Source organism: the organism of the source record quoted next, unplaced genomic scaffold (genome assembly GCF_019419815.1).
Source record: "Pyrus x bretschneideri cultivar Hongxiangsu unplaced genomic scaffold, Pyrus_bretschneideri_v1 Contig54, whole genome shotgun sequence".
Classification (NCBI taxonomy): Eukaryota; Viridiplantae; Streptophyta; class Magnoliopsida; order Rosales; family Rosaceae; genus Pyrus; species Pyrus x bretschneideri.
In genome coordinates, this window is record NW_025999792.1 from 676,058 (window position 1) to 747,369 (window position 71,312).

The 71,312-nt window shown below is 36.9% G+C and overlaps 5 protein-coding genes and 1 long non-coding RNA gene across 11 annotated transcripts; 3 read left to right on the forward strand and 3 right to left on the reverse strand.

Annotated features, from left to right (window-relative positions):
• Positions 1–8,930: 8,930 nt before the first annotated feature.
• On the reverse strand, positions 8,931–14,799 carry LOC103950506. Of its 2 annotated transcripts, XM_009361728.3 has the most exons (8): positions 14,638–14,799; positions 14,375–14,445; positions 13,223–13,383; positions 12,356–12,637; positions 12,088–12,261; positions 11,492–11,598; positions 10,356–10,699; positions 8,931–9,816 (listed from the first exon to the last, which is right to left on the reverse strand). In XM_009361728.3, the coding sequence occupies exons 3-8, from the start codon at positions 13,376–13,378 to the stop codon at positions 9,218–9,220; spliced, it is 1,662 nt and encodes a 553-aa protein (XP_009360003.2). In that variant the 5' UTR covers positions 13,379–13,383; positions 14,375–14,445; positions 14,638–14,799; the 3' UTR covers positions 8,931–9,217. The 2 variants fall into 2 exon arrangements, with proteins under 2 accessions (XP_009360003.2, XP_048426625.1); XM_048570668.1 differs by lacking the exon at positions 13,223–13,383.
• Positions 14,800–20,051: 5,252 nt separating this feature from the next.
• On the reverse strand, positions 20,052–21,716 carry LOC125470908 (glutamate dehydrogenase 1-like). The gene is made up of 4 exons (XM_048570716.1): positions 21,591–21,716; positions 20,992–21,501; positions 20,786–20,860; positions 20,052–20,630 (listed from the first exon to the last, which is right to left on the reverse strand). The coding sequence occupies exons 2-4, from the start codon at positions 21,007–21,009 to the stop codon at positions 20,499–20,501; spliced, it is 225 nt and encodes a 74-aa protein (XP_048426673.1). The 5' UTR covers positions 21,010–21,501; positions 21,591–21,716; the 3' UTR covers positions 20,052–20,498.
• Positions 21,717–27,799: 6,083 nt separating this feature from the next.
• LOC103942790 lies at positions 27,800–32,593 on the forward strand. Its single transcript, XM_048570648.1, has 12 exons — positions 27,800–27,952; positions 28,369–28,468; positions 28,554–28,633; positions 28,768–28,835; positions 28,941–29,065; positions 29,603–29,684; positions 29,797–29,929; positions 30,056–30,213; positions 30,438–30,851; positions 30,938–31,035; positions 31,161–31,847; positions 32,497–32,593. The coding sequence occupies exons 1-11, from the start codon at positions 27,800–27,802 to the stop codon at positions 31,211–31,213; spliced, it is 1,464 nt and encodes a 487-aa protein (XP_048426605.1). The 3' UTR covers positions 31,214–31,847; positions 32,497–32,593.
• Positions 32,503–34,936, forward strand: LOC125470880. The gene is made up of 7 exons (XM_048570615.1): positions 32,503–32,593; positions 32,833–32,957; positions 33,465–33,595; positions 33,722–33,758; positions 34,112–34,274; positions 34,361–34,484; positions 34,586–34,936. The coding sequence occupies exons 2-6, from the start codon at positions 32,849–32,851 to the stop codon at positions 34,482–34,484; spliced, it is 564 nt and encodes a 187-aa protein (XP_048426572.1). The 5' UTR covers positions 32,503–32,593; positions 32,833–32,848; the 3' UTR covers positions 34,586–34,936.
• An 11,503-nt stretch (positions 34,937–46,439) lies between these two features.
• LOC125470885 lies at positions 46,440–49,365 on the forward strand. Of its 2 annotated transcripts, none has more exons than XR_007253262.1 (2): positions 46,440–48,189; positions 48,917–49,365. It is a non-coding gene; the product is annotated as an uncharacterized LOC125470885 (long non-coding RNA). The 2 variants fall into 2 exon arrangements; XR_007253261.1 differs by having other exon boundaries at positions 48,931–49,365.
• Positions 49,366–51,808: 2,443 nt separating this feature from the next.
• LOC103950505 (transmembrane protein 208 homolog) lies at positions 51,809–54,881 on the reverse strand. 4 transcript variants are annotated; one of them, XM_009361724.3, is made up of 7 exons: positions 54,701–54,881; positions 54,041–54,175; positions 53,743–53,936; positions 53,132–53,216; positions 52,362–52,427; positions 52,182–52,275; positions 51,809–52,070 (listed from the first exon to the last, which is right to left on the reverse strand). In XM_009361724.3, exons 2-6 carry the CDS (start codon positions 54,122–54,124, stop codon positions 52,183–52,185), a joined length of 522 nt encoding a protein of 173 aa, XP_009359999.1. In that variant the 5' UTR covers positions 54,125–54,175; positions 54,701–54,881; the 3' UTR covers positions 51,809–52,070; position 52,182. The 4 variants fall into 4 exon arrangements, with proteins under 4 accessions (XP_009359999.1, XP_048426667.1, XP_009360000.1 ...); XM_048570710.1 differs by having other exon boundaries at positions 51,809–52,055; positions 54,041–54,158; positions 54,701–54,880; XM_009361725.3 differs by having other exon boundaries at positions 54,041–54,158; positions 54,701–54,879.
• Positions 54,882–71,312: the final 16,431 nt, after the last annotated feature.

Sequence of the window (71,312 nt, forward strand, 5' to 3'; positions counted from 1 at the left end):
AACTTGAACATGAAGAGAGTGATCACAAAGAAGAACACCATCAGAAGAACTAAAGATACAAGATGATTACATAGCGAAAAGGAAGGGAACAAGAGACATATCCTTACTTGAAGGATATAAAGATTGCATGGCCTACATGGTATATGCATTGCTAGTAATTGAGGCTGAAAATTTTGAAGAAGCAATAAATAGTGAAGAAGAGAATAAATGGCATGATGCGATGGACGATGAGAATCTCTCCCTTCACAAGAATAAGACTTGGGAATTGGTGGAGCTTCCTAGAGGAAGGAAAGCAATTGGCTACAAATGGGTTTATGCAAAGAAGGATGGAGTGGATGACAAGAGCTTGGTAAGATTTAAAGCTAGGCTACTAGCTAAAGGATATGTTCATAAGGAGGGAATAGATTACAATGAAATTTTTTTCTCCTATGGTTAAGCACTCCTCCATTCGAATAATGCTTGCCCTAGTTGCACAATTCAACCTTGAATTGGTACAACTAGACTTGAAGACTGGATTCCTTCATGGTAATTTGGATGAAAAGATTTATATGAGACAACCCGAGGGGTATCAAGTGAAGGGCAAATAAAGATTCGTTTGTAAGCTCAGAAAATCTCTTGGTTTGAAGCAGTCGCCCAGGCAGTGGTATTTAAGATTTGACACATTTTTGAAGGGTCAAGACTATACAAGAAGTCATTATGATCACTGTGTTTATCACAAGAAGTTGAAAGATGGTTTGTTCGTGTACTTGTTAATCTATGTGGACAACATGCTCATAGCCTCAAGAAATATTTCGGGATTGAAAAGTTGAAGGAGCAAATGAGAAGGGAGTTTGAAATGAAGGATCTCGGTGAAGCCAAGAAAATATTGGGAATGGAGATCACAAGGGATAAACAAAAAGGTTTGGTGTGTTTGACTCAGAAGCAATATCTTGAGAAGTTACAAAAGTTTCGAGTAACAAAAGACAATAAGCCTGTAGGAACTCCATTAAGTGCTCACTTCAATTTGAGCAGTCAACAATGTCCCAAAACTAATGAAGAAAAGATAAAGATGGATGGTATTCCATATGCTAATTTGGTTGGAGGATTAATGTATGCTATGGTGTGTACTCGTCTTGAAATTGCACACGTAGTTTGAATTGTTAGTAGATTCATGCATAATCTTGGAAGAGAGCATTAGAATGCTGCTAAGTGGATACTAAGGTATTTACATGGAACGAGGGACAAAGGTATTTGTTTTGAAAGATGTGATGAAGGAATTGATAAGTTCTTAGTTGGATATGTGGACTCAGACTTTGCTGGAGACTTAGACAAGAGAAGATCGACGATTAGGTATGTGTTTACTATGGCAAAGGGTCCTATATGTTGGAGATCAATATTACAACCAACGGTGACACTATCAACCTTAGAAGCAAAATACATGGCAATCGTTTAAGCTATCAAAGAAGCAATGTGGACTCTGGGGTTGTTAGGAGATTTAGGTGTAGAACAACACAAGTTGGATGTATATTGTGACAGCCAAAGTACCATTTATTTGGCCATATATCAGGTACATCATGCTAGGACTAAGCACATTGATGTACGATATCATTTTCTGAGAGAAGTTGTAGCTAAAGGTGAGATTCGTTTAAAAAAGGTTGCTACAAAAGATAATTCAGCTGATATGTTGACAAAAGTGGTTAATGCAGCTAAGTTTGAGCACTGTTTGGATTTGGTGCAGTCGAAGCAAGTTTGATCTTGCGATATGGTGGAGCAACGGAAGTTGTTTGATGCCTCATTATGGATTTCATGCCAAGCTAAAGATTGTTGGATTTGGCATTAAACCAAAATGCCTTAACTAAAATGGATTATGATATCTTGGACGCAAGATATTTGGATTTGTGTTTCCTACTTGGTTTGGGATTTGGTTTTAGTATAGATTTGGTTTCCTATATTCTATGGACTTTGTGTAAACATATGACATCTATTAGTATAAATAGATGGATGTGGGATATAGTTTTGTGTGTGAGAGTTTTTTAGAGGCATAAGTTTGTATACTTGAGAACACTTTGTGTTTGTGAGTTCTCTTGTGTTTGTTGGTAATCAATAAAGCTTCCATTGTTTGAGAGATACTCCTATATTGGAGGAAGTCTAAAATCGTTGTGTTTTGTTTATTGCTTGATTGATTTTTGGTTTATTTTATAAAAAATTGTTCATCTATTATTTCTTTTCCTTTTAATATTGATGTTTCTATTTAAGACTGAATTTACGTTTAAGAAAATTGATATAAAACAAAAAAGCTAACTACAATTTACACTCTTCACTTGTAAGTGAGAGGTCTTAGGTTCAATTCTCGCCAAAGGCAAATTTGAACCACATTATTACTCACCCATTATGAGGCTTAGCTCACTCTTTCACCCCATTAGTGTAGATAATATCGTTTGTTAAAAAAAAAGTTACAGACTACAGTTTACACTCTTCAAGTTTGAGGTGATTAAAAAATGGGTCATAAAGTTCTAATTTTCTGTCAATGACCACTATTCTATTGTAGATGTTGGTATCCAACCTATCTTTCATCCTAATCAATCTAGACATAAAGGTTGAGAAATAATGAAGGCGTCAAAGAAGCAAGCTGCGACATAGAAGAATAAAAACAAAGAGCAAAGAGAGAGCCTTAACGCAAAAGATGCTTTTCTGATTAACTAATGAAAAAGGCTTGAAAACTTTGAGTTTTAACAGTAAGGACAAAATAAAGGGTAAAGTGAATGGTACCAGGATTGACTTTTTAGTGTAAAAATGTGGTTTTTCGTTAAAGTGAACAGTACCGGAAGCTTTTTGTTAAAGTTCCCATTAATTAATTCACATTTGAAATATTTTTCTAGGACTTAGGATGACTCTGTAAGACCATTAAGCAACAATTTACAAATAATTTGAGTCATACATGTGGCAAAAGATCACATGGTATAGAAAAGAAAATTACCAAATAGGACTTAGTTAATATGAATAAGGATCAACTTCAGATTCTTTTTGTGAGGATTTTGGGAATTCTTTAATTGTGTTCGTTCATTATACATCGTGCAGCCAGTTTTCATCAGGTACTATTTATGTTCAATTTTGAATTAAAAAATTTAAAATAATTTATGACCACACGATATACAATGAACGAACATGATTAAAGGATTCCTGGGATCCTTACAAAGAGGATCCAGCAAGAATCCTCATTTAGTTAATACAACAAAGTATTAACATCAACCCGTCCCTCTTAATACTTTACTGCTTCACACAAAGAAGCTCTCTTATGTAGATGAATCTATTTGTAAACACGAATTCCCTGCAACAAATAAAACAAAACACGTGTACAAAGATTTGATCCGAAGGTTAGGGTGTAGAATGTATGCGTAGAGGTGCTGATCTAAGGGTCATCATGACTTATCTCGAATCCACCAATACCACAAGGATTTGGCTTGTGGCGATGGAGAAACTAGTACTGTAGTGGTGCTTGAAGGTTCTTCAAGAGAAATCTTTCTTTATCTTGGAGTCTTGTATTTATACTCTTCAGGTCTTGTTTGAGGTTTGATTTGGTCTTGATTTTGAACTTCATTAATTGACGAAGGAACCAAGACTTGATTTGGGCTTGGTTTGTGGTTTGACTTCATCACATTATCCATGACCTAATCAAATAATCTCATTTGATAAGATCAAATAAATCAATCACATTTCATCCTTAATTTGGCCAATCTCCTCTGATTTGGCATTTCATTTATTTTAAATTTAAATAAATTATTTTGTTTATTTTAATTAAAAATTAATTAAAAATAATTCCTTGATTACTTTTCGCCAAATGTCTATGCATGTCACTCATGATGACTTGTTCAGTTTTGATGAGTCAAATGTCATGTGTATGATTTGTAAGACACACGGGGCATGTCACATAAACCCTGACATGTCAAAATTTTAATATGATGGTTTCACCGAAATTTCGATGTTGCTTGAGTCGGACTTAGTCACTTTTTTGTTTGGAGGATCGTTTGTTCTTCACTCTTTTTATATTACCTACAGGGAGTGTGGTACTGGCTTTTCTACATAATTCGTACATTCAAAAGTAATAAGTCATCAACACTACTACTCCCTAATCACTATGAGTCTATGATAGAAAATAAACAATTTTGGCTTAACATTTCTTGCATACATAATACCAAAGTCAATGGTACCTTGTATGTATATAAGGATCCTCTTTGTAGCTCCATAGTAAATGTGAGTAGGCTTGTGCATAAATCTGGACAACAAGCTTGCAACATACATGATATCGAGTCTAGTCGTTGTCAAATACAACAAACTCCCTGAACTCTATACACAAATCCTTCAGCATCACCACTACCATCTTCTTTTTGAAAATTTCATTCGCAACTATAGTGAAATACTTCATCACATAAAAATAGATTTGGCTTACCTCTGTCAAGTGTTCTAGTATATCTTTTCTTAAAACTTGATTATATCGCAATGGTGTTATGTTTCTTTGCTTTGGCCATTAGAGGGTAATTGCCCTCACTTGATCCCTTCGCGGCGGTGTTATTATTCATAATGATCATCATAATTTATATAAATCTATATATAAAGCTAGAGGCTCAATTTGGTATCACCGGCTTCGACAAAAAGAATTGTACCAAACTGCCCCTCAACCAAAAATATTCAAAACTTGAGCAAAATAATATATCAAATCATGCAAGGGTAAGTTGGTAATTTGGTCATCATAAAATATAATATAAATATAAATGGGGAGAGAGAAAATAATAAAAAAAATGAAAAGGAAGAGAAAAAAATAAACAAATGACAAAGTTGATGATGGCCATGTGATGGGGAAGAAAAATATAATAAAAAATAAGAAAAATTATGAATGTTGTGTTCAAAACATATTAAGAGCGCATGTAGCGTTGGTGATAAAAAAAGAAAATAACGAAATAAAAAAAAATATTGAAGCAATTCACGCATATAAATACATTTAAATGTCTAAGTCGCACGCTGTGATTCAAAAAATGTTTTTTGCACGCAGTTGTTTATTAAATATTATTTCTCAATTTTTAAACACTTGAGAGGTGTGTAGTGTCAGTTATAAAAAAAAAAATAATAATCTCTCGCACGCACATAATAATGTGATTCAATTAGTTGTCAAATGATAATTTTTTTTAACCAACGATGTTATATACACTAAGGGGAGGGAGTGAGCTTAACCTCGCAATGGGCTAGCTGTGACAGCCCGTCCCGGATTATTCATATCGCAGGTGTGAAATGACGATTTTGCTCCTAGTGGTTATGTTTCGTTGTGTGGTTGTTTTGGGGTTTTGGTTGGCTGCATCTGGACCACACACACACACCCACACTCTCATCCTCATCACCTTCCCTATCCCGTGTCTCTCTTTCTCTTTCCCTTCTTCTTCTTCGTACGGACAAGACCAAAAACCTTCGAAAATGTTGCAGATCGAGGTTGAAAACTATACCTTTGTGTTCGTGAGGTTTATACGAGTTCAACCATACCCATTTTAGGTAGGAAATCCTTCGATTTCATGTCGAACCATGGAACCCTGATTTTGGTCACTGTTCATGCACACGTGAAATGTTGTTTTTCAGGGAATTTGAAGCTTGTAAGAAGCTTAGTGAGGTCATTAGGAAGCTCGGGGTGGTTCGTTGGAAGGTTTTGGACGTCGGGATCATGAGTTGCAGGTTTGGCCGGATTTTGTGAAGTTTCTCCGGCGAGATTCCGTGAATTTCAGGGCTTGAAAGTGGTAAGGTTTTGTTCTACTTGTTGTAAGCTTCATTTTGGTACCAATTTCATGAAATGTGGTTGAAAAACAAGTGAGAAACGAAGGTTTGAAGTTTTTCCGGTTTTCCGGCGACGGCAACAGCATTGGAGGTGTGCCGGAAAAGAAGACGGAATATTCCGTCAGTTTGGATGGAATATTCCTAACGGCGTTAGGTTAACTTTAACGAAATATTCCTAACGACGTTAACTGACGCCGTCAACGTGCCTAGCACGTGGCCGCGCGTGGGAAGTTAGAAAATTATTTTAAAAATATGGGATGTTAGTGAGGTTGAGTAGATCACGTTGGTGTATTCATACATCCCATTTGAGCATTGTATGAGAAGTTATTGCCTAATTTTGGTTATGTGCTTTAAATTAACGTTTTTATAGTTGTTTCACATATAGGTGAGACCTATCCCGAGGACGAACGCAGTCACTCGAGGCAAGGGGGTTACGACCCTTCTACATACCAGTGAGTAGGCTTTTGGTTTTCCGTATATACCTATATATTATGGTTTTTCCTAGAAAATGAAATGGAATGTTTATATGTTTTAAATGCCATGCATTGCGTTTGCCTATTTATTTATGCATTAGTAGTTGTATATATGTATGTTTGGTGCTGCGGACATGCAGATAAGTGACAGGTAAGTTATGGTTGATGATGATTTGTAGTTATGTGAGATACGTAGTGAGCTCATAACCTGCACCCCCGATGTTAGTGCTCCCGCCCAGAGTAAGACACAGTCATTCACGTGATGTTCACCTCCCGCACCACACGCTCATCTTGGATCCAAGTTAGGTGCACAGTCATGTCGTACAGACCACTATAAGTGGTTCCAACTCGTAGGTGACCCGCGATTATTCGCCCAGTCTTCACGTGATCGTAGCACTTGAGCGTATTTATTTACACCCAATCTTGTCGTACAAACCACTTTAGATGGTTCCGACTCATATGCAGGTACAATTAGTGAGTTGGGGATTTGAGCTCTAGATTTAGCCGTACAGGTCACGTTAGGTGACTCCGGCTGACATGTTATTTGCATTGTTTGACATTACCTGGGTTACTTACATTTTATGTGGAAGCATTCAACATAGCATATTTCTGAGCATGTTTTCTATATGTGTATATTCTATTTTCTGGGAAACTATACAGGTTTTACGGCGAGGGGTTAGAACTTTTGATAATGAAATGATTTTGAAAAGTTTTGTTTTTGCCCACTCACACTTTCTGTTTTGCGCCCCTCCAGGTTCTAATTTGGATTGCTCTTTTGGTGGCTCACAAGGAATTCACGGTATATCTAACAGATTATCACCAGCGTAGGACCCCCTCTAGGTGTGTTTAGTTAGTATTTATTCCCCTGGACTGCACTAGGTTTTCTGTGCTTTGAATATTGTTTTTCACACTTACGCTTGCACATGTATGTTAACTACCCTGTGTGTAGTTTGGCTTTTATTTGTTCGTACTTTTATTATTATTCTTAGCTTCCGCACTGTGCACATGGTTACGTCACTCTCACGTGATGGCCAGCATGCCCTGATTTCGGTCGGGGTGTGTCACTATCAATCAGTTGTTTATTAAATATTATTTTTTCTAATCTTAATGTAAATTCAATAAGATGTAGATGAAAATTGAAAGACCGTTTTTATTAATATGTATTCAGCTAATTTGATTAGTTAAAAGACTGCTTTTATTAAATGTATTTATTATTCATTTCCATCTACATTAATAATTACATTTACAACATGTAAATCGCACGTCGCACGCCGTGATTCAAAAAATATTTTCTGCACACACATGAGCGCGTGCATGAAGGCTAGTATCTCTAAATGGAGATGAAAGCCCCGCCAATGACATGATGATGATTGCCGGTAACACCAACCCCGCCATCATAAACAGGCTTCCAAAACTTTGCATGTTGTCGGTCGAGGTGGTCAGATATTCTGGTTGTGATTTGAGGAATTATCTTCTGGTAAATATTGGGCCAATATATATGTTTGAATCGGTTTGAATTTCCTTATTGATCATTTAGCAAATTAAGGATAACAGTTTCTTGATTCTGCCTTAATTATTATTGGTACAGTTATGGTTGTAGGGATTTCAGTTATATGACCATGACATTTAATATATACTTGTTCATCTAGTGTTTTTTCCTTTAACATTCATGTTTTTTGTTTTAATGTTAAATTTATGTTTAAAAGATATTGATATAAACCAAGAGGAAAGCTAGCTACCTTCTCAACTTATTAATGGAATACACATGTCAAACGATGAGTGGGAAATGTAGATAAGGAAAGGCAAATGGAAAAAATAGCTAGCATTCCTCCAGAACCAAAGGGCTAACTACATTTACACTCTTCATGGTTGATATAACTTTCAAAATGGGTCACCATGTTCTAATTTTCTCGCATTGCACCCACAGGCTATGAATTGTATCCATTTACATCTTTTGTCTCTTTGAATTTCTAATCATCTATTTGTTGAGTTTTTTTTGTCTATGTGGTGCAAACGTGACTTACACGTTAGACCGTATAAAGGACTCAAGCTCACGACGTCACCAAAGTAATGAATTATCTTACAATTGATTAGATCAAAAGCATAAATTGATACAATTTTAACACCTTAGTTTGAATATGAAAAATTGAAACTTTATGGCTCATTTTGAAAAGCTTATTTATTCTATGGCCCTAGGAGCTTGACTTTGATCTCACTTTTGCTCTGTGAAACTCAAAAGTTGCAACTTTACTCCAATAAACTCGATTTTTAACCAACAAAAAAATTTATTATATAGTTTATTTACTCCATGTTTTACAGTTTTAGACGGAATAAACAGAAGTAGGACAAAGTGTAACGAATATTGAGTTTCAAGAAGTAAAAGAATGACTTTTGAGTTTCAGTGAACAAAGTAGAACCACAATCGAGTGGGGAGCATAACTAAAATTAAGCCTTTTAAAAATCACACCAAAGCTAAATCCTAAAAAGCATAAAATGTGTAAACCCTAAACAGGTCAACGAATAAGAATTATTTGAAATCCAGTGACATTTTTATCTGAACTCATCGACCACCATTTTGTTGTAGATAATGTATGTGGGTTGCTTCATTATTTATTTCAATCGACGTTGCATTATACAACCACAAAACCAGTTAAAAGATTATGATTCCCTGAATCAAAAGTTGATTAACCCATGGAATAATATGAGAACGAGAACAAGAACGAGCACAACCCTACCGTAACAAGTGAACTTTTACAATGAGAGACCTTCAGGATTCTTCATCAACATAAATCTCCGAATCCCAAAACTTTTCAAGATTATGCATGCTACGGTGACAGGACAACAAACAACATTAAACCTCCGGCATATCTTTACTCTGTACATTTGTGAAAGGGAACAAGCGAGAAAAAAATTTCTCTACCCAATCTGCACTGTGGACTAAAACAAGGCATCTAGCTCGCTTGACTCTTGCAATCTTCTTCGGAAATGTTAAACAAGACTTTCGGAAGTGAGGGAAGTGAGGCAATCCGAGGCAGATGAAACAGCAATTCCGCAAAGGAGTCTTTTCTTGACATTCCTGGTGCCTTCTTCCTGTTGGAAACACCGTCTTCAGGGTCCTTGATAACAGCTCCAGATTTATTATCAGGAGTGTGATTGGGTTGAACATCCCTTCCACTACCTGATCCTTCAACGTAACTATCACCATCAACCTGTGTATGAGCTGCAGCAGGGTCCTTCTGCAGAAGGCAACAAAGAGAATTGACCCTTGACATGAGCGATTTCTCATCTGAAGCTGTTGTAAATTGAGTGTCGCTCAGCAGGTATTGTGCAATGTCCTCTAGCATGTACTGGTATTCTGACTGCTGATCAGCAGATGGCGGATTTCCAGAAGTCATTTGTTCTGAAATACAGTTTCCAATGTGACTCATAAGATCACTCATCGACATTGATGAGTGAAGCCCAGGGACTTTTATTTGCTCCCAATTTCTGTCCTCTCTGGAATTAACAGCTTCTGAACTGCCATTTCCTTCCATTGCACGAGCATCCATAACTAATAGGATAGGTCAATTAGTGATTTAGTAATTAATAGACAACAATAAGTGCCAAATTTACCTAAAGCTTGAAAGAAAAACTATACCCCTCAAAACAGAAGACAAAAATTAAAAAAAAAACAAGACAAAACTTTAAACCTGAATTGCAGTAATATGCATAATAAAAATCATACCAGAACTCAGACTACGAACCAAATCAGCATCAGTGAAATCCCAAAACAATGTTTGAATTATAAATGACTTCACAAGTATAAAAGAAAACTTCTGCCAAGTCCTGAAATATTTTGGAAATCTAAAATCTCTGCATTCCACAATTTGTGAATTAAAATGATTAAAAATAAGGACCACATATACACCTAGTATTCCAGACATCCAAGAAGTAACCAATTGCACCGTAAAATCAAACAAAAGAAATTCTAGTTCTATTTAACATGATGACAACCAAGAAACTAGAAGCCAAAAGGAAAAAAAAAAAAAAAAAAGGATGATCGTTATCTAATATTGTACCAGAAATAAATGCCAAGTTCATTTATTATACCTGAGCTGGGGGAAGGCGCTTCTCTGGACTGATATTCGAATGCCATAGAAGCTGTATCCTGCTGGTCAATATTCAAAGAAGATGACTGGCTTGCAGATGGTGATGCTATATCTTGAAAACCAGCAACAGACGAACCTTTACCATTTGGTCCATTCCCCAGTTGACCAAAACCATGACCTTTGCATTCACCTGGATCTTCAAAAGCAGAAGAGCATGGTTCAAAATATGGTGATTTCAAAACAATCTCTGGCTGCCGGCTTAAGACACAAAGTCGTGTGTCACACTGGATAAGCTTTTCAAAATGTTTGTTTAATAATCCTTGCGGGCATTGCAGAAAATGTTCCCTACAAAACCACAACGCCAAAGTTTGTCCATAAATGTCACAGCATCAATTTTAGTACCTGAACATGGCTGATGCATGTTCAAATAGACTGAACATCTTGAAAAAAATGTCCCAAATATCAATTTAACAGTTAAAAGGAGTATCCACACTGCCTGTTACACAACATGCCCCAGTTTGGCAATTGGACAAGTATTGGCACAAAGGGAGTTTATTTGTCAACAGTAGGTGGAAACCCAACTTAAAAACAGGACAAACATACAAAGCAAAACAAGAGTGTCATCAGAACTCAACAATTAACCACCAAAGGAGATCATCGATAATACATTCTTTTTATCTGAGACCACAGGCTAAGAAAACATATACCTGAAACCACTAGCACCGGCCAATAAAAGATTTGAGGCCACTGACTTAAAGAATATATGAGACTATCCAAAAGATAAACAAAAAATTGCAAGGAGCATGGGAAAACATAGTACGAGTGTACACGCTCCAAAGAAACTAAAAGGTGTGTAAAACTTTATAGGCTTAATAGTGACATTACAGTCTAGTGGTATTCCTCTTCGCTTAGAAGTGAGAGGTCTTAGGTTCGAATCTCGTGGATGATGAATTCGATACCAAATTAGGCTGCCTATTGTGGGGCTTAGCCGAACTCTCCCTCCCCTTAGTGTAAAAATATCAATGTGCTCAAAAAATAAAAAAACGAAAAAAACAGTGACATCAACCAAAATAAATTTAAAGCCTTTTTCCCAAGGAAATTTTAGAGTAAGGATCACAACCACCAATTGAATTTTACCTATAACTGCTAGCTTGTCCACCAGTAAAATCTGCTGTTGCCTGCCACAATGTGTGCTTTCTAGGTTGAGGGTTAGTCTCCCGGAAGAACAGGGGTTGTCTAGCCAACTGTAAACAGAAGCAGCCACTAGGTTAAAAATTTCAGACACAAAATAATAAATTTGAGTACAGAGACCATAGGTAAAGACCAGTGTTTTAAAACACGAGCCTTGAAGAGCGCCTAGGCGGCCTTCGAGGTGGGGCGGTGAGGAAAACACCTCTGCCCAGTGGGAGTAGGCTTAAACTCGCCTAGACGCCTGAGGCATCAATTGGGGCTTTTTTCTTTCTTTTTTTTTTTGTTTAAAGGTTAGGGTTTCTCACCTACAGTGAAGAAATTTTATTTTTTATTTTTTATTTTTCTTTTATAATGTTTGATTTCGACTCTATTGTTGATTGTATGATATATATTAATAATTTTAGGTCCCCTGAGGCCTCAAGGCTTTCACCTAGACAGGGCTATCCATGAAATGCCTTGGCTTCGCCTTCACTTTTTAAAATGTCGGTAAGTACACACACAAACGTACAGAGAACATAGGAAAGGAAATACATAAACATTACCACAACAGTAAAAGTACCAGGTCCATCATCAGGACAATTTGCTTTCAGAGCCATAATATCTGACCACTGGATTTCTATTTTACTCTTGAGACCACCTTTGAGAACTTCCCAAACAAGCTTATGCTTAGCAAAGTAACACTTCGCCACTAAATCTCCCTCATATCTTGATTTATACTGCAACCAAATAAAGTAGTGTCAGAAACTTTTAGCCAAACAAATCCACTCAATAAATCAAAAAATAAACTTAAAAACTAGAGAAGATGAGTACCTCCCAACCCCCAATCCTTAGAAGTGAAGCTGGAAAATTCGAAGCCTTCAGCTTATCCACCGTCCCTAATGGAGCATTTGCTTTACATTCCTTTTTAACTCCAGAGTTAAGATTTTTGCTCTCTGTCGCTCCAGCTGCAGAAGCACTCCCTTGAGCAAGCTTCATTTGAATTAACTCTAATAAGGATGGGCTCTTTCTGAGCCTCAAACCCAAGGGGCTAGGCTCATCAAGTGGATTGTATTGTGACGGTTGAACAGCAAACTCATTATCCCCAACACTCCTCTGTAACTCAGCCAGAAAAACCAGTAAGAGAATACTTCAAAACAAAACCAAATTTATACAAAGTAAAGGAAACAATCAAATCTTTCAGCTAAACATAATCAAAGTTCAAGCAAGCCAAATTTCAAAATATTATATTACAGCCCAATACCTAAGGAAGCTCAAATTTGTATATTTACATCCCAATTAATAGTCACGAGTTTAATAAATCAATAATTGATAAGAAAATGGTAAACTTTATGGACTATAAAGATCACACGTATAATCCTCCCATGCAGTTTCCAAGAGACCAAAGAGATTGCTACAATCTTCTGAAACAATTTCAATCATTAATGTCACAAAATTTATAGACTAAGCTATTGACAATAGCATACAACAAGCAGAAACATTCATTTCTGGGAACCACAATTTCTGATTGAATAATACATACAAAATCAAAAGAGAAATAGAGAAAACTTCAATCAGTCCAGATTACAAAAAGAAAAAGCAGAAGGAAATTAAAAAAATTTAAAAAAAAAAAAAAAAAAAAAAAAAAAGATTAGCAATGAAAATACGTAAATGAAACAGAAACAAGATACAAAACTGAACCTCTTGAAAAGCAGGAGAGGGTTTAGGACGTTTGTTGAGCGGACCATGCTCCTCTTCTAAAGAGTCCTCAATCTCCAACTTCACCGGTACCTTTTCTGTACATGGCATCGTATGGAGTTCTGGTGGGAGATCTCCCGATTTCATCAACTGCACCATCAATTCTTTTCCCCAAAACAAAAAATAAAAAATCTGAAGAATCCAAATTCCCAAGAAACAAATTAAGGTCTTTGATCTAAAGACCTGGAAATGGGAAGATTGATTGATTCTCAAAATCCTGTGCTATGCAAGAAAGGGGTATTTTTTTAGGCTGAAAATAATCATTGGGCCAAATTGCACGTTTACAGTTTTCTCATTTTTCTGATATTGCTACACTACATGTCTTTACGATTTTCATTTCGGATAATTGTTCTTGGACAAAGCTACCAAACACATTGTCAGATCTTAAAAATACAAATTTCAATTTGTCGATTTCACTTTCCAAAACATATTTCAGAAATCTGTTGTGTAAATCATTACAAAATGGTAATAAGTTTTCCACTCTTTAACATGTAGATCATGTTATGGTGATACGCAGGGAAATGGCAACTTTATTTGTGCCTCCAAATGGAATTAGGCAAAGGGGCAAGCATTATTACTGAATGTGGCAAACATTGTTTGAGGTTTAAACCAAGTACAATCTGGTCAAACTGATAAGGAGAGGAGCATATGGTGCAGTGACCTCGTCCACATCAATAGGAAAACAAATGAGTAAGTTGCAATCAAGAAGATCAATATTGTGTTTGACAACTGCATAGATGCATTGATGACTCCGCGGGAGCTGATGCTTCTTAACATATCAGGCATGAGAATGCGATTGCTTTGAAAGATGTTATGATGGTTATCCACAGGACAAGGTTCAAGGATGTGTACTATGTTTATGAGCTCATGGATACGGATTTTCTTCAAATTATAAATTTCAAAGGGTATACAATATACCTTGAATTTCTATTGAATGTTTTCATGACCTTTTCCAGTGCAAATATATTATTTAATATGAGTAAAGTAATTTTTTTTTATTCTTGAATTTTGTTAGTTCAACGTCAAAAATTCAATGCACATTCACAGCAAGAAACCAATATATTCACAGAAAGCAAAGGGTTGAGATTTTTTTACCGGCCGGTCCAGCAACAGAAACCAACGCAACAGCCCCAATTCAAAGGCCAACCCTTCTCCAACAGAAAACCCTACGTTTCACAAATTTATAGAATTAGAACCACACTATGGAAATTGAAGCCAAAATTTTAAGCTGAAACCCGAAAATGAAATTGAAATTGAACCAACCCCATTCAATTGAAGCCCATCTAAAAACCCCACACTGATATTGAAATTAAACAAAACCCCTCCCTGATTTCGAAATCTGAAAATCGACCTCATACCTTAAATTTGAGTGTCGAACTTGAAGAGAAGAGGGAGAATGATATCGTCTGAAACTACAAAGAATTGAAGCGTCTGGTTCGATGTTCGGGTTTGGGTTTGGGATAATTGGGAATTTGGGAGTACTCTTTCAAGAAAGGTGGTCGCCGGTGGTTTAATGTTTATGGTGTTTTTTCGGGAAAATCCTGTATAGTGTGGTGCACCATAATTACATGGGCTCCACACCCACCGATGAAAAGTCTCTGTATTTTGAAAAAATAAATACATGTAATTTTCATATCAAATTATCAAATTATTAATAATGTGTCCATACCTCACAAAAGAAATTTATTTCTATACTAAAACCCAAAACCCAAACCAACGTGTACTATTCACGGACAGTGAAGTGACGAAATGCCCTTGGTTTGGTCTCTTCTTCGTGGACCACAACCTCTCTTTCTTCTGAACTCTTCTTTCCATTTCCGTCTGTCTCGCAAACCTTTTTGTTTCTCTCAAACCTCTCCTTGCCTCGCTCTCCGGTCTCAAGTTCTCTCTGTGTCTGGGCTTTTTTGCAGAAAACGGTTAAGTTAGTAAAATTTATTTAGATCGTTTTGTCGGGGTTGCAGACGACAGTGTTCTCTTGCTGAAAAATAGTCAATTTGGTCTCGATTTGCAAAAAATTTGGAGCCCATAAAGGATCGCGTTTCCTGTTGTCGATTTAGTGCATTCCCTGCGCCACAGTGGTTAGTAATTGAACAATTTGATCATTATCCATGAACGAACCTGTTTTTGGTTGGGCAAATTGTGGTTGGTTTTGAGTTGGTGCATATGGCTTTGGAAACATCCCAAGGGATGGTGGACGAAATCCTCCTTGTTGTTGAGGTTGTTGGGGCTCCCTCCACTTGAAATTTGGGTGATCTCTCCATCCCGGATTGTAAGTGTTGGCGTATGGATCATGCCTAGGTTGATTTTGGCGTTGATAACCTATGGCATTGGCAGATTCCCATCCTCCATTCTCAATCAATTGAGGGCATTGCTCAGAGGGGTGCCCTTGCATGGTGCACACGCCATAAACACTATGTTTTTGCACTTTGTTTCCTTCAACAACCTAAGACACAAGGAGAGTAAGATTAGCCAATTGTGATTGAATTTCGGACATGGAACTTACCTCATTCATTTGGTGCTACTGTGGGGGGTCCCTTTGTCCAACCCCTTCATATTGTTGTGCATTCAAGGCTCGATTTGTAATTAAAATCTTTGCAGCAATTGAGGTTTTGTCCACCAAAGCTCCACCTGTCAAGGCATCTAGCATTTGTCTTTCAATTGGAAGTAGTCCTTCGTAAAAGCATTGAATTAGAAGCTCTTCCTTCATTTGGTATTGTGGGTAGGATGCAACAAGGGCTTTGAAACACTCATAATATGCTGGAAAGGATTCTCCTTGGTTTTGTTGAATTCCGCTAATCTTCTTCCTCAAAAGAATTACTCTTGAAGTTGGGAAGAATTTCTCCAAGAACGCTCGTTTCATACTTTCCCAAGAAGTAACGGTTCCGGGCACCAATTTGTAGAGCCAATCATTAGCCTTTTCCAAACGAGAGAACGGAAAGGCTTTCATCTTTAAAATATTTCCATCCACATTAATGGGTGTCATACTCGATGACACACCCCGACCGAGATCAGGGCATGCTGGGCGTCACGTGGAAGTGACGTAGCCATGTGCACAGTGCGGAAGCTAATAGAAGCAATGTAAAAGTACGAATAATTTAAAAACTAGCATACAATAAGTGATAATATAAGTGCCAACGCAAGTGAGACGCTGAATTCAGAGCATAAAGACTACAGCAGTCCAAAGAAAATGATACAACAATGGTACACCCGAAGGTGACCCTACACTGGTGAGTGTCTGTCAGAAATGCCGAGACGCCCTCTGGGAAAACCACCAAACCCGCTAAGCTACTAGAACCTGGAGGGGCGCAAAACAAAAGCGTGAGTGGGCAAAAACAAAGCTCTTTGGAAACCATTTCATAAAATACATTCTAACCCCTCGCCGTAAAACCTGTATACTTCCCAGAAAATAAACATATATACGTATGTATAAATATGCCAATCATGCTCAAGGGTATGCCAATCATAAAGCCTCATAATGATATGCAAGTGCTCAGGTATAAATCACATCAATAACATATCACTGGCAGCCGGAGTCACCCGAAGTGACCTGTACGGCTGAATCTAGAGCTCAAATCTCAATCTCAATAACTAAACCTGCCCACGAGTCGGAACCACCTATAGTGGTCTGTACGACAGGGCTGGGTGTAATACATATAAACGCTCTAGTGCTACGATCACGTGAAGGCTGTGCGAATAATCGCAGGTCACCTACGAGTCGGAACCACCTAAAGTGGTCTGTACGACAAGACTGTGCACCTAACTTGGATCCAAGCTGAGCGTGTGGTGCGGGAGGTGAACGACACGTGAAGGACTGTGCCCTACTCTGGGCGGGAGCACTAACACCGGGGGTGCAGGTTATGAGCTTTCTAAGCACCTCTAATCACTATTTAATGCAAAGGTTAAATAACGCTTACCTGGCACTTACCTGCGCCTCCACAGCACCAAATATAAATATGTATAAGTATGCCACTACTAATGCATGTGATAATGCATAACAATAAGGATATGGTGCATGGCATAAAACAAATAACCCTTTTTAAACAATTTCTGGGAATATAAATGTATATAGGTATATACGGAAAACCAAAAGCCCACTCACTGGTATGTGGAAGGGTCGTAGCCCCCCTGCCTCGAGTGTGCACGCTCGTCCTCGGGATAGGAATCACCTATATGCGAATTAACTATAAAAACGTTAATTTTAAAGCACATAACCTTCCTTTCGTAATAACTTCTCATACATTGCTCAAAATGGACAAATGAATATACCAACGTGCTCTACACAACCTTAGGATCACAACCATATTTTTAGAAAAAATTTCCTCCGCCGCACGCGCCCCCACGCGCCGGCCAAGGCACGGCCACACGCGCCGGCCACACGCAGGCACGTGCGGCGCACACGGACGGCGTCAACTAACGCCGTGAGGAATATTCCGTTAGTTCTAACGGATTCCGTCAACGGCGTTAGGAATATTCCGTCAAATCTGACGGAATATTCCGTCACCTTCCCCGATCAGTCTCCGGTGCCGTCGCCGGCGCCGGAAAACTGGAAAACCTGCAACTTGAGTTTTCTCGTTCGTTTCTCAACCAATTTTCATGATTCATGAACCAAAATGAAGCTTAGGACTAGTAGAATCACGATATACTACTTTTAAAGGCTAAAAACCACGCGATCATACCTGTCTTCAACTCAAAAACCGACCAACTTCGAACCAAGCTTTCCCGACGTCCAAATTTGTCCAACGAAGCACTCCGAGGCTCCTTGGGACCTCACAAAGACATCTACGAGCTTAAAAATTCCAAAAACATGCTAGAATGAGTTTGCATGAATAGTGCTCAAATCGGAAAACCTCGAATCGACGTGAAAATGGTGGTTTCCCTACCTGAAAATGGTACATCTGTGTTCCCCTCGACCTCACGATCACGACTGCACCCTTGGTTTCCTCGATCTGCAACGGTTTGAGGGAGTTGTGTGTTTGTCCGTACTTTTACAGAAGGAAGAAGAAGAAGAAAGAAGGGAGAGAGACACGGGATCGAGACAGAGAAAGGGATAGGGACACAGGGAAAGTGGCAGTGCATGTGTGTGTGGCCCAACACATGCCACACCACACAAAACCACCAAACAACTAAACGAAACGAACTAGGGGTAAAATTGTAATTTCACACGTACGTTAATATGAATTTTGGGACGGGATGTCACACTCGACCATACTACTTCAAACTTGACTTTAATTCAAGTTTGGGAATATTCCCATCCACATTAATGGACAACCCATGGTATTTGGGAATATGATGCAGCAAGCTTGACCTTAATTCAAACTCATCGGTCTTGTCCGGAGCTGCCCTAGGGTATTGAATGCAAATAGGCACGGCGTTGTCCAACCCCAAGGCAAAAAGTTCTTTGATTGTTCGATTGTCCGCTGCCATGGCTTGTTCTTCCTCTTCCACTTCTTCTTCTTCAAATTCGGCCTCAGAACTATGTGGACTAGGTTCTGGATTCTTCCTCTTCCTTCTCAAAGTTCGTTCAAAATCGTCGTCAAACTCAAAGATATGTGCATGAACTGGTTGAGAACTTCGAGTCATAAACTAGTACCTAAAACCAAGAAAACAACACAAAAACAAATCAAAAAACAAAACAAAACAGAAACAAACACAAAAGAAAAACACACGGCACTACTAGGGGAAGATTAGCAATTTTGCTAATCCCCGGCAACAGCGCCAAAATTTGATGTGAAAATTAACTCGACACACAAATTAAACCCTATTGATGACAATTGTAGTATATATGCAAGTAGGGATCGTTCTAGACCGGGGATTAACTAGGGATGCTAATCAACACAAATAAGACTTAAAAACACTAATTTAGACTCTATAGACTTAAAACTAACTCAAAACACTCAAAATAGCAACAAACAATAAAAAAGACTCAATTCTAGACCTAACAAGTGATTTTGACGAAAATAAAACTTAACTTGACTCAAAAGAAGCTAAACTGACTCTAAACAACTCAATACTATCAAATAGACACAAAACTGACTATATGGGGATACTTAGACGAAATTTAACTAACTTAGACTCAAAATAAACAATGGAGACAGATTTAAACTAGTTCTAACCAAAGGAATAAACTCAATGCCAAGGGAGGTTTATTTGGACGAATTTAAACCTAAACTTAACAGATTGCAAAACAACTTAAAAGACTTCAAATTAAGGTGAATTAAATGGGTGAAAGGCTAGTTAAAGGGTCCTTCTCCACACATGACATATGCATATAAACCAATTTCCAATTATTATTCCTTTAGACTATGAATGACAATGCCCCAAATTAACCATGAAAAGCATAAATTAACTTTCAGATTTTCCTTATTTCATTGAATTGGATGGAATACGCATCGCAACCAGATTATCTATCTCAAGTTCTCTATATGAAACGCATAATAAAGATACATATCAAAAGTCATTAAGTTCTATAAAAATCATAAGCATTGACAAGGCATTCATCACTATGTAACACATGAGACTCATACCAAGGATTTACTTAACACGATTGTGACTAGCAACCTCCACTACTTGTGAATATAAGTAAATAATGATTAGATAAAATTCCCTTATACTCTAGCATCAAATTCATGCATGCAAATTAAGTGTCGACCCTCAACCAACATACATAAACAAGTTTTAATTAGGGCTGGGCACAGGCCGGGCCGGGCCCAAATTTGGAAGAACCGGACCTACCCGTTTTAAAATGTAACGGGCCGAGCCGGGCCGGGTGTAGGGATTTTAAGTTTGGGAACCGGACCTAACCCGGCCCGTATCAAACGGGCCGGTTCGGGACGGGTCCACGGGTCCAATAACTTTTTTTTTTTTTTTTTTTTTTTTTTTTAAATCTGGTTATGGGCATACTAAGATTGAAGCAGAATGAGGTGTGGTTCCAGTGCTGACGAAAAGGAAGAAGCTTGTAGAACCAAATAGCAGAATGAGGTTATGTGCTAAAGTAGAATTGCTTATACGGTTCACAAAAACTGAAATAGAACGAGCAAATATTCGACAGACCCTGATGAGTACTGCATTGTTGCGCCGGATACTGATGAGTACTGCATTCATTGGCAATTGCCTTGGCGAGAAGGGTTTTCCCACAGCCAGGTGGTCCATAAAAGAGAACGCCTTTAGAAGGTGACATCCCAAATTTCTCAAACATCTCAACCATATAAACTTTTTGTGTTCAGTAAAAGTCCACTTGTATAACAAACTGTTGTCCGGAGATGCTCTTTCCATACTCATTGAGTAATGCCTCTGTTGCAAAAAGTACTCCTCTTCCCGTTGCTGCATCTTTTCCTAGTGATCCACCAAGATCCTGATTAACAAAAAAAAAAAATTACAGAATGTTACGCAATAAAAACAAACAAAATTTGTAGCACAGGTATGAACTATTGCAAGACAAGACTGCCATGAATCGAATAAAGGAGGACAATTTAACTGAAGTAACTTTTTTTATTATGATTTACTTACAATAGGCTTTCTAGTCACTACTGCAGGTGAGTAGCCATGAAACTTTGAGTACTCATCTAGTATCCATGCCATGGTCTGTTTAAACCAAAAAAAAAAAAAGGAAAAAGATTGAGAGAAAAAAATGCTAAAATTCAGTCCAAAGTTTAGAAGACAGCTAGTGATCAAATCTCATGTAAAGAATTAATGAAAAATGTGCCATGCTCAACCTGTGGACCTGTCCCCATATCTGGTGCGGGAACATCGGTGTGGATTCCGATAAGATCGTGTATCTTTTGTGTGAATACTCTGGTAAGAAGTTCTCTTATGACGTTCGCCAACCGCCAATGGCATCCCACGAAACATTAGGTACGTCCACAACCTGTAAACCAAGAAAACAAGTTATCATTCTCAAGTCCAAAGATATTCTAACTCTCTGAATAGCAACTTCTAAAAAAACAAGTAAAGCTTGCTACCCCAAAACTTCAAAAAAAAAAAAAAAAAAAGTTAAAACTTACAATTTCGCGCAAGGCAGAAGGATTTGTAGAGGACAGTGCGGTCTGGAAGTGTTCATTCGTCACAGCCATCGAATTCAACACCTCAGCATCAATCGTATCGTCTTCCAAGTCAATAACGTCCATTTTTTCACGGATGCACTGGAGCGCAGCCTCTGTGGAGAGAGCGGCAAGATCTGCACCAACAAAACCATGGGTATCTTTTGCAACTCGTTCGAGATCAACCTGTAATAGTAGCAAAACACCAAGTAATTAACATAATTTATCGCAATGCAGGATAAACGATATGAAAATTTGAGGATAGAAGATCTTACATCATCTGAGAGAATGAGTAGCAGGGTGCGTGTGCTTGTCTGTGTGTGTGGCTTGCTTGTGGCTGGCCGGAGTCGTGTCGGAGAAGGTGGACGGAGGAGCGGCGCCGGGAATTTGAGAAAGGGTTGGAGTGTTGGAGAGATTGAGATTTGAGACTGAACACTGAAGTCTGAAACTGATTTGGAAACCTAGGTTACAAATTAACGGTTCAGATTGAATGATAGGTTATCATTCAATCTCAACCGTTGATTATAATATGAAACGGGCCGGTCCGGGGCCCCGTTTTTCTAAGGTGTAGGAACCGGCCCGCCCCGTAAATAACCATGCCCCGGCCCGCCCCGCCCCGTTTGTTCCCAAAAAAAAAGGGACCCGGCCCGTACCCGTCCCGAACCTACACTACCCGCCCCTACCCGCGGTTCCTTTACCCGTTTGCCCACCCCTAGTTTTAATAACTCAGATAAGCAAATCACATTCAACACTCAAGAAACAATAACTGGATGTAATCAATTCATATAAAACATATAATCATGGCTTCGAATTTACCTCCAACTATAAATAAATTAGTTCCACATGTTCATCATAATTGAAAACCAAGTTAAAATAAACATTGAACTAAAACTAAGGATAGAAAGCACCCAGAAACACTCCACACTCCAATGGCATTCACAACACTTCCTTGGATGGCAGATTGCACAAGTCCTCTTCTCCTTCCTTCCTTGCTTGCGCACTAGGGTGATGTGGTGTGAATTATGGCTGAATGTATGCATGAAGAATGAATGAGTGAATGGATGATTAAAACCTGCGGCAAAGGCTTGTGTTTATAGGCTAGGTCTTGCACAATTTTTAAAGGAAAAGGATTGCACAATCCAATGGGAAAAGGACTAGGGTTTGGCAGAAACCAAGAGGGAAAAGGTTAAGAACCTGCGACATTCAATTAGGATTAGGTATAGGGCTTCTAGAAAGGATGTTTTAGAACATATTTTTGACTCCAAATCACCACACATGCAGCAAGGATGTAGGAGAGGGATTACAACTCCCAATCTACCAAGGAATGACATATATGCAGCACACAAGGGATAAGGTTTCTAGAATCCGAGTTATGTATTTAAATGTATAACTAATCCCTTCTAAATAGCTAGAATTAAGGCACAAACTGATTTGGATAAGAAAAGATAGGATAATGCTAGATTTAGGAAAGGATAAGGTTGGTTAGGATAGGATAAAATAAGGTTAGATAATGTTCCTTATTTCTTGCTCTTTCCTTATCTTCTTTGTATTTGAACTTGTTTCTCCAGATTTGTAGCATGTTTCTAGCTTCTTTTCACTTCAAATTCGTCCATCCACCTTGTTTCATATGCAAGCTATCCAATGTCCAAAACTACTCCAAATGGCTCCAAAATGCAGTTTCTTGCCTTCTTTGCCATTAGGACCTACAAACACACGAAAATAGCTTAAAACACTATAATGTTTCAGTTTTTTGAGATCCCTTGTTTTTTCGCTTCTTTTTCTTTTGCACTTTCTATTTGTTATGATCAACTATTCGTATGTCATGAGTATATGTTGGGACTCTTGCTGCAAAAAGATATGAAAAAATGTTTTAGGATCATTAATAATTTATTTATTAGATGCTTTGGTAAATTTTTTACTGAATTAAAGTTGGTTACTCCTCTGCGCAACAGTGAGGCTCTAAAAACTTTGTTGCTTCACATGAATATGTATCTATATTTCATTGTAATAAACAATGCTTTCTTGCAAACATTGCTCGATTAATACCTTTTAACTAATTATTTTTCTTCTTTTTTTTTGGGTCCTTACTGCTTTGGCATTCACCCATTTTGTAACAAATTATGCATTTTATGCCTGTGTTGTCATAATCTGTTTCCCAATTTACTGAAGTAGACTTTACCTTGCATTTGCTTATTTATCTAGATTACTCACAGAAGATAACATTGTGATATAAGTTATGTTTAACAAATTATTAATTATTTCAATATTTATTTTAAGATTGCTATAATAATGATCCATGAATTTGTAGAATTTATATTCAGTTTGAACAAAGTAGATGGAAGGTGTTGAGCCAACTCGCATCCAAGAATTGCGCTCATATACAAAAGCAGACATAATACACTCCGCCTATGCAGAATATGGAAATCAACAATACCCGAAACTATTCAGAAATACACATCTTTGCATTGTGTGTTGCTTGATGGGACGGTGAGAAACTATTGTTTTATTATTTTAATTAAAGATTATAAGAATGGTAGTTAACTGCCTGATTAGAATTCATCTTTCCCATGCTTTTTTACACGTTGGATAATCAAACTTCGATATATTCAATTGAATAAAATATATACATTGATATTCTATTACTAATTTTATGTCATTATTTCATTTGTTAAAGTCAAGGAGCCGTCTTTTTCTCAGCAAAATACTATAATGTATTCAATTTGATCCCAAACATAGAAATCAAATATTTTAAATCAAACTTTACGTTGTGTTTAATTTTTTTTTTCTATTATCTTACTTTCTTAATATATTCGGACTTTTATATTTTTATATTAAATTTTTTTGCATGTGTGATATCTTTTTTAAATGTTGCTTCAAATGCTTTAACTGTATTAATTCATTGTATTGCCCCTGCTAACTATCGAATTTATACATATCAATACATAATATTTATTCTCATCCATTTGTTAATTACCTTATTAATTTTTTTTTTCTTTTTTTCTTTTTGGTTCTCTTTTATGACATAATCAACTGTAAAGAAACAAGCAGTTGAACCCTGTACATCAGACATTGATTACGAAATATCTTTATATACTAAAACTCAGTGAGGTGGTACTGTGGATGACCAGTGGGCTGACGATTTTGCCCCTCGATTTTTCCTCTGTTTTGCCTGCTGTTGCCTTCTTTGTACAGTCGACTAACTCTTCTGCTTACAAAAATGACCCTGCTTTTCGATATCAAACCGATATGAAATAGTCCACATATTCTATATTCTATATTTTATTTATTTATATACTAAAAGCCGGTGGATTGGCACTGTTCATTAACAGTGCCGTTCCGGTTTCGTCCCTCATTTTCTTCATGGTTTTTCGGCTTTAGTGGGATTGTGCAGTAAATTGTCCATTTTGCCCTTCATGATACGTGCTGCACGTGCGTAGATATTGGCTTATCTAGGGAAGATGCTGGAAGCATCTCTCATTTCTCTCTTTGCTGTTCTTTTTTTCTCTCTGCTTTTCCGTCTCTCTGTGTCTCTCATTTCTCTCTTTGCTGTTCTTTTTTTCTCTCTACTTTTCTGTCTCTCTGTGTTTGTCTGTGTTTCTGTGTGTGTCTCGCTGTTTTCCTCGCGATCCGATCGTTTAGAAGGGTGGTTGGATTGTTTTTTTCCCGCTGTTTTCCGCGGAGGAATCGCAATGGTTTAGCTGCTTTTGTTGGTAAGAAAAATTTTCAATTGGTTGTTGTAAAATTCGATTCTTGCTAAGTGTTCTCTTTATTTTTATTTTTTTGCTGATTTGCATGTGGATCTTTTGTCTGATTTGGTTTTTGGCTGCCGCAAACCTATATCTTCCAATTTTAGGGTTTTGTTGTGGGAGTTTGCAAACGCTTGCTGGATCAGGTATATAACTTATCTTTAAGCGTTTTTTTTTTAATAATTTTTGTGTTTTAACTACAATTGAAAGATTGCCGACGAATGGATATGGCTACGGTTATATAATTTATCTTTAACCTTTTTTTCATATTTTTTGTGTTTTAATTAAAATTTAAAAATTGTTGAGGAAGGATATGGCTGCGGTTTAAGGTTTAGACTAATTAATTTTATTGTTGTTTAGGTTTTTTTTGGGGAAATTTTTGGGTTTGGTTGTTCTGATTATCTGTGGTTTGATTTTTGTCCGGAATTTAGAAGAAGAAAAATGGCCGTGATTAACTTTTGGGTTTTCTTTGTCTGTTCTGCATTTTAAAGTTTGAATTATGGATTTTTTTTGTATGTCAATCCTTAAATGATCACTGTATGGATTTTTTTTGTGTTTCGGCATATGCCCTTATTGGAATTTTGTGATTTGAGAATTGTAGAAGTTAGTAGCAATTCAAAACCCCTTAAATGAGATGAGAATTAGAGTGATTTGAAATCGGCGAGCAAGTTCTATATTCTATTCTATATATACTAAAAGTCGGTGGATTGGCACTGTTCATTAACACAGTGATTCATCGGGTTTGCCCATTCTATCCACCTGTCCATCATTTGTGGGTCTTTGTAAGTTTTTATATTTTTTTGGTGCCACAAACCATGTGCCGGGTTTAACTCCTGACAATTTTACTGTGTATTAACAGTAATATGTTAGATAATAAATGAGATAATAAATGAGAAGACCCATTCTTGAAAAGACAGAGGACAGGATACCATAAAAGATAGATGTCACAGTTACGTAAAATGATAAAGATATCGGTTAGAGAGAAAAAAAATTAATTAAAAAATATGAAAAGGTGTGTTTGGCTTTTGTTTTCTAATATTTTTTTTAGCATACCAAGAAAATTGATGGACAACCATTCCCTTCCATTTAAGAAAAAAACAGAAATCAGGGATGCCATTGCAGTTGTGTGGTGGTAGTAACGAAGGCTCATTTCTCGAAAAAGGGCTAATAAATGCAAAGTCGTAGAAATATATATATATATATATATATATATATATGTAAGAAAAGATAGTCTAAAAGTGTGAGGCTAATAAATGCAAAGTTGCAGAAATATATATATATATATATAAGAAAAGATAGTCTAATCTGAAAATGTGAGGTCATGATGTGAAGTGAAAGGAAAAAAAAAAAAAAATATATATATATATATATATACACTGCGCACGCAGACACGTGTTCATCATCTCTTTCATTTGGCTTTTCAGCTCTTCTTTTCTAATTTTTTTTTTCTTTCCCGCACGTTTGCTCTCTCATTTATCCTTGCTGCCAGAGCATATCTCATTCCTCCGGTCTTTTTTTTTTTTTTTTTTTTTTTGTTTTTTTTTTTTTGGGGGTTTTGTTCTGCTTTTTCAGTAGATGCTGTCCACGTGTTGATCATCAGCAGTATTTCTGTTCAGAGGATTTTTACTCTTTTTGTTTCGTTTTCACTCCTTTCTTTGTTTACTTTTTCCTTTCGTTTTTCTGCTTCTCTCTCGCCTCTTTTTGTTTCGTTTTCAGTTTTCTGTCTTCATCTTCTTATCCTTGCTCCAACGCTTCGCACACCGCCTTCTTGGCGTTTCAAGTCTTGCTGTTTTCTGGTTAGTTGTGTCTTTTTTGTTGCCTTATTTTTTTGTTAATTTTGTATTTAGAGTTACGTCTTTTGTTTAAATTTGGGTTTAGTTGATTTTGAAGGTTTCCAATTGGTTGCCCTTTTTTGTTTTTAATTTTGTTTTTAGAGTTAGGTCTTTTGTTTGAATTTGGGTTTACCGATTTTGAAGGTTTAGAGCTAACTATTTCCTTTCGATTTTTTATGGGGGTGAGACTTATAGAATAGTAGGGTTTTTCTTTTTGTGTTGGGATTCTAAGTATGACTCTGTCGTTTTCTGTGTTGACATTCTAAGTATTGACTGTGTCGTTTGATTCTCATTTTATTTTTAGCAAACACAAAATGGCAAGCTCTTGAAGCCAATGAAACCTTTATTCACCCTTCGTGCAGATACCTTTGACTTAGAAGCATGCAGCTTCCCTCTCAAAATCTTTATACATATTATGCACAATCACGTTATATGTACTGATACATACGAGTAAATCAGGTTGCACCAACAATTAGGTACATAGTATTACATGACAAGATTATTAAAATTAATTCCCACCAACCATATGTATGCAAAAGGAATTCTTTGAATTTATAAGGTTATCATTTGCAAACTGATGCACTCAACCAGTGTCAAACTGTCTTTCCTATGTGCTGGGAAGATTGTCTGGACATAAATGACTAGATTAAAACCAATTCTTGACTGATTGGTCTTAGGAATATGTTCAGGTCTAGGTTTTAGATCTTTTTTTTTTTAATTGAATTCTAACTTTATAGGTTCTCTATTCTAATTGTTATTACTTTTGGTTATTAATTAAGCTGTTAAATTTTTCCTCCCAAACATGGATGGACAAATAACAAATGATTTCAGTTTTCTTTTCAGTGTTTTTTTATGCTTTTGGATAAATTTGTGGCATATTATGTAAATTTCATTGTTGCAGGATAAATGGAAAACACACAGCCAACTCCTATTCATCAGTTAAAACCATACACGAAAGCAAACAAAATCAAAATCCGGATATGCAGGATATGGAAATCGACAATCCCAGGCACTGTTCAAAAATATACAGCTTTGAACTGTATATTAGTTGATGAAATGGTAAGATTATTGATTCATTATTTTAATCAAAGATGGTAATACTAATAATTAACTAGCCAGAAAATATTTTTCTACCCCTATTTTTTAGATGTTGGGGAATAAAATTTAAGTATGCCGTGTTACAAAAAATGAACAGATCAGTGTTTTCTTACCTTTTTTTATGCATTTTTTATTTTCTTACCTTTTTTTCATGGTGTTACATTTTTTTTCTTAAATTTTTTGGCATTCATACATTTCTTTTCAAGTGTTGATTAAAATAATTTAACTATTTTCAATAATTCTTTTTCCTCATGCTAACAATTTGATAAGTGTGCTGTTCTTTGTGTTATTGATAGTATAATCTATATTTTTATTTATTTTTTAATTACTTTTGTAACTTTTTTTCCTTCTCTGTCTTGGCATGATAAATTGTGAAGCAAGATGCCGTTGAGGCGACCACATTAAATGTTGACTATGATGTTATGGTTGCGAAGATTGAAGCTGGTGGATGCTATGAAATCATTGATTTCCGTACCAGTAAAATCAGGGGACAATACAAAGTAGTCCCGCATGAAACTCAAGTTTTGTTTAATACGGTAACAAAATTTAAAAAATTGGCCAGTGTGTTTCCACCCATTCCTCGCCATCGGTTCTTTCTACAAGATTACAACACACGCTTGGACAGGGTTGACATCCTTACAGGTACTGTTAACATGTCTATGCATATAAATCCATTCAAACGAGTTGGTATTTATTTTCTAAAGTAGTATTTAACAATGTGCTTATATTTATGTTTTAAATTATAAGATGTTATCGGTTGTATAAGAGCCGTATAGTCCTTGGAAGAAAAACAGATTAATCAGAGGGTTGCATACAAATGTGATGTGCACATTCAGAATATAAGGTCATTTTTCACCTTTTATTGTTATTAGCTTAAATTGTCTTCAGTCTTTGTTCCTTTGCTGTTGTAAAAATTTAAATTTTTACTTGCGAGTTTTTTGATCCACAGAAAAGAAGAACTCACGGTTACGTTATGGGCAGACATTGGTGAAGCTTTTTCTTCTTTGTCAACAGAGGCATTTTCGCTGCCAGTCGTGGTTGTTTTCACAAGTTTAAAAGTCAGACGCTACCTAGGTATTTCATTTAATTTAAAATTAATCTTTTGCATCCTTATTTTGCTCTCTGTCCATACTAAGTCATTTAAATTCTTTTGGTGTTTAACCATTCTTGGATTTTATTATATTTATTTGTTACAATTAGTCATTCTACGTTGCCACCCTTTCTAACCAGTCAATTTGCAGCTATCTGATTATATTGGTGCTCAATGATTGTTGTTTGTCATACTTCTACTTATTTTCTGGTTTCTCCAGTTTTATATATTTAGTTGATTAAGCTATTGATAGTCTCGACTGACAATTACAAAATAACTAAAACTATATTCTCAATCGAACACTCACTTAGGAATCCACTGCATGTCCCAATTAATTTTGTTACCAGTTTATTAAAATTTTCACAAAAAACATCATCTGTATGCCATGCGTACCCTTTTTTTTTTTTTTTTTTAAATTACTTTTTGTGATACAATGATGCAGCTATTAAAACAAATTTTAAACTGTATCCGTCATGATTTGTGTTTCATCACCTTTTTTCTGCCATGATTTCAATGCGCAGGTAAGATTGTCTTAAACAGTACCGGTTCATCACTTTTTTTCATTGATCCAGACATCCCGGAAGTGAATTCCTACAAGTCAGTGTAAGTATATTTCTAATTTTTGGAACAAAATAACGATATATCTATTATTCTTGAATGAAAACAGATGCTATTTCTATATTGTTCAAACAATGTGATCTTTTCAATCATGCAGGTTTTCCAACTGCAAAGAATTTCCAAAAATATTGCCTCCGTCTTCAGACCAGGCAAATGAAGCTAAACTTCTACAGACTGCAAAAAAAGTTACAATTGATGAATTGGCTTTCTTGGATCCAGATTTGTACAAGGTTTAAAACTTGATTATCCCTTTTAATGTTCCCTTAAAATTTTACAACTGTGATTTCACACATTCAATAAAAAGAATGCATATGATTGTTGTCAGTTTCACACGTATATGACAAAATATATTACAGGATGAGACATTTCTATGTAAAGCAGCTGTGAAGCATTTTGACACACGTTACGATTGGTGGTATAGTGCCTGCCCCATTTGTGTAAAACAAATGCATAAGGACCCAACAAGTGCACAACTAATTTGTCAAAAACACCCAAATCAAATTCCAACACCTTGGTAATATTTAACATGTTGTGCTGCAATTTTGTTACTATGTATACCATGAGTTGAATTTTTTTTACTTTGCTCTTTTCAATTTAGAATCAATTAATTTCTCGCTCCATCAATGGTATGTAATTTTTCAATCTCACTATTGATATTTTTTTAAACACCTAAATTTCTCATGGTTGTTTTTGTTTTGGATATTCCATTGTAATCTTACATTAGGTTTTTAAATGTAGGTATAAGGTCAATCTGATACTCGAAGATGAAACCAATGAGATTGATGCTTTGATAATTGGAAAATGTGGTGAAAAACTTTTTGGCATGAGCTGCAAAGATTTGGTTCTGAATCAGACATTGGTGGACCATCAGCAATTACCAAATGAATTTCTTAGACTAATCAGGCAAAAGAAAATTTTCCATCTGCGGTTTGGAAATAGAAGAAATAATTTCAATCCAAGCAATGTCCTCATTCAGAATGTAACCGACGATACAACCATGCAACCAACAACTCCACTGCCTTTGCCAAGAGAAATCACGGGGTCTTCCACGACTGTTTCGTCTTCTACTTCAAGTGCTGAAACTACTGAACAATCGAATAAAAGGAAGAGGGAATCAATCAAGAGGACTCTTTTCACCAACAATGAGCAAAGGTTTGTTTCGTAACTTCCTTTCAAAACATAATTTTGAAATTATTTTTCATTCATTTTATTTAACACTGGTAGCCCATTTAAAACAGAGAAATGGAAGAAGTTTCAGAGGCGGATCCAAGGGAGTTTGATGAATTTCCAATAAAGTTGCTCAAAAAGAAATCGTCACCAACTAGCGGAAAACTTGGTACCACTCCTGAAAAAACCAACTAGGTTGCTATATTTTAAACATGGCTTCTCTTTTTGCTCTACATTTATTTTGATATATATTTAATAGCCATCTAACTGTATTATTTTCTTTCTTTTCCCTAGCTTGCTTGCTTAAGGATGAACGATGCAGTGCCAAAACTCATCTCCGATACTGAAACGCAGTAACCGTTTTTTGTTAATATGTATCAAACAATATTGATAATATTTGGCTGCCATCTAAATGTCTCTCTGGTCTGGACTTCATAATATTTTTTGCATGTACAATATTTGGCTGCCATGTAAATATCTCTCTGGTCTGGACTTGATAATATTTTTTGTATGTACATGCTGGTTCCACTTGAGAGGTAGATGCAAGTGGTAGAATCCAATCAATCACTTTTATGTATTTTTTTTTTTGTCTATCTGTAAAGAAATAGGTTTTAATCTTTTGTATCTGGATTGTACAAATTTAATATTGTATATATAAACCACTTCCAAAATCTTTGTTCACGGTGATGTAAATATTCTGTGATCTACTTTTTACATGTCTTCAACACAGTGTTGCACAGAATTTCCGCAACTACACTCATTCTGAACTCAATTTGGAGCAACATTCATTAAGCCTTTCTTTTACAGTTAGTTTCATTTGTTTATATTTGAATCAACACCTTTTTAACAAATAATGATTCTTCCAACTGCTCATAAATTGATTCTTTTATTTTTCTTGCAACTTCGACCGTTCATCTATTGAAAATACCATGCGTCAATCAGCGATGTGGACTTTTCTCAACATATGACCATCAAATCTTGGTATGTCTTTCATCATATTTGCTCCTTTACAATTCATAGAACTGTTATGTTTCCTTATATCCAATCCTTGCCGATAAACTAATTCTTTGTTCAAAACTTGAACCATAAATGTAATAGGCTAAAATTGTTGTGACCATTTAACAATTCATAGAACTGTTATGTTTTTTTTTCTGTATTTCACCACTAAGATTCAAATTCATATATTTCGGTGAGAAACAAATTTTTATCTATTTCTTGAGTTAGGCAGAGTTGTAAAAATAACTTTCTACATGCTATATGCTATTTAAAAACCCGCAGCATCGCGCGGGCACCATTGCTAGTTATAGCTTCTAAAATTGAAGCTAGTGGCTGCTACGAAATCACCGACTTTAGCACCATTAGAATAAGAGGACAGTACAGAGTGGTACCACATGTAGCTCAAGTTATATTCATTGATAAAACAAATTTCAAGAAACTATCAAGCGTGTTTCTGCCCATCTCTCGACATTGCTTCTTTATGCAAGATTACAACACACTTTATCCGCACTTGAACAAGGTTGATATTCTTATAGGTAATATTAATATATGTATACATACATTAAAAAAATTAACATTCATTGTGTAAAATGAATTTTGGTAATATACTCATGTTTACCTTTTAAATTGTAAGATGTCACCGGTCATGTAATTACCGTCCAATGTTTGGAGCCAAATCAGATCAATCAGAGGGTAGCATACAAGTGTGACATACGTATTGAAAATATCAGGTTATTCCTTTCTTTTTATCTCTGTCAATGTAAATTGGTTTCGATGTTTATTCTACTAACATTGCAAACAATTTAAATATCTGTTCTCAATTCCTTTTGGAAAGTGTTATTGGCACTTCAAAAATCTCATTCTACACTCCTTACAAGTATATTTTTCTTTCCTAAAATAGAAAGTTTGGAGTGGAGAATGAGATTTTTAGAATGTTAATAATAATTCTTTTTTTTTTTTTTATACGTAGAAAAGAAGAACTCATCATGACATTATGGGCGGATGTTGCAGAATCATCTTGTTCTCTATCTCCGGAAGCATTACCTCTGCCAATTGTTATTGCTTTTACAAGTTTAAAAGTCAAGCTTTATTTAGGTATCTCACTTGATTTATACCAATCTTTCATATCTTTATTTTGTTTTCTTTAAATATTACTGCTTCTAAACTGCCTTCATGTTTTGTCTCATAGAATTTTATCATATATACTTCCTCCAATTTATGATTATGTGTCTGTTTTCTGGTTGATTAATTTATTTGAAAAAAGATCTTAATATATAGCTCATTAGTCACTATTATTAGTTATCTTCCTGCTTTATTTTTCTTTTTTTCTTTTAAAACTGATTGTATTGAAATTAGAAACCTAGTGTAGTGGCCGAATCTTGCACATCATTTTAAAACTTAGATTATATAAGTGAAAGCATTTACTAATGTTTTGTTTATACTATCTTATTATTGTTTCAATCCACAGTAAATGCATACAAATCAGTGTAAGTATATTTACAATCATTAAAAAAAAAAGAAAATTATATTTATAATTATTGGAACAAAAGAAATGCTAAGTTTGTAAAATTGCTCAAACAATATAATCTTTTAATCCTATAGGTTTTCAAGTTGTAAAGACCCTGTCAAGATACTGCCCCTCCTCTAGACAAGTGAATGAAGCTGAAATTCTGCACACGGCCAAAAAGTTGATAATTGATGAGTTGGCTTTTTTAGATCTTGATTTGTACATGGTATAAAATTTAATTACACATTCTTATCTTTTCTTAGAAACATATAATTGCATTTTTACCTCTTTCATCAAAGGTATATACATGATTGGTGTTCCTTATACAAAAACGCTATGAAACATTTTACAGGATGATACATTTCTTTGTAAAGCATCAGTTACTTCAAGTATGTGATCTATATCAGTTGTTTTTCCTTCTCCATATTTATAGTCAATTGTGGCTCACAAAATTCTCACAGAGCTTAATTTTCTAATATAGGTATAAAGTAAATTTGGTTATTGGAGATGACACAAATGAAATCAATGCTTTAATAATTGGTAAATCTGGAGAAAAGCTTTGTGGTGTCGCAAACAAAGATTTGGGGCTCAATCAAAGATTAGTGGACCAACAGCAGTTGCCAAATGAGTTTTTAAGATTGATTGGTCAAAAAATAAAAAATAAAAAAATTTCACTTGTGGTTTAGAAATAGAAGGAAAAGTTTCAGTTTAAATTATTTTTTGATTTATAGTATGTCTGAAGATACAGCCAAGGAACCCGCAACTTCACAACCATTGGCAAGAGAAATTACAGTATCTTCTACCGCTATGTCATCTTGCACTTCAACACCTGAAACAAGAGGAACATCAAATAAACGAAAAAGGGAATCCATTAGGAAAACGCTTTTTACCGCCGGAGAACAAAGGTTTGTTTCACATCTCCTTTTCCAATTACCAATTTTGACCTATCATGGACTTATATGTTCTAATATTCAATATCCACTTAAAATAGTGAACTAGAGGAAATTTCAGAGGTCAGTCCAAAACAGTTTGATGAAGTTCCTCTCAAGTGTTTGAAAAAAAAAAAAAAATCTCCAAGTGGTATAAAAACGGACACTACTCTAAAAAAAGACTAGGTAAATATACTTTAGGCTTATCTTTTGTTTTAACTATAAATTCATTGAAAAGCAAATTTAACGGCTATCTAACTGCTTTTTCTTCTCTTTTATCTGCCTAGGTTGTTTTGTAACGATGAACAGTGTTTGGCCAAGACTTCAACTGCTCCACTCAAAAGTATTTACCGTCATTTCTGAATGCATATCAAACACTCTTTAAAATATTTATGGTATGTAAATATCTCTTTTTGCCTAGAATTTGCCAATATTTTTTGCATGTACATACAACAGCATTTGCTAATTTTTTGTATCTCAATATTGGTCCTCATTAAAAAGCAGATGAAGCTGCTAAACTAGAATAACTTAATATTTTTTGCATGTACATGGACCAGCATTTCCTACTTTCTTTGTACCAAAATGCTGGTTCCAATAAAACAATAGATGGAAGTCCTGCATTTTATCCTTTTTTGTACTTAAGTGCTGCTTCCAATACAACAGTAGGTACAAGTGCTAATCTAGAGTGAATGGATGTAATATTCATCTCTCAGTTGTACAATGAATGGTTATAATATTTATCTCCACGTTCTCCAAACTTTAAACCCACGGCAACGTGTGGGTACTGTTGTCTAGTTATGTTACTACGAGTCTAAATTTTTAAAGAATTAACAACTTTAACGGGGGGATTATTTTGGTGATAAGAGTTTTTCTATTTAATTCTCACTGCCTATTTAAGTTCACCAATTTTCTATCTAGGAGCCTTACTTATAGAGATACAAACATATATCATATTTCATACAACTCTACGACTTTTTAAACATTACAAGGAGGGATTAAAAGTCTCAAATAGCACAAACCATGCCCAAAACAAAAAGGAACGGACTTGAGTACATTACGGCTCATGCCCCTCAATTATAACAGTTAGTAAAAGGCCCACGTTAATCGCTACAGGAAAAAAACCAAGGAACTAACCATCTGCCCTATTCAAAACAAAGAACTGACGTTATTTAATCCATCTTCCCCAAAAAATTATTACGAAAACTCTTTCATGCAAAAAATCTTTCCACAAACCCCGAAGGTGACATTTGCTACAACACGGCAGTACTCTGTTCCAAAAACAAGGCACCTACTACTCAAAAACTTGTTTTTGCATAATCATTTTCAGATTTATAGTTAGTTTTTTTTTGCAACAAACACTTTCAGATTGTGAAAAAAAAAAAAAAAAAAAAAAAGAAGAAGAAGTTTCGCATGCATTATCAATCTCGCGAAAATCAACTTCAGTATTTTGGATGATGAGTTGTGCTTTTTAGTTTATGTGTAAACTGATTCTTTAACTACATATGGGTATGTTTTTGCATCGACTTTTTGTGTGTAAAAGGATTATGCATCTACGGTTTTGTAGGTAAAATAATTATCCATCTACCTTTTGTATGTAAAGTGATTTTGAATATATCTTTTAGCGTTTCCAAGATCATTTTAGTTTCTTTTCAGTTTATGTCAAATTGATTTTGTACCTACTTATTGTGTGTAAGTGATTTTGTACCCATCTTTTAGTGATTATGCACCTACCTATTGTGTGTAAAGTTATTCTGCACCTACCTGTTGTGTGTAAATTGATTAGGCTTCTACCTGTTGTTGTGTGTAAATTGATTACGCTTCTACCTTTTGTGTGTAAATTGATTTTGCTACTACATCTGTGTGTAAATTGATTCTACTACTACCTTTTGTGTGTAAATTAATTATGCACCTAATGGGATTTGTCAATTGTACATAATAACCTTAAAGACACAGATGAAAGTTTGGTGGTAAAAGTGATTATGCATGTACTTTGTGTATAAACAAGGGCATACACGTTACATTATTAATTATAACTTAATGCATGTGTGTGTAAACAAGGGCATACACGTTACAAAAGCAATATGAACAATTGCACACCCCGACCGAGATCAGGGCATGCTGGCCGTCACGTGAAAGTGACGTAACCATGTGCACAGTGCGGAAGCTAATAAATAATAATAAAAGTATGAATAAATAAAAACCAGCTATACACAACGTAAGAACATACATGTGCAAGCGTAAGTGAAGAAAAACAAATTCAGAGCACGGAAGACCTAATGCAGTCCAGGAGAAACGATACTACATAAACACACCCAAAGGTGGTCCTACACTGGTGAAAATCTGTCAGATATGCCGGAAAAATCCTCTGGGGAGCCACCAAAAGTGCTAGCCAACTAGAACCTAGAGGGGCGCAAAACAAAAAGTGTGAGTGGGCAAAAACAAAGCTTTTTAAAAACCGTTTCATAAACAAAGTTCTAACCCCTCGCCGTAAAACCTGTATACTTCCCAGAAAAATAGAATATATACATATATATAAATCATGCTCGGAGATATGCCATGTCAAATGCCTCTAAATAGAATGCAAGTGCTCAAGAAATGTCAAATCAATGCCATGTAATCTGTTAGCTGGAGTCACCTAACGTGACCTGTACGGCTGAATCTAGAGCTCAAATCTCCATCTCACTAACTATACCTGCACACGAGTCGGAACCACCTAAAGTGGTCTGTACGACGGGACTGGGTGTATAATAAGTACGCTCGAGTGCTACGATCACGTGAAGGCTGGGCGAATAATCACGGGTCATCTACGAGTCGGAACCACCTAAAGTGGTATGTACGACAGGACTGTGCACCTAACTTGGATCCAAGATGAGTATGTGGTGCGGGAGATGAACATCATGTGAAGGACTGTGCCCAACTCTGGGCGGGAGCACTAACACCAGGGGTGCAGGTTATGAGCTTTTTATGCATCTCAAATCACTATTGAACATGAATATAACCATAACTTACCTGGCACTTACCTGTGCGTCCGCAGCACCAACATACAAATATATATATATACTAATAATGCATAAACAAACGGCAAACATAATGCATGGCATATAAACGTATAAACATTTCAATTCATTTTCTGGGAAAAACATAAGTATATAGGTATATATAGAAAACCAAAAGCCCACTCACTGGTATGTAGAAGGGTCGTAACCCTTTTGCCTCCAGTGACCACGCTCGTCCTTGGGATAGGTCTCACCTATATGCGAAACAACTATAAAAACGTTAATTTTAAAGCACATAACCAACATCACGAAATAACTTCTCATACAATGCTTAAATGGGGTGTATGAATACACCAACGTGATCTATCAACCTCAGGAACATCCCCATATTTTTAGAAAAAAATTTTGACGCCGCACGCACCCCCACGCGTCGGCCAAGGCATGGCCACACGCGCTGCCCACGCGCAGGCACGTGCCTGGCACACTGACGGCGTCAGTTAACGCCGTCAGAAATATTCCGTTAAATCTAACTGATGCCGTTAACGCCGTTAGGAATATTCCGTCCAAACTGACGAAATATTCCGTCATCTTCTCCGGCCAAACTCCGGCACCGTCGTTGGCGGCGGAAAATCGGGAAAACTTTAAAACCTTGTATCTTCTTCGTTTTTCAACCAAATTTCACAAAATTGGTACCAAAATGAAGCTTACAACAAGAGGAACAAATCCATACCACTTTCAAGCACTAAAACCCACGGAAACTCGCCGGGAAAACACCACCAACTCCGGCCAAGCTTGTAACTCACGATCCCGACATCCAAAACCTTCAAACAAACCACCCCGAGCCTCCTAAGGACCTCACCAAGCTTCCTATAAGCTTGAAATTCCCAAAAACACAAGAATTAACGTGTGCATGAACAGTGACCAAATCGGGGTATCTCAAGTTCGACATGAAAACGAAGGTATTCTTACCTGAAATGGGTATGGTTGAACTCCCAAGGACCTCACGAGCACGAATATGTAATTTGTTTCCTCGATCTGTGAAGGTTTCAATGGTTTTTGGGTGTGTCCGTACATATGAGGATAGAAATTGGAGAGAGAGAGGGAAAGGGACAGGGATACGGGACAGGGAAAGGGGTGAAGGAGTGTGGGAGTGTGTGTGTGGTCCAAAACCAGCCAAACAAAACCCAAAAACAACCACACAACAGAACAAACATGCTAGGGGCAAAATCGTCATTTCACCCCTACGGTACGAAAAGTTCGGGACGGGCTGTCACAAACAATATACAATATAAACAAAACAAATCAAAACTTACCTGAGAGTCTTTGAAATAAGAAACTGCTAACTTAAAATTTCAAAAACCAGAATCAATCTGCTAATCTGAAAACAAATCAACAAAAATATATAAGTCAAAAGAAAAAGCTAAGCGTATTACATGCATAAAAAAATAAAAAATAAAAACACACACACAACAACAACAACAACAAAATTGCATTCAAAACTGCAAAAATAATGCCGATTAACTCCAAACGAAAATCTAATCAAAATATGAAAGATGATCACTCCAGTGAAATATTCAACAATGACGAACAACACCAATGACACCGATTCAATAAAATCTTAGAACATGTAAACACTACGAAACGGTTCTGAAACAAAGGATTGTTTTGGAAATCCCCCTAACAGGAACGAAGAACACAGTGATCAGGATTTGAAAATGCACTTTCAAAACATTCATCAGCAAGCAACACTCAAACAACTCAACTAGATTCAGAAAAAAAAAAAAATTGAAGAACAATGCAGAACGAAGAACTCTGCAACTCTTCTGCAAAATTAAAAATTCAATTAGTTAGGTTAAGCTAAGTCCAAAATAACTAATCTAACATAATAATTAAGTTAGGGTAACCAAATCCGTTAGGGGTAAAATTGACAAATCACCATGTTATTTTGGTTGGGCCATTTCATTTTGGCTTACATAAAAGTGGGAATTATACTAACCATTAAATAAACTTACAATAAGGTTTTTGGTTAAAAGCTAAAGTTTTCAAGTCCTTTTGGTTAGTTTTTCTTTAACAAAATGAAAGGTGGGCCTTTAATCCTCGTTTTTGTCGGTTTGCACATGCTAAATAAAAAACCCTAACAAAAGTCTAAAGTGTGCTAAAGGTGCTAAAAGTCTAAACCATTGCCACCGTCAGTCATTCCCATTTTTGCAATTGCAGATCCAGTTTTGTCCCTCATCTTCTTCTTCAAATTTCTCCAACCGTTGTCGACATATTCATTCGCAATTGCAGATCAATTTTGTTTGAACATTGAGATGGAGATGGTGAGACTCAGGGAGACAAATCGGGTTTCGCGACATATGTTCTTTCTCAGGCTGTTAAACCACCCAGGCAGCCGTCTTACGCCGCCTAATAATCTTGTAGATTTTAGAAACAATTTTGGGTTAATTGTGGCAGAGCACCGCCACCCAATGCCTAGGTAACTGCCTATACGTTTTTTAGAACACTGATTCAAATGCCCATGATGTTAGTTAGTAATGAAAATCTCGAGCCACATGTTAAACAAACCACATCTAATTGTCTTCATTTTCTTTGTCAACGATACCATACCACATGAAAATCTCTGTATAAAACACAAAGCAAAATAAATAAATAAATGTATAAGAAAACTAATTCTACAAAACAAATGAAAAACCAAATTTGTATCAAATGCAAAACTGATTCTGCAATAAATAAAAATTTTGATTTTAAATAAAGTAACAGCCAAATCAGATAAATGGTCCATGTGGTCGTAAAGTATTCGGAAGATAGCCTTTGTGGTAAAATATTCAGAGTTAAACCCTTGTGGTAAAGTCTATTAGGATTTATGCCCAAACGAAAACTCTCATTAGTTCCTTTGTTAGACTAGGTATCCAAAAATTGATTGTATGCACTAGCTGGGATCCCACTACTTGCATTAGCAGGCCCTATCGACAAGGAAGACATAGGGGAGAGAAAAGGTGTGCCCACTGCCAAAATCAGATTGCTTAAACATCTAGTTCTTGACCCTTTTCTGCTACTTCTAGATTTCCCCTCTTCTGATTCCAAATCCTCATTTTCTTCCTCCGTGATTGTGAACAAAAATCTTGGTGGGCCAGCCAGATTGTGCAGCCTCATAAGCTTTGAGATTTCCACATTTTCTTTCTTATTGAGCTTCAACAGAAAATCCTTGCTCGAACCTAGCTCCAAATTTGGCTCACTAAATTCTCAAGGGAATTTAAATTTCCATTGCTACTGTGTGAAAAAGAATTATGTTTTTTGAAGCAATTAAATTGGAAGATTTCCTTTGCGTGGTTGCTGATGTAATCATCATATTCTTCTTCCTCAATATCTCTGTTGGTGATTCTCTTCTTCCACCATAGCTGGTAGTAAAGCTCAGCAACAAGTGCCAATCGTAGGCACCCAAAAACTATGCTCAACCTAATTCCCAATCCACTGAAAGATGCCATTTTTCTCTGGAATATCATAGCCTCATAGCTCTCAATTGCTCATGTGGAGTGTAATGGAGAAACTGATGGGAGTTTTAGTTTGGGTATAAATCCTAACAGACTTTAACCCAAGGGTTTAAATCCGAATTTTTTTTTTGTTACCATAGGGGCTATCTTTCGAATACCTTACAACCACGAAGACTATTTATCCAATTTTTCCTAAAGTAATCAACTGATTTTGAATAAAAAAAAATAAAAAATTCTTCATAAACTGATTTTGCACAAAGTAATAAATTGATTCTGTGCAGTAATAAAGTGATTTTGCACAAAGTAATAAACTGATTCTGCGATGAATAAATGTTGAAATTCAAACAATATCACAATTCTAAAAATAAAAAACTGAACCTGTAATCTATCACATTAGAAACTTATCATTATTTGCACTTTTAGCACAACAACCATGAAAAGTACCAATTTATCTTCCCTTCAAAAATGTTCTATCAAGGAACAACATTGGTTTACACATCGGAATCCTTTAATACAAGCACCAAAAGATATAAATGACCTTTCAAACCGTTTGGTATCATTACAAAGTTTTAAAGAACAAAAGGATCCATCATTGGCATGTACAAACTCATCAAGATACCAAGGCAAAAATCTTAAAGAGAGTCTCGTAACCATTAACCTCATTATATGCAATCTCTTTACCATGCCAAGGTGCATGGTATTTAACATTAAAACCATAACTCTCCTTCATTTCCCTCATAACATCCTTTCCCTTAATAGACAGATTTGAACAAACCTTGGCAGCCAACAAAGAAGATAAAACAGAAAGACCAAACCCTTTATTCTTATTTTGACGAATACATCCAATGCAAGTATGAATATAATTTAATTCTTTAATGATAAAAGAATCATTAGGCTGTTGCACAATAGCATGAACACACCATTGACATCCATTCGATAGTTTTTTTGAGCAAACAACAGTGACGCACTTCCAATCATTCCTAGTGTACTTGAAAACAAAACCAACTTCAATGGAGTATTGTATAAGTTTTCTACGAAACTCAACTACACAATCTTCATAACTTTGACCCTTGTAAGAAATATAACTCTAGCACTCATTTGTTGCATAATGGTGACGTCCATAAGAACCATATTAGCCCCAGTATTGGTTCTCATTTCCAGTATTAGTAATTTCACTTAAACAAGAGGACGATGCACTACTAGTAGAAATAACAGACATCTTATTCTAATCATGAACATAAACTTCAATCACTAGATTAGAAATCAAATTATTCACCAATAGAAAGGTCTGAATATCTTCATTGTACTCTAATAAACAGTTTGCTTCACTGCCATATAATGAGTATCTTAACAAAAAACCTCCCAACAACAAACTAGAAAACATAGAAGTTAATTATCCACACAAATCCTCGTAACTAGTATATAGATAAAGTGGCACACCTACTATGCAATTTTCGGAGGACGCTAGACTTTTATACAAGTTCAGGCAAACAGAAACCCAACAAGATTATCATCTTGGTGTATTTATATTTCATCGTGTTACGTGTTTCACTTCCAAACCTTGGAAGTCTTTTTTGTAAAGGTTGTAAGTATTAGATGTTGTTTAGCATCGCATTTCCACCCTTAGACTAACGATTAGACTGAAGCGAGTTACTCAAACTTTAATGGACATGTTGCATTTTGTTTGCCCCACAAGTTGTATGGTTGTAACATACCGTTATCTTTATTTTAGTTGCTTGTGATTATGTGTAGCAAAAGATTTCAAATTTCGAGGATGAAATTTTCTTAAGGGGGTAGATTGTAACAGTTCGTCCCTAGAAATTATGAATTTTATAATTTTAATAAGTGAAGTTACGAAAATGCCCTTTGAGGCAAAGTGTTGACTCTTGTTGACTGTCGTGTCGTGTCACGTAAGAATTATTTTCTTGGCGTATTTTTGCAGTACTTATTGCTACGGACGCGTGGGCGCAAACGGGGTGTGATTTGGAGTTATAACGAGAGAGTTATTAATGTTTAAAGTTAGGGATAAATTGGTAATTTTAATTGATTTGAAAGGCCCTAGATTTCTGGAGCAAATATCTATGAAGCCACACGTGTGGTTGGGATAAAAAGGAAGAAAGAAACGGATGGCTGGGATGCGAAGGAGAGAAGAGAAATGAGAGGAGGGGTAGGATCAGACCCAATCAGAAATTAGAGTAAGGAGGGAAAGGAGGGAACAAATCTCCACTCTTTTTTTGTTGGACCCGTGTACCCATGCCTCCCAACCCGTTTGGCCGGGGTTATTTTGGCCAATTTTGACCCAATTGTTCGGCGATTCATGTCAAATTAACACTTAGGAAACACTCCATGACCTTCCCTCTACCAATTACAACCCAAAATTTATGAAGTTTGACCTTGATTTGATGAAAACCATACCCATGGGCGCAATGAACCTGTGTATTCGATCCTCCAAATCTGAAGTGATTTCATCCAATTACTGCCACCATTAGACTCTCCTTAAGGTCTAGAACAAAGCCCAAACAAGTTTTGGAGCGTCGGGTTCAATTTGAGGGCGAATTGGAGAACACCAAATTTAAGGGTTCCATACGGTTCAAGCTAAATTTGGGGCTTTTCCCGGCCAAATTGGCCTTAGTCATAGGTATGAAAGTTGTTCTATTTACTAAGATCTTCATTTCTGTGAAATTTGGTAATTTTGAAAATAATTGAATTTTCTGGCGAGTTGGGGCGGCTGACCGCCACCGGCGGCAGCGCGTGGTCAGTGGGCCGCCAATGCTATTTTTAGGCTATATTAAATGTCTTGTATTCAGTTTTGATATTTGAATGGCGTAGGTTGATCATTGGAACCTAAATTCTCTACGATACGTTATTAGATATTTATGTGAATCGACAATCCGACCATCGGATCGTCGCTAAACTTTAATATGTTATAGTGCATAATATTTGAGGATCACAGGAATTTATGGATCGGGAATCCGACGTACGGATCTTCCCGAATTGGAATTGTAAGTTCGTAAAATAAATGTTAACCGTCACTTTGTTTTGGCAATTGGCGGAGATCCAACCGTTGGATCATAATGAAATTTTAGGATGATGTTTTAGAAGCATAATGTGGATCCTTGAAAGTTACTGATCCAAAATACGAGGAGCGGATTTTCCGGATTGAATTATGTCGGGATGCGAACGCTACCACCGATTGTTGACTGACGATCGACTTATGGTCAATGGGGTTTAATCACTCTAAAACGTCTTTAGGGATATGTTTTACATAAATTACATGATCTGTTGATAAGAATTCTGAGATGTGGTTGATAATTGTCCTTGGCACCGATCGCTCGGGACGCCTCAATGGTTGTGCTAGGAAGTTGTAGCACGGACTCCAGGTGAGTAGATCTTTTCCTTTCTATCGTGTGTGTATATATATATATATACATACACACACATATGATTGATAATTCCACAAACGTTATTAAGTTGATTTATGCATATTACCCACTTGTAATTATTATGAATACCTTGAGGCACAGTGCGAACTACGAATGGTTTGACCCCTGTTTAGGGTACGTAGGCAGTCTAACGAGATGTTAGATGCATCCATATAATAAATGAGACTAAATAATTGGGACAATAGCCTTGCTTGAGGAATTGAGCAATGTGAGGGACATTGGTGGAAAATGTGAGATTTAACCTTATGTTTTGGTGAATAAATGTTGGTCATAAAACAAAGAGTGATAAAGCAAGAAAATTGAAGTAAGCAGAACCTAATTATTGTGAATGCTTTGAAGTGCCAAATGACGCTGCGGACGCCCAGGTAAGCTTCAGATGAGTACATGTTGATGATAGTGATGGTAGTGAGTATGATTGTATTGAGATGTATTTAATGCTCATTATCTTGCACCTCGGTGTTAGTGCTCCACTCGTGGCCAGGGCCTAGCCTTCATGTGATCATTCACCTTCCGCACCACACACTCACCTTGGATCCAAGGTAGGTGCCAGCCTGTCGTACAGACCACATTAGGTGGTTCCGACTCGTAAGTGACTTGCGATACTTCGCACAGTCTTCACGTGATTGTAGCACTTGAGCGTATTTATTTACACCCAGCCTGTCGTACAGACCACTTTAGGTGGTTCCGACTCGTGTGCAAGATTTGGTAGATGAGCTAATTGATGAGATATGGATAAGTCGTACAGGTCACTTTAGGTGACTCCGACTTATATGCTATCCATGATTGATGAGATATGGATAAGTCGTACAGGTCACTTTAGGTGACTCCGACTTATATGCTAGCCATGATTGATGAAATATGTGATGAGATATGGATAAGTCGTACATGTCACTTTAGGTGACTCCGACTTATATGCTAGCCATGATTGATGAGATATGTGATGAGATATGGATAAGTCGTACATGTCACATTAGGTGACTTCGACTTATATGCCAACCAAGATTGATGAGATATGTGATAAGATATGGATAAGTCGTACAGGTCACTTTAGCTGACTCCGACTTATATGCTAGCAATGATTGATGAGATATGGATTCAACCGTACATGTCATGTGAGGTGACTCCGGCTAATATGTTGATGAGCTATTAGTTCAACCGTACAGGCCACCAAAAGTGGATTCGGTTGACATACCATTTCATATTAATTTATTTCACCTGGGTTACTTATTCTGTGTTGTGAGATATTTGGTGTGGCATATTTATGAATTTCGCTATTCAGAGCATGGTATTGAGATATATATATATATATATATATGTGTGTGTGTGTGTGTGTGTGTGTGTGTGTATGTATATGCTATTTTCTGGGAAAGTATACAGATGTTACGGCAAGGGGTTACTGCCTTTGGTAATTGAAATTGGTTTGAAAAGTTTTGTTTCACTCACTCACAGTTTCTATTTATGCACCCCTCCAGGTACTAGCAGCAGAGTTTCCGTATCGACGAGGATTTGTGGCACTTCCAAGTACAGGTGGCTTCTTAGGTGGCTTCTTTTGATGGTCTAATCATTATCTTACTTTACTGTACTTTACTTATGCTTTGTACCACGCATGAAATGGGTACAGACCTTCTCACTGCGCACTCGTGTACTTAGGCACTTTTAGATTTTAATTTATTCACATTTTATACATTATCACACTTATAGCTTCGTCACCTTCCTGGTGTTGGCCAGCAAGTCTCAATTCGGAGTCCTAGTAGACATTTCGGGTCCGGTGTGTCATATGCAGACATTTTTTTTGTGTAAATCCAATCAATACATATATCCAAGTATGTAAAACTAACTTTGTTAAATTGATTCTGTTGAATAATGTTGAATTGTTTCTGCCTAAACAAAACATTTTTTTTCTGCGAGACTGAACATAACTCAGCCGCTCAAAAAGAAACTGCAAGCTGGTTAACTGTTGTTCTTATCCTTTTTTTAAAGTTAAACACAATGTAGCTTATGAATGGAATTATGGAAAGTCACCTGAGGAAACCATGATTATTGATTTCAATCGCAAGCAGATTGTGAAGTAATATCCCTTTGCAAAATCCAATTAATAAAAAAATTTATGAATGCTTTTCCCCTCCCCCAATATAAACAACCCCACCCGAAAAGTAAAAACTTGATAATTAAGAATAGAAAATGCATGGAGGAGGAGTGGGCTGAGCCTCATATAATGGGTTAGTAATAACGTGATTCAAATTCGTCATTGGCGAGAATCGAACCTAAGACCTCTCACTTACAAGTGAAGAGGAATACCACTGGACTATAGAACTAAATGACCATTAATACACGATTTTAGAAAAAAACTAACTTATCAAAACACATATATATGGTTGCACGTGAGATATAGCCAATGAATAGCAATAATTTTATAGATAGGCAATTTCAACACTCTATACAAAAATGATCGTCAAACTACATTTCGCAATCAGGAAACAAAAGATAATCAAGAGCCCATTGTAGATCAAAGTTTTAAATAACGCATTGTGTGAGGTGTAGCAAGGTGGAAGGATTTTGCTCCAAGGCATTAAATGTTTTGCAGTTGTCCCATTTAGCCAACACTATTTGGATATAGCATGCGCTACACTATTTGCGCAATAATGACGACTCTAGCCTATCTGGGATGTTCCTATTCAAAAATTAGATAGAAAGAAACTCCGTCTTCTTTTTAAATAATTTTCTCGGCAACCAAACAGAATTAAACAAAACTGAAATTCACTTCCGAGAAAGAGGGATTCGTACCCCGCCTAGTGTAATATACAAACAGAGAACACAACAAAATTTTTTCTTCTTTCTAAATTATTTTTCACGGGAACCAAACAAAATTAAACGAAACCGAAATTCACTTCCAAGAAAGAGGAATCCGTACGCCGCCTAGTGTAATACACAAACAAAGAATAAAACCAATAGTGTAATATACAAACAGAGAACACAACAACAAAATTTTCTTTTCTTTCGAAATTATTTTTCTGGGCAACCAAATAGAATTAAACGAAACCGAAATTCACTTCTAAGAAAGAGGAATCCGTATTCCGTACGCCGCCTAGTAGAGAATACAACAAAAATTTTCCTTCATTCTAAATTATTTTCTCAGCAACCAAACAAAATCCAACGAAACTAAAATTCACTTCAAGGAAAGATGAATTCGTACTAGTTTGAGATGGTTGTGAACCATGGGAGAGATCTGACGGAAATTCACCTGAAATCTTGTCTCAATTGAGGGTGGATGCACAAGAAACTTCGAAAAAACATGCGGAGGAGAGGGTCTTTGCAAAAGGCGAAAATGAATTCGTTTCCTCTTTTGTATGCACTGTGGGGGTTGAACGACATGATGTTTCCTCTATAACGTGCGGCAAATGGCGGTTCCATCTTCGTTCTGTGCAACTGCCGCAACTACTCCTCTATGTGGGTGTGTGGAAAGTTTCGAATTATCTAGAGTGTTTTTTTTTTCTTTTATATTTTTAGATAAGCCTTTGAAACTTTATTTTGTCTTATTTTATTCATGTAACTCAAAAGTTATTATTTTATTTTTTAAAATTCAAAATCCGTTTTATTTTTAGCTGGATTGGAATTGCTTAAATTTTTTAAAATGAGTTCTTTAGAAAAGTTGAGCCATAAATTTTGTTTGGTAAATAGAATAAAAAGGATTTTTTTTTCTTTGAAAAATGATGTATCAAAAAGAGCAGAAAGCAAAACAAGGTCTACCCGTGCTTTCTAAAAGCGCGTTTTTTTTTTCATAGAGGTGCATAAAAATTATCAATTAATGAACTATTTATGCTGACAATACAACCCCTTTTTCTCCTATGCGTTGTTCACTTTTCAACTCTCCATATTTCTCTCACACTCTCCTCTCCCTCTCATCTGGTTCGAGCAGAGTCCCTTTTCTCCTCTTCCTCTCCTTTGGTTCAAGCAACAAAAGGTAAATTTCCTTCTGTCGCAACCTCTTTTTCTACTTATTTTGACAAGTTTTTGTTAGAATATTGAAATATTGAACTGGTGCAAACTGTAAATCATCTCTCTCCTTCTGCAATTGATTTTTGTATCGAAATGATTGAAGTTTGCTGATTAATTTTCTTAAATTCCATTTTCTGATTAATTTCTAGGACTTGAGGTGGGTTAATTTCTCTGATTAATTTAGTTAAAATCGTTTTTTTCTTACGGTTAATTATTAGAGCTTGCTGATTAGTTGTAACAAGTATGAATACTTGAGCTTTGCTACGGGTTTTAAAATCGTTGAAGAGTCATAAATGAATAGCTAGAAACATTGAGGATAATTTTGTTCATTACTCAAACAGTAGAATATTTACATGGCATATTTATATTGACTCTACATTAAGAACCTATAAACAACCAAAAATGCCTCTATTGACTTCACATTAAGAGCTACTTATAACAAAAATGAATCCGTTGCTCTTTTTTTCATGACTTAATTTTCAGCTCCAATGGTTTCTTCTGCTCTTCATTTGTTTCAATAGTTTTTAAAGGGGAATTGTTATTGACACTAAAAAAAATAAAAAATAAAAATTTATTTTGCACTTCAAACTTTCTATAATTAGAAAGAAAAATACATTTTGTGAGAAGTGTAGAATGAGATTTTTAGAGTGCTAATAACAGTTCCCTTTTAAAAAATTCTAATTTTTTTCCAGATTTTTCTTTGCAGGAGCACCGGGGAAGTCAACCATCATACGAATTGGGATATTAGGGGTTTAGGGCCAAAGAAAACGAGGGAAAATAGAGGGTTTTTGGAGAAAATGATGTGAGGAAAAGGGGGAGAGAACCTATCAATTTATAGTTCATCGTGCAAAGATCTCAGTACATTGGCTGAAACGTTCAATTTGCCATTTTCAGATCTCTTTGTGCAACAAGATGTCGTTGTGCAAGATAGTAACCGGAAAATCTTTGTGCCTTCCCAACCTTTTTCCTTTGGCTTTGCGCGATGAAAGTATGTCTACGTCATGCAAAGGTATCTTGCGTGATGTGATTCTTTGTTGCACAAGTTTTTTTACTTTTTTTCTTTAAGATGTTTTTGCTCGACTGTTCACTGAATTCGTTACGCTAGTGTCAATTTCGCGACGAGGTTTAATTTGTTGTGCAAGATTTCATTGTGCAAATAGTTTTTCCTACTGGTGTCATCACGTTTCGGAAGAACGTTGTTGAGCTTTAAGGATATTTGAGAGTAATTATCATACCGAAATTGCAAAAGAGAATGGTTCAGAATATCTATGTATCATTTTATATGGATTTGGCCAAAAGCGTATTCATGAGAAGATGGAGCGCCTCTTGATGGATTATCACTATTCTAAAAATCCCCGCATAGCGCCACCTAGGTGCTAGGCGGCTGGCCACCGCCCCGATTAATGCCTAGGCGTTCGAAAGTTAAGAAAGGGCCCCTAGACCTACTGAGGCACCCACCTAGACCGTTTAGGGACCCGCCTAGGTTGCAACTCACTTAGACAAAAAATAGATAACTTTCATTTTGCATTTTATTTTTTCCAATAAATTCTAAGAGACTTGCTGAATACTTAAATGAACACATATTATATGTTTGTTCCCCATGTTTTCATTATGTTCCAATAGCTCATAATATATATGTCATTTTATTTTGTAGGTTATGATGAAATTATATATTTTAAGTATAAACAAACACGTATTTACATGAAATCTTCCTAGTCTGCCTAGGCGCCCGCCTAGACCTTGCCTAGCCGCCTAGACGCTAGGCCCTAGCCCACAGCCTAGATGCTAGGCCCTAACCCACCGCCTAGATGCTAGGCCCTAGGCCACCGCCCGAATAGCGCCTAACGTCTTTTAGAACCTTGTGGATTTTATATTATAACCATATGAGTTGTGAAAGCCCACCACGTGGCTGCCCAAAGTCTTGGTTTCAGAGCATTTTCTTGCTTTGGCATGATCGTTTGAGACATCCAAGAAAGATATGATGTGCTGTACATTCAAAGTATCTCACTGGCATCCTCTTACTAGAAGTATGAAACTCAAGGAGGAGTGTTCATCAACTGTTCTGACTTCATCACTGAAGACATGAAGTGACATTTGTTTTAGTATTTTCATACTCGATGGGGATTGTTGCAGCCCAATTTAGTTAGGAATGCAAATGTGTAAATCCTTATGGGATTTTGTAGTATCTTTTAGATAGCGTCCTAATTGTACTGTATTACTTGAAAGAGAAGGATTCTCCCTTTCTTACTACTATAAATAAGGGCACAATGGAGTGAGATAACACACCTCATAATTCATCAATTCTCTCTTCTCTTCTCTTCTCTCTTGTCGTCGGTCTTTCTCTCATTCTCTCTATAATTCTTTAGTTAAATAGGCCTACGAAGTTTGGATATTTTTATGCAAAAATGTCTTATGTATAATCGTTATGTTATCATTATGTCGTCGATATATGAGTAGTATGTCGTCGTTTGATCATTTATGCAAACCAAAATATTTTTATTGCTGCCAATTGCTCTAATTTGATAAAAACAGATTATTTAACACAACTTTAAGCATCTCACACATCTCTTTATTTTTAACCATTAAATTAAATAAATCATATAGAATCAATGACCATGATTAAACAACTGTGTGTAAGACGCTAAAAAGGGTGTGCATTTATCATCTTTTAGACTAATCTTGCCCTTGAAATAGGATATCAATAGAGAAACTATTTTGTCAATACGTTTTTTTGTTTAATCAACCAAGGACATATAACGAGTACTTGAATTTATAATACCTTTCAACATTTGTAAGTTGTGGTAAGGATCAAATTCTAGTTTTAAGTTTGTTGGGGAAAAAAATAACAATAATCAAATAGAAATCCAATGGCCAAAAAGTGTTTTATTTGTTTTGTTGGTAATACTATAGCTTTCGTCCCTCTGCAACACTCTCGTCTCTTGTAAGCAATACTATAGCTGCCCAGCGTTGCTTTGCCTTCTTTCTTTTTTTCTCTCTCGTTTCGTCTCCCATGAACAAACCAACCAACCCAAACCATTGACAGGAATCAATGTAAGTTTGGTATCGAGCCTACTCGCTGACAAAGGGTATCACGCTATATAGCTTTACCCGAGACGCCATTGCGATGCCATACCACACCACCACCACTACTTTTACCCTCTTTTGCCCTCCGGACCATGCTTTCTTCAAGTCCAAGTACCATGTTGTGCCCTTCAAGTTCGACAAAGCTACTACGGAGGCATCTTTTGGTCATGTTTCCAAGGTCGACGCTCCTCTTCCCGGTCATCCTATCGTCATTACTTCCCTAACTGGCAGCACCCGTAGATTCGCTTCTCTCAACCGAGTAGAGGTCACTGAGTGGGATGTCAACAATAACGGACAATTGATTGTCCATGGGGTTGGGGAGTTTTTCTCTAATAACGTGAAACCATATGGGGATGCTGTAAAATATGCAGCAACTGAGGTTTGCTTAATCCGCTGGCCATGGCTGTTTTACCTTCTTTCCAAAACCCTAACTTACAAAATAGAGCAGGAACTATTTCGAGGACATGCATTCACTTTTCATCATGTGTTGTGCAAGTGTGTATCGCACAAATTCAAAATTCATATCAATTTTGAGACTAAATCAATAAGAAGTATTCAAAAGCAACAAGATCAACGTGAAACTGAACATTACTTGAGCTATTCAGTTATAGCATATTGCCCAAAAGCGATGTTTGCTAAAACGAATCTGATCCTAAACAATAGTAGGCAGTTCAAGTACTCAAGCAAGACATTGTAACCCATACTAGCGGTACTCAACTATGAGCGCAGCCTTTGGTCATATTTTTCCTGGATTTGAACAGCCTGTGTCAAAATTAAGAGTAGCCGGGTTTGTATCTTTTGTGAGGAAACTTGATGGTACGAGTGCAAGTGTAGTCAGTTTAAGCAATGGTAGGTTGGCTCATTTTAAAGTACCTTATCTATTTCTTGTCTTGACAAACTGGGGTCTTGAAGCCTTCTTCTCCAACTTTTCCCTCTTCTTCCGAGTCTTTTCATCCTCAACACCCCCCTAATAGTTACACAGTGATATCAAATCATTCACAGAACATCAAAACTATATTACTATCAGGCAATTACAGAAGCAAGAGAGGGTACCTCTGAACCTTGAGACATAAATCCTCTAATTAAACCGAATGATTTGTATGCTCCAAAACCTGGTATCTGTAAACCAACAAAACAAAGTGTAACGCTACCTATTACCATCTGACCCACGGAAATTATTCCAAATATTCTAGTCAAACCATCTAAACTCATCTGATGAAGGTCGTACAACAATACAGTTCCCAAAGGAAAACTTGGCCCCTTGTGTTACTCATCCGAAACCTACCACCGGACCACACAAGCAAAAATAAAAGTGAAGGACCAGATTTATGAGACATTTTAATCACTCAAAGATTAAGTGACAGTGACACATGGGAGATATCCCCAATTAAACCAGATTAAGTTTCCTTTTAAGTCGAAAACTAAATTTTTCATGGCACTTTCCCAAGAAGATTCCAGGTCACCAGGGTTAACCACCCTTTGGGCAGGTACACTTCCAATTTAGGTATGGGAAGGGAATGATATTTATATTGTTCTAGTATGGGATAAACAAGCCCCCGTTGGGAACAATACCTAGTTGAAATTGGGAACGAAATACATATTTTCAACGTAAGACCCAACATTTTCATTCCTTGTGTGTTAGTAAATTCAGATATGTCAGGAATGAGAACAATACCCATATCTTACATTCTCATTCCCGGTAAGTAAACACAGGATAATGGTGATGAGTATCCACCTCATTGGAAAACATCCACGCAAGGTTCTAACCAGGTAATATATATATAAATGCGTGGCAACAAGAAAAATGGTTAATTAGATCTCACCAGCAGATATGTGTACCAAAATTTTCCAGAGATTATGGACATGACTTGCACGAAGCATGTGATGTAGATGACATCATGCAAATACCTGCAACGCATGACCAACCAAAAGTCAAAATTTTACCACAAACAAAAGTTGTAATTTAATACCCCAATTATACATTAAATTTCTTCAGCAAGTAAACTTGTCTGGGTTGTTAGATGTCAATGAAGAAATGGAAGAGAGACAATTGATAAAACATGGAATTAGTTGGTTTTGCTTATTCATTTGATGTTGAGTTCCCAAAGAAGAGAAACACACACTGTACTCTAATTGTGGCCACACTGAAAATTCAAAAAATCTACCAGCTTTAATGTTGAATATAAGGAATCTTCCAATTTGAGAACTTAAATGAACATAATCACACAATTTAGTACCATATTTATTAAAGTAACCCAGGAGACAAGCACATAACACAAAGTCGAAATCGTTGCAAGGGTATTCCTAAACTTGATCACCCTCCAACACCCAAATCCTGTACCATCCTATTTCTTTTAAAATTATCGGCAAACAAATGAACAAGAAAGAAAGGTGTTTCAAATGATAAGAAATGTCATTAAAAACAAATACATACCCGCATACTCCACCAGTAGTCATATCAAAGCCACCATCTAGAAGTTCCCCATCATCGCCATAAGAAGGATTTGCCATTTGGGCCAGTTGTTGATAGGGAAAGTAATAAGCGAGAGAAGTGAGAAGCAAAGCAACCCAATTTTTCCAGGTGAAGCTAGAATGGAAGATGAGCATCCTTACTAGCACATAAATAACCTACATTGTCAAGTCCCCAACACAACGTCAGCATCACTAAGCTTTACCATGGGATTTGTAGATGAAACTATGCATAACCAGAACGAGAGTCAGCCAAAGCTTACATTACAGGCCATGATGAGGTGACGGAGATTGGCCATGTGGCGGGCATTCTCTTCCTTGCGCTTCTTTGCACCTTGATTTGCCATCTCTGTCTAATCCACGCTCTGAAAGACTGTCACCCTAGCAAAATGGAAACCCTGTTAAAGTTAACAATGTTATGTAATGGATGAATTTGGGCCTTCAAACAGATTGAATGAGCAGGTCCGCATATACTCCATTTTTCAAGTAGTGCTTAGTGCCATCAAAGAAACATAATAAAATCACCGAAGCCTCGAGTACACCGAAATTCCCAAGTTCTCAAAATAAAGACCAACACACAATTAACCAAATTACCGCAATTAAATAATACTCATCATCATGAACAAAACACTGCAACAACTAACAGAAAAGCGAAATATATGTTAAAAAAATCAGAAAAAAAAAAAGCACTGATCTCTCTCAGAATCCCAATTTCACTACTTGACCCACAGAAATGGATGAAAGGATCATTCAAACTGAATGGCAACCACAAAAGTAAAACCAAAATAAATAAATAAATAACTCGAATCCAAAAATAACTTCATCTCCAACTCAACTACCACTAAGAATGAATCAAAACCAATTAGGTTTATACTCGAAATAGGGGTTTCTTCAAAACTGAAACAAAACCTAGAAGAAGTTACCTTCGAGGGTAGAGATTGTCTCGCTGAGATAGTCTAAGTTCGTGGGCAAAAACTGCACAAAATTTGGAGTTCCAGAGTGAATTTAAAGAGGAAAAAAAGATTTGAAGGAGGAGAGGAAAAGGAAAATCCTCCTTGCTGCTGCTGTGCGTCTGACTTCACGAACAAGAGAAAGGAAAAGGATGTATTTTTTTATCTCCTCCCCTCTCTACCCCTCTCTGCCTATCCCACACGTCATCGGGAAAGTGATGGTCCCAATCAGCCAATCAAGCTACACCACGTGTCTTGCACGGTTAATTTCTGTTATATTTTTCTAAATTAATCAGAGCACCGAGGAATTTTTGTTAGGAACTTAAGGGCTACCACCATCATCTTTGAATATTCATTTAAGGATTTATGATCGATTTTTGTAAAAAACGAATTTAAACCATTATTGTTAGCTCATTGTGAGGCGTAGTTGACTTCCCCACACTTTTTTTTTTATTTTTTTTTATAAGGGAGAGGAAGGTGAAGGAGCCCGTTCGAGGTTCAGAGCCCAAAATTTTGGATTGGATTCCAGCACCTCAGCCCGATATTCAGAGCTGATTTTTGTGGGCTGAAATCCAGTACCTCATTGTCTCTGGTAGCCCTTATCCTATCCCCCTCCGGGCACAAGCTACTAGGGGTTTGCAGTTTGGCCCTCCCCAATGAGTTTCTTTACAGGTGTGAGGGGTCAAAACCCCTCACCCTATGGTTCTAGCCCCCTTTACCGCTAGACCAAACTCCTTGGGTCAGTCCCCTACTCCCTTAAATGTTGATAATATCGTTTGTTAAATAAATAAATTAAAAAAAAAAAGACTTAAAGGGAATATTTGGGTCCCTTGCCTCCAATAAGAGAGTTCTTATAGTAGAATTCCTAAATTTCAAGTTTTTATAATTTTATGTGATAATTTGATTAGACGCAAATTTTTGTTTATGTTAACCCTTTTTAATTAGTTAAAAGCATTAAATTCTTTGAAAGCTTTGTTGGGGCCCAAAATGTCATGCAAGGCCCAAGAGGACTAAAGGCTCAAATGTTCTATAATGTACATGCAGTTTCATGCTAAATCCTCTTTATATCATGCACGAAGTAATGTTTTATTCAATTATCATGCATGCCAAACAAATTCTTTAAGCCCAACACTTACCAAGCTCTCATGGACCTAAGACATGTGGAAGGTTAACAAGGCCCATGGAAAGCTTTTTGATATTGGAGATATTGGCTTACTTAGGAGTACCAAAGTCCAAGCCCAACTTAGGATGATCCCATGCTAAGTAAGCAAATGAGATATTTTTCTGCATGTTATTTTAGCCGTGCAATGTCATTAGCATAACTCCACAACAACTTATCTTCCCAAAGTATTTCACCATTTCCCCAACCAAATTCCACCATTTCCCTGCACCAAAACCTGTCTCCTCGCGAATCAATCCTTACACCAGCAACTTTCTAGCTAAATGGAAAAGTAAGCATAAAATGCACTCTTGGCTTTCACCATTAAAGAAATATTCGTAATGATTTCTTGCCAAAGTGTTTTTAGCATATTTTGACCTTTATATCCCTTTATTTGCTAGATATAAGTTATTTCCAACACCCCATTTTGTCCATTGGATATAAGGCAACTTCTATTGTTCATTTTATCTACTAGGGATAAGTTGTTTCGGGCACAACCATCACCTATTATAAATTGGAAGCCCATATTAGAGAGAGGAGAAAAAACCCGTTCAATTATATGCAAGAGAAACACAACACGCTCAGCTGCATGTAAAGATGAAGAACATATTCCCCCAACTGCTGGAAATCTCTCTTGCTTGCTGCAAGCTTTCTATACTAGCCACAAGCCTAGCCTCAAGTTCTCAATTCTCATTCTTCTAATGGAACTCTTATTCCTGTTGCAGAAACCCCTTCTTGCTACTGCAAGTCTTCCACTAAGCTATAGATTCCAACTCTAAGATTTTGCCTTTCACCACTCATCTTCCTCTAATGAAACTCTTACAAATCCTTCTCCTAAATCACATCTTAACTACACCAAAACGATCATGCCATGTCATTTGCTAAACTTGTGGCTCTTTAGCTCCCACACCTTAAGCTCTCATGCTAAGCCTTCCATGAGTGCCTAGAAATCCCAATATTTGTTAGTTTAACAAATACTCCTCAAAGTCGCCGGAACCAGCGAGGGAAACACTATGTCAGCACTCAAGAAAATGCTTTGGTAACACCTAGAGAAATACTCTGTCAGCGCCCAAGGAAACTTTCAATTAGCACCCAAGGGAAACCCTTCATCAGCGCTTAGGGAAACACTCCATTAGCGCCGAGGGAAGCATCTCATTAGCACTGGAAGCATTTTAGCGCTAGAAGCACTCAATGTAACACCGAACTAAGCACTTGGAACTACTAGAAGAAGAACAAAGAATTCCCTATTATTTGCTTTTCCTTCGGGATGCTTTGTGCCTAGTCATCGCTAACTCAAAAATGGGAGATGTGAAGGCTTTGGCTCGTCTCTTTGTAACACAAGCCCATCAAAGCCCTTCAACATGAAAACCCCCAACATATATGGCAACTTCACTGGGGACTAGGCCATTACTCTTGCAATGGCTCTTTGCCTTCACAAACTTATGATGCACAAGCTGCTTAGGAAACTAAAGATAAGAACTTCCTCTCTTTAGTTTGATTTTCGTCATTTCCTGGTAAAAATAATTATACACAAACATTACTTATTATTTTTCCTCTTTGTTGTAGTAGAAACTCATTCTCAGGAAAAACAAAATTTACTTGAAAGCCCTCGTAGGCTTAGGAAAAACAAATATGCTTTGTATTGATGTGATGGAAAGCTCCATTCCAGTGACAAACTGCAAGATCCAACAACTTGGGGGCTCCCTGCCTTCACAGACTTTTGATGCACAAGGTGCCAAAAGAGTTGAAGGATAAGATTTTTCTCTCAAATTTTATTTTGCCTATATTTTCTTTCCAACAACTATGCATAAAGGTTACTTATCCTTTTCTATGGGCTTATGCTTTAGATGTCTATCCTAAAGCGAAACGAATTATTATTATTTTTTTAAATTAATGAGGATAATGAAGGATTAGGCGAGTCAAACTACTCTTAAGACTTGGTCATCGAACTACAAAAGTAGTCTTACTTTTTAACACGCACAGAACAGTCAAAAAGAACCAAGACTCAAGATTTAGCCATCAATTACAAAAGTAGGCTACTTCCTTCCCGCTCAGAGCGATTTGAAATGGCTAACTTCTTGATAGAATCCTATGTCCCCCATCTCCGAAATTTTATTTAAAGAAAAAAAAAAAACAAAGGGATACAAGTGGGGGAATGAAGCCAAGACCCGCAAATAAACCCAAACAAAATAAAAATAAAAAATCAATGATAATGAAAAACAGAATGAAAAGAAATGTTACAGGCATGAGCGGTATAAGCAAAATTTAGAACTGTAGAACCACCAGTAATAAGCACTTCGAGCAGCACCAAAAGAAGCTAACGCATTGACAACTTGGTTACCTTCTCGATGAATATGTGTACAAATAAAACTCATATGACGAATGCGCCAAAACAAATATTCCAATCAACCAAAACAAACCAAGGGATTGAAGTAAGGGCCTTGAAAAAATGCAAAACCAAATAGGAATCAGTTTCAATCCAAATATGTTTCCAATCCTGAACCCAAGCTACACGAACTGCCTGAATGAAAGCTAAAATTTTTGCCGCCACTTAACTAGTAAACTCTGTATTCGAGGCAAAAGCACCAAACACATGTGCGTCCAAATTTTGAAAATTTCCACCAAGACCGGCATGACCATTCGCATAAGAACCATCAATATTAGCTTTAATCCAACTAGATTATGAAAGGCGCCTAACCATTGAAATGAAAGAAGGAGCGGTGGGAGAAACGGAGAAATACCTAATAATAAATAAATAGGCAACACACCAGAAGATGAGCTGCTACAAGGGAAACACACAAAAGCCTCTTTTAGAAACCGAGTAATAAGCCAGCACTTGGAATAATCTAAGGGGGTTGGTTTTTCTTTAAATCTAATTTGATTACGGAGAGACCAAATTCCCTAAATAAAAGTGCAAGCCACAATAATAGAAAGTTTGCAAGAAGAGCTAGAAAAAACTTGTTTAATAGACTCCACCACTACCGAAGAACAACGGAAGATAGCCACTAACCAGTGTCATAAAAATATAGACCAAGGGCATTCCAAAATAAAGATGCTTAAGAGATTCAGAAGTCGAATTGCACATTGGACAACATGAAACCATCATAATACCCATGTGCTAAGAAAGAATCAGTGAAGAGCCAGCCATGTGAGACTTTCCAAACAAAAGACTATTCCGAGGTTGAATTCGTTGAGACCAAATTACCATTCCCTAAGGGACCTGAGAGTCAAAATTAAGCAAATGAGAGTATGCCTTTTCGCTGATAAAAGACCAGAAGAAGAGCCTAACCAACATAAAGAGTTTGTAAAGGGAGATGAGTAGCACAAACTGAAGTAGCCACCTCTAGAAAAACATTAGAAAGAATGACAAGTAAATCCCAATGAGAACCCCTAATAAAATCGCTAATAGGAGCACTAATAGTATAAGCTAGTATAAAAAAAATAAATTAAAGGCCTATTCAACCAAGTATTTGAAGAAAAAGAAATTTGAGAGCCATCTCCAATAACCCATGTTTGAGTTCGATGGGATAATGGGGAGAACCTTCTTAAAACCAAGCCAAACAGAAGAATTTTTTTTGTATGTTGATAAGGGAACTAAACCCCGGTGCATGAAACGAGCACACATAAAAACTGCCTTCAATGAAGATGAAGCAAGCATATCCTAACAACGTTTCAAAAGATGAGAACAAATCAGAATTGACTAGTCTTTCAATCCTAAACTCCCAAGGTTTTTTGGATGACAACATACCTGCCAAGAAACAAGAGGAACGCCATGAGAGTTGGGATCACTTGACCAAAAAAAATTCGTCACCCAACGTTGAAACTTATTCAGTAGGAGGTGCGACCAAGCATAAATCTGAAAAGTATGAATGAGAAGACTTTGAATGACAGAAGTGACCAACTCTAAACGCCATGCTTAAGGAAGCATAAGACCCTTACAAGCTAAAAGTTTTCACTTAACTTTATCTGCAATTTCTTGAAAATAAATGCGCAATGGATGACCTTGAAAAAATGGAACCCTTAAATATTTAAAAGGAAAAGAACCCAAGCCAATTCCAAGTAGAGTAGCAATAGATCTTTGTCTCAGTAAAGCAAATTTTCCAAAGAAAACTAGGGACTTTGATTTATTAACCAGTTGGCCAAAGTTAAACACGTATTCAACAACAAAACGCATAAGATGCTGTAGATTGCCAAGAGTACCTTGCATGAAGGTCATACTATCATCTGCAAAAAGAATGTGAGAGGGGGAAGGGAGATTTTTTTGGTCACGCATAGTAACCAATTGACTAGAAGAGATTAATGACGATAAACCGCGACTAAGAAAAAACCCGAAACTTGGCCATTGATCAAAATAGAAAGGTGCACAGAGCGAAGAAGCTCCTCAATCTAATTAATGAAAACATGAGAAAAACGAAAAGTTATCAGAACCCACGGCAAAAAATCCCAATCTAAGGTGTCAAAAGCTTTCCGAATGTCTAACTTTATGGCCACATTTCCCCTTACACACTTCTTATCAAGAATATTCATGCATTCAGAAGTAAGAATAGTTGCATCAGAGATGGAACGACCTTGAAGAAAAGCATGTTGCTGAGGTGAGACAATCCTTGAAGCAATTGGCCCCAATCTGTCAGTAAGAATACAAGTAATAATTTTGTAAACAAAATTAGCCAATGCAATAGGATGGAGCTATGAAACCGAATCCACACCTTGAACTTTTAGAATAAAGAGCACCAAATAAGAATTGAAGTGAAGAGGAATTTTTCAATCAACAAAGAAATTTTGGATTGCTTGAACCACATATGGACTAATAGTACTCTAACAAAAAAGCAACCACTAAACCAATCTAGCCCAGAGGAACTAGAACAATCCATATTTTTGACTACAGGATACACCTCCTTGGGAGTAGGTACCCTAAGCAAAGAAATATTATCCTCGGCCTTGACCAAAGAAGGAACCACTCTTTCAACAATCCTAGTGTTCACATTTTCATCAACTGAATATAATAAATTCTTATAGTGCGACACAATGTGATCTTGAATAGCCTCTCGATCTTCCAAGCATTGGGGACCATCTTGAGTTGAAACTAAAGACCGATGAAGTTTTTTGAATTTTACCATTGGATGAAATTTTTTTGAATTTTTATCCCGCCAACGACAGCCAGCAAACTCGAGACCTATCTTTCAGAAAAATTTCTTGTAACCTCAAAGCCTCATGGACTGCACTTTGAGCTAAAGATTCCCTAGCAAAACGATCATTAGATGGACTAAGATAAGAAATTTCCTCTTGAACCAAATCCAAATTGCTCAACGAGTTATTCATGAAGGAGTTGACATCACCAAAAGAAGACCAATTCCATGTCCGAAGTTTAGCTTTAAGAGCAAGCAGCTTGGCAGAAAGAGTAAACATAGGACAACCATGAAAGTGGAAACTACCCCAAGCATCTGAAACCATAGGAAAAAACTCAGAGCTTTCTAACCACATCTTTTGAAAATGAAAGGGAACTCCGGGCACCACTGATAGTTTGTTGAAAGATAAAAGTAAAAGGCAATGATCTGAAGACAACCGAGACATGGTGTTGAACTCAGAAGTGGCCTAAGAATCCATCCACCAAGACATGGTGCTACACTCAGCGAAACGAATTTCGTGACAAGCCTTTTTAGTGGTTTTGGAACTCATGGAACTTAGATGCCAGAAAACTCTAAAGAAAATTCATAGACTTAGTTGCATATCCAACAACTTGGGGGCTCCATGCCTGTAAAGAAAAAAAAAAGATTCATCATGGTCTGTTTACTTTTTCACAGCAAGATCCGAGGACATCATCATCCTCGTTTCCTATGTCATTTTTGTTCACATGCTTCGAGTTTCATTATAAGACATCGACACCACCATGCCACTGCCTATGGTCGGTGTTTCTCGCACCATCGCTGGAGTCTAGGCCAGCAATACTAGAGCCTCTGCCTACTACTTTCCACCATCCAAGTTAGATGAGCAAGATATGATTTCTTCTCATTTCATCTAAGATTAATTAATTACCTTGCCATTCTATTTTAAACTGTTTATGTTTACCTATAAGTTGTTACCTTGTTATGGAACACTGCACAAACATATTGGTTTTCCTCCTGGAAAACACGAGGTACTGTAATGACTCTACTCATTGCTCGTTGGAACAATCATAGGAAATAATTCTAATTCAAGACATCTATGATGACATGCTTAGATGATATTGTACTAGGTAAAGCTAACTTTTTGTTCCATATGTTCATACGTACTCCATTAATTTGTCATATATATGCTTGCATAGATTTATGCATGTTCGACATGGAAAGCCTAACTTGCAAAGTATCGTGATCTCCATTTGCTCACATAATTTTATTAATGCAATTCTAGGTACATTACTTAGTACTTAAAGTTTTTAATGCTCATTATAAGCAAGCACCGCTAAAATCACCGAACCAAATTGAGTATGAGGATAGGCAAAACCTTACTAATGGCCACTACTAGTGCATACATTTCATGCCAGAAGGAATCCTCAAACAACTTATTATAATTGTGGAAATGCCAGAGGCATGGGGGCTAACTTTTCTATGCCTTCATGTACTAGCCTACAAGCAAAATGCCATGCTAACCTACTATCAATCATCAAAGCCAAGCAAGTTGTGTTAATTTATCACAATTAAGCACATAGGCGTTGGAAGGAAACCCACGATTGAAGTTAGAGGATGGTTCACTCACCGACAATTCAATTGTGAGTCCTGTGGTGATACATAATGATGCTTCAAATGTACCAAATACCGTAAAACTCAATGGATCAAACTACCCTCTTTGGTCCAAAGTATTAGAGATGCATATCGTTGGGCATGGTAAGAAAGGGTTCGTGACAGAGAGTATCAAGGAACTCAAGGAAGAGAGTGCTTAGTATGAAGTTTGGGAAACAGGGCATGCAATTGTGAAATGATAGTTGATTAATTCCATGGATCCTACCATCATGGGTTTTTTCATCCATCTTAGCACTCCTAAAGAAGTAATGGAAGAATGTATTAGGATGGCTCCAATATCTCTTAGATTTATGAGTTAAAGGTAAAATCGTTTCGACTCTGTTTGGAAGGGCGTTCTATTGGTGTGTACTATGCCGATCTCAAGGCGGCGTGGCAAGAATTGGATCAAAGAAGACCTATTAAGATGGAGTGTGCTCTTAACCTAAAGACGCTTCGAGAGGAGATACAATTGGACCGAGTTTATGCCTTCTTGGCGGGTCTTGATGATGTGTTTAATAAGGTACGTAGTGATATTTTGAGAACTCAACCTCTACCATCTGTCAAGGAGGTGTTTTCTGCTGTTAGGCGTGAAGCCCAAGGTGTCTCAGCAGCCAAGTAGGAGCCTTCACACCAACAATGGCCAAGGTGTCTCGGCTACTCCCTGCTAACCGACCATATGTCTCATCTTCATCAACACTTTCTTGTCCTTTTACTCGGGAGAATAAAGATGATTTAAAGTGTACTTTATGTGGTCAGACTCGTCATACTGAGGATACATGTTTCCAAAAACATGGAATTCCCAAATGGTTCCCTGAATTGAAGAGAAAATGCCAGAGAACGAGCTGCTATTAGAGCAAGTGGAAGCCGTGCATCTATTGTTACAGCCGGACATAGTACCAAAGAAGTCGTGCCTACTCCTGGAGATCCGGGTCAAAGTTTGGTGACTAGGACCACTCTTAGTGACTCACCATCCAATACAAGTAGTATGGGGCGTGTCCTTTTAGCCTTTGACATGGAAAATCATATAGGTTGGATTTTGGACTCTGGTGCAACCGATCATATGACCTTTGATAAAAGTTTGTTTATGTCTATGACAACGACACCTTGGAAATGTATAGGCACTGCAAACAGCACTATGGCACCGGTTTTGGGGCTTGGCACCGTGGACCTCATGTCGGCTCTCTCTTCTCATTACTGCTTATTTGTTCCATCGTTATCTCACAATTTGTTATCTATTCCTCAAGTTACTGAGCAATTAGATTGTGTTGTACTTATGTATCCACTTTTTTGTTTACTTCAGGATATTCAGACCAAGGAGATAAGTGGCGTGGCATGATAGGAGCATATTCATGCGACTTAATTAGCTTGTTCTCGTGCATTTATGTTGTGTTTACTTATCTATTTCAGTGTTTAAGGCCACTTTTGTGTATTTTCAGATTATAAGGCCAAAGTGTGCAAGAAGATGCAAATTGGAGTCTTTTGGAGCGAAAGAGGAATGAATGAGTTGAAGACTTGAAGAAACGACGAATTCCTACGCCAACGATGAATTCTTACCAAAACGAAGAATCCTACTCAAACAAGGCTTCCTATTTTAGGAAAGTTAACCCTAAGTTTCCCGTTTTGGTAACCTTTCCTAAACTTAAACGTCCGTATTTTCTAGCCACTTTGACGGCCTTATAGGCACTTTAGGACACAAAACCAAGGCCCTAGCCCTATTTCCCTTCCTATGCCGTGCCTTTAGCCCATTTCCCTTCCCTTGCCGTGCAAGGGGGGGGGGTAGTTTTGTCTCATTTCATGCATTAAACCCTAAACCCTAATCACTCTAATAACCCTAGCCGCAAAACCCCATCCTTTTTCTCACACCATATCAGCCACCATATCATTTTTTTATTCATTCTAAGCCATTCACTCCATTCTTTCCCATTAATTCACACCCTAATTTATTTTCACAAATAGCCGCAAAAGCCATTCATTCCATTACCTAAGATCCCATTATTCATTCCAAAACCGTGCATTCCACTAACCCTAAATAAAATTTTCAGCCTTTATTCCATTCCATCCGCAAAAATCCCATTCTTTGTCTTTTAGCCGTAGCTACCATCCCATTTATATTTTTTCTTCTTTTTGGCGGTGCATTCCATGTTAATTCACCCTAATTGATAATCCCACCAATTCATTCAGCCATTTTTTTTATTCCCTCAATTCCCCCCAACTCCGTAGCATCCATATAACCTAATTAAAAAACTGCCGCATGACCATCTACATTTGCTTCCATTTTCCTTCCATAAACCGTGCACTCTCCCTTCCATCCAAAACAGCCGCACCTTTTCCCTTCCAGTGCAGCCACCATACCAGCCTTCCTCCATCATTCCACCACTCTCCATCACCTTACACACCTTCCTACACCACCACACCACCTTGCCGCACCACCCAACCTCCATAAATCCATCCCTAAACCCGCAAATCATCCACCAACACCATTTAACCAATCTGCCGCAGAAAGGAGAAGAGGAAAGAGGAGCTTCGATGCGCACCAATTCACGTGGATTCGTTGGGCGTTCTAGGTGTAATCAATCCTTTGTGCTTTATGTTTAAATTCATTTGTAATTCTCTTTTTGTGACCATGAGAGGCTAAATCCCCCTAGTTAGCTAGAGGGTGATGCGAAACCATGTTTATGCTCGCAATATGAATTGATTACTTTTGGTTGGAATTTCATGAATGGTGAATTCAATTTGTTTAACTGCTTGATCGATAACTTATTTATGTATGTTGATTGAGAGTGCACGCTTAATTTTCATGCATGAATATGACGCTAGAATATAAGTGAATTTCACCTAATAGTTATGAACTTATTTTCACAAGTAGTGGAGGTTGCTTATAAACAATCGCGTTAAATAAATTCTTGGCATAAGTTTCATGCAATCATAGTAACGAATGCCTCGTCAATACTTATAGTTTTCATGATGCTTAATGATTCTTGCTTGTATCTCTATTATGCAATTCATGTAGGGAACTTGTGGGGAATGCTTTGGGTTGTCGCATGCAATCATCCAATTCATTAACTTAAGGAAAACTTGACGGTTAATTTAAGCGGACCTAATTAACCCGGGGTGTTGAGTTTCATAATTCATCGAAAGACCAACTGAAAATCAAAATGTATGCAAGTGTGACATGTGTGGAGAAGAACCTTCTAGCTAGCATTCATCCATATTTCATCACATTCATATTTAAATTCTGCCTTTAAATTACAATTTGTGCATTTAATTTATTTTCGTCAAAACCTCAATCCCCATTTACCTTAGTGTCTAATTTAGTTAGAAAGTGTCTTAATTTGTGTTTATAAGTGTTTTGTATTCTTTGAGTCTTTTGGTTTGTTTTAGTGTTTTATTGTTTAGTTTTGCATTCTTTGAGTCTAGTTTAGTGTTTTTAACGTTTGTTTTACGTTTTTGAGTCAGTGTCCAAGTGATTTAGTAATCCCTCCTAATCCCCGGTCTAGAACGATCCCTACTTGCATCTTTACTACAATTGTCATAAGAGGGTTTTAATTTGTGTGCTTACTTAGTTCGCATCAAATTTTTGGCGCCGTTGCCGGGGATTAGCAACTTTGCTAATCCCTTGGTTCTTTTCTTTTTGGTTTAGTTGTTTCCGTTTTAGTTTCTAACTTAGTGTTGTTTTCTTTGTTTGTTGTTACTTTTGATATTTGATTTAGTTCTCTTTCTTTGATTTTAGGTACTAGAGAAGTAAGATATGGATTTTGCTAGCATTCAAGCTCAATTGGCAAATCTTACTTCTCAATTGTCGCCGTATGCTGAAAGGACCACAATGCAGAGTGTCCCTACATTTGGTGCTTCATATGGGCAAGGATTTCAAGCCAAACAATGTCCACAAAAAGATTGGAGGGATCATTCGAACTCTATGTGGTGGGAAGCTCAACAAGTTCAACGTGAAGCATATTGGCAGCCATATGAGGAGTTCTATTCAAGACCTATGCAGCCACCACAACTTGATATGCAATATGTTCAATTAAATTCAAGTTCGTCAATAGATTATAATCAAATTCTTAATGAATTAAATTCTTTGGTGCAGGGGTCACAAAATCAAGCCAAGGAGGCTCAACAAGAAGCATATTGGCAACCATATGAGGAGTTCTATACAACACCTATGCAGCCACCACAACCTCCCCCACAACAATTCCAATCAAGTTCAAGTATGTCCATGGATAATGATAAAAATTTTCAATTACTAACTTCTTTGACGCAGGACGAACAAAATCAAGACAAGAAGTTGGGTAAATTGGAGGAGCAAATTGGGCAGATTATGGAGTTCATGAAACAAATTCAAGAGGAAAGTGAACTCTCCAACCCAACTATTGAAAACTCGAAGGAAGATTTTGAAATCCATAATGCTATCACTTTGGGAAGTGCTATGGAGGTTGGAGCTGACCTAAAAATGTCCAAACATAGCCTAGAAGTAGATGAGGAGCTGCTAATTGAGGAGAAGGAAGAAGACATGCACACGGCAAGGGTAGAACAACCCTTGCCGCAGCCCCCTAAGCCCTCTAAACCAACCACCACAAGTAAGGACGTCCCAATTCCATGTTGTTCTGATGTTATTCCACCCAATGTCCCTTTTCCTAGCAGGTTTTTGATTCCCAACCAAGAAGAGAGTAAAAAGGACATCGTGGAAGCCTTCCCAAAGGTGCAAAATGCTATTCCAATTCTTGGTGCAACACAGCAAGTTTTAGATGGTGTTGAATTCTTCAAAGGACTTTGTACACCAAGAAGAAAGATTCAAGAGAAGGCAGTGGCTGGAGAAGATGTAGAAAGCATCAAAGAGGACATAGTTGAAACCACAAAACCCAAAGAAGTTGAATTTGATGACATTGGACAAGTCATAACCATCACATGCAATCTGGCCAAGTCCAATATCCCTGAAACTTTCAAAGGAGTGGTGTTTGTCATTGAGTTCTTGTCAGACAAAACAAGTAAGTCATCTTTTCCAAATTCCATTACATCTTATACTAACTGGCTGATTTTGATGAATCAGGCACCTACACTAGAATTCAAACCAATGCCGGTTCACTTCAAGTATCACCTTCCATTCAAGGATCAATTCCATGCTGTGGGACCTAGGGAAGTTTGAATAAGGTCTCGTCTGGCTGGAAGACGTTAAAGCAAGCGCTTCGTGGGAGGCAACCCATGCAATCAACAAAGGAAGAACTTGGGAATCGCTCCACACTCAGATTTGCGTCCCTAAACCCTTTCCTTTGTTGCTTATTTTATGTTATGTGTATTATGTTTTTAATTGTGTCTAAAACATTGAGGACAATGTTTAGTTTAAGTGTGGGGGGGTAACATTCTGTTTTGAGATATTTGTGCATGAAATTCGTAGGGTATTACCACCTAACATGTTTAAACTTGTTCTTTGCTGTTTTTAAGTGTTTTTAAGCTATTTTAGGGTGTTTTAGAGTTGGTTGTCTTAAAAATCCGAAAATACCATAAAAATTTGAAAAATTGTTTTGAAAAACCCAAAAAGAGTTGTTTTTGTGTGTTTGTTTGTGTCGTAGGTCACCTTCCAACGCAATGATGAGGATTTGGTTTTTAATTGCATGATGGTTAAAGAAAGTTACAAACATGGATGGACGTTGGATATACTCTTTGTTTATGCTTGGTTGTAGTTATAGTTTACGAATTCACATGTAATCATAAAAGAAAAAATCAGTTTTTGTAACATGCTTGAACGAAGGAACTTAAACAAACGCTACATCCCTGTGAGACTTGAGCCTAAACGTTATTTGGAGAGTTAAAATCTGTGCATTAATGTTTTCTAAGTCGTTGCATGATCTCATTATTCTTTGCTTGGTTACTACTTAGAAGGCGTTTTATCACTTAGTTCCAAATGCTAGAACTCATGCCCATTTCATTCAAAGCATGTCATTGATTTGCATAACACATATTCAAGATGAAGTTGTGTAGTGAACACCATAGCCAAATTGCCATATTTCCCTTTTCATTTGTTTTGTAGGATTTAACCCCATTGAGCCGTGTTAGACCATCTTCTTTGTTAACCCGCATTATCCTCACCTAGCCTAGAATAGGACCATCTGTACCCTTGTTCTTGAAGCATAGTAAGCATGAATGAGTTCCTTTTGATTAATGTTTAGTATAAGTGTGGGGGAAGGATTATTGATGTGAGTTATGTGCCATAGGCACAATTAGAAAAAAAAAAAAAAGAGAAAAGAAGAAAGAAAAGAAAAGAAAAAAAAAAAAATGAAAAGTATTGGTTGTTGAAGTAAGGGCCCAAAACAATGAATTAGGCCCTAAAAGTTGTTTGAATCTCCCCTATTTGTTTAAAAGTGGATTTCTGCATTCTAAGGGAATTCTAGGTCTTAATTTCATTACTTTACTTATTATTGCTTAAAGAACGTTTGTTTATCCTTACCTTCCCTTTTTAGCCAAAACCCCAAGCCCCGTTACAACCCTTGACTTCTATCTTGAGTGTTGTGCATTTCAATTGTGGAGTTTGAATTTGGTATGAGCATATGGTGTCACTGGTTCTCGCATCTAAGTAGTAGCATTCCATTCATGAGATCATATCTAAACACGTTTAATTACTCCAGAAAGTGCGTTCTTTGTTATAACCTATGTGAGTACTAGTCTTTCATGTTCACATCAATCTTCTCACATATAACTAGTGTAGGGTGTGTAGTCAGAAAATCTGAGTGAAAATTGAGTGCATAACTAGTGAGGAATTGAGGGATTTCTCTAAGGCATGTTACTACATTCAAAATGTGTTTTAATTGATTAAATGCGAACTAGTGAATGGTGACTATGATTAAGTATGTACTTAAGGGGAAGTAAGACTAAAAGTTATGTGCGTAATGATCTTTGACATGTCATGTTTCATTGGAAATCCCAGAGGCAAACGTTGGAAGGTTTAGGTTATGTTTTGTTTGTTTTGTTTCGTCTTGTTTACTTTAGTTGTTTTGTTTTGCTCGAGGACTAGCAAAAGTTAAGTGTGGGGGAATTTGATAGGAGCATATTCATGCGACTTAATTAGCTTGTTCTCGTGCATTTATGTTGTGTTTACTTATCTATTTCAGTGTTTAAGGCCACTTTTGTGTATTTTCAGATTATAAGGCCAAAGTGTGCAAGAAGATGCAAATTGGAGTCTTTTGGAGCGAAAGAGGAATGAATGAGTTGAAGACTTGAAGAAACGACGAATTCCTACGCCAACGATGAATTCTTACCAAAACGAAGAATCCTACTCAAACAAGGCTTCCTATTTTAGGAAAGTTAACCCTAAGTTTCCCGTTTTGGTAACCTTTCCTAAACTTAAACGTCCGTATTTTCTAGCCACTTTGACGGCCTTATAGGCACTTTAGGACACAAAACCAAGGCCCTAGCCCTATTTCCCTTCCTATGCCGTGCCTTTAGCCCATTTCCCTTCCCTTGCCGTGCAAGGGGGGGTAGTTTTGTCTCATTTCATGCATTAAACCCTAAACCCTAATCACTCTAATAACCCTAGCCGCAAAACCCCATCCTTTTTCTCACACCATATCAGCCACCATATCATTTTTTTATTCATTCTAAGCCATTCACTCCATTCTTTCCCATTAATTCACACCCTAATTTATTTTCACAAATAGCCGCAAAAGCCATTCATTCCATTACCTAAGATCCCATTATTCATTCCAAAACCGTGCATTCCACTAACCCTAAATAAAATTTTCAGCCTTTATTCCATTCCATCCGCAAAAATCCCATTCTTTGTCTTTTAGCCGTAGCTACCATCCCATTTATATTTTTTCTTCTTTTTGGCGGTGCATTCCATGTTAATTCACCCTAATTGATAATCCCACCAATTCATTCAGCCATTTTTTTTATTCCCTCAATTCCCCCCAACTCCGTAGCATCCATATAACCTAATTAAAAAACTGCCGCATGACCATCTACATTTGCTTCCATTTTCCTTCCATAAACCGTGCACTCTCCCTTCCATCCAAAACAGCCGCACCTTTTCCCTTCCAGTGCAGCCACCATACCAGCCTTCCTCCATCATTCCACCACTCTCCATCACCTTACACACCTTCCTACACCACCACACCACCTTGCCGCACCACCCAACCTCCATAAATCCATCCCTAAACCCGCAAATCATCCACCAACACCATTTAACCAATCTGCCGCAGAAAGGAGAAGAGGAAAGAGGAGCTTCGACGCGCACCAATTCACGTGGATTCGTTGGGCGTTCTAGGTGTAATCAATCCTTTGTGCTTTATGTTTAAATTCATTTGTAATTCTCTTTTTGTGACCATGAGAGGCTAAATCCCCTAGTTAGCTAGAGGGTGATGCGAAACCATGTTTATGCTCGCAATATGAATTGATTACTTTTGGTTGGAATTTCATGAATGGTGAATTCAATTTGTTTAACTGCTTGATCGATAACTTATTTATGTATGTTGATTGAGAGTGCACGCTTAATTTTCATGCATGAATATGACGCTAGAATATAAGTGAATTTCACCTAATAGTTATGAACTTATTTTCACAAGTAGTGGAGGTTGCTTATAAACAATCGCGTTAAATAAATTCTTGGCATAAGTTTCATGCAATCATAGTAACGAATGCCTCGTCAATACTTATAGTTTTCATGATGCTTAATGATTCT

Excerpts from the sequence above, each read along its gene's own strand:
- LOC103950506 (XM_009361728.3), bottom strand. The coding sequence starts at position 13,378 with ATGGTGCAGTTGATGAAATCGGGAGATCTCCCACCAGAACTCCATACG. Across the intron at positions 11,599-12,087 it reads CTGGTACTTTTACTGTTGTG|TTGGCTAGACAACCCCTGTT; the intron begins GTAATGTTTATG and ends TTCTGTTTACAG. Across the intron at positions 10,700-11,491 it reads GGACAAGCTAGCAGTTATAG|GGAACATTTTCTGCAATGCC; the intron begins GTAAAATTCAAT and ends GTGGTTTTGTAG.
- LOC125470908 (XM_048570716.1), bottom strand. Across the intron at positions 20,631-20,785 it reads TAGTGACTAGAAAGCCTATT|GATCTTGGTGGATCACTAGG; the intron begins GTAAGTAAATCA and ends TTTGTTAATCAG.
- LOC103942790 (XM_048570648.1), top strand. The coding sequence starts at position 27,800 with ATGGAAAACACACAGCCAACTCCTATTCATCAGTTAAAACCATACACG. Across the intron at positions 29,066-29,602 it reads AAAAGTCAGACGCTACCTAG|GTAAGATTGTCTTAAACAGT; the intron begins GTATTTCATTTA and ends TTCAATGCGCAG. Across the intron at positions 29,685-29,796 it reads GTGAATTCCTACAAGTCAGT|GTTTTCCAACTGCAAAGAAT; the intron begins GTAAGTATATTT and ends TCAATCATGCAG.
- LOC125470880 (XM_048570615.1), top strand. The coding sequence starts at position 32,849 with ATGACATTATGGGCGGATGTTGCAGAATCATCTTGTTCTCTATCTCCG. Across the intron at positions 33,759-34,111 it reads TAAAGCATCAGTTACTTCAA|ATACAGCCAAGGAACCCGCA; the intron begins GTATGTGATCTA and ends GTATGTCTGAAG. Across the intron at positions 34,275-34,360 it reads TTTACCGCCGGAGAACAAAG|TGAACTAGAGGAAATTTCAG; the intron begins GTTTGTTTCACA and ends CACTTAAAATAG.
- LOC103950505 (XM_009361724.3), bottom strand. The coding sequence starts at position 54,124 with ATGGCAAATCAAGGTGCAAAGAAGCGCAAGGAAGAGAATGCCCGCCAC. Across the intron at positions 52,428-53,131 it reads TTTGGTACACATATCTGCTG|ATACCAGGTTTTGGAGCATA; the intron begins GTGAGATCTAAT and ends GTTGGTTTACAG. Across the intron at positions 52,276-52,361 it reads TTATGTCTCAAGGTTCAGAG|GGGGGTGTTGAGGATGAAAA; the intron begins GTACCCTCTCTT and ends TGTAACTATTAG.